This window comes from Schistocerca americana, unplaced genomic scaffold (genome assembly GCF_021461395.2).
Source record: "Schistocerca americana isolate TAMUIC-IGC-003095 unplaced genomic scaffold, iqSchAmer2.1 HiC_scaffold_14, whole genome shotgun sequence".
NCBI classification, from domain to species: Eukaryota; Metazoa; Arthropoda; class Insecta; order Orthoptera; family Acrididae; genus Schistocerca; species Schistocerca americana.
This window is the reverse complement of record NW_025725481.1, coordinates 6,936,599-7,008,687: the sequence shown is the minus strand read 5'-3', so window position 1 is coordinate 7,008,687 and position 72,089 is coordinate 6,936,599. Positions and strand designations below refer to the sequence as shown.

The following is a 72,089-nucleotide window of genomic DNA, read 5'->3' as shown; positions in this document are numbered from 1 at the left end:
ATACTCGGCTGCTGAGAAGACAAGCGCAATGGCAAAGAGTGTTTCCGTGAAGTTTCACTCTGAGATTCGCGTTAGCTCGTTTGTTGTTCAGATGGAATGTACATACTTCAGTTTTACTTGTACTGGGTTTAAGTCACCATTTTTTAAAAAATAAAAGCTCGCAACGGCTAGATCTTCTGTGAGAATTGTCTCCGCTCATCCAAGGTTCTTGGTTCTACAAGCAAGAGCAATATCGTCCGCGTAGCAGAATTTCGCTGACCTGGTACTGGGGAGAGCGCAGATACATAGGTTGAATAATTGGGGGGCTAAGGCGGAGCCCTGTAGTAGACAATTACTTAACTTCCTCTCCTTGCTCACATGTTCTCAAAAGTAAACACGGAAATATCTGTTGTTTATCATGGTATTGATGGGAGTTACAGTTTTTCGGCAATGGATTGTTTATAAATACAGCTCTAAAGGGAAATTGCTCTGAAGCTTTAATGTTGGTCAGCTGGTTCACCTGGTTTCAAAACTGCCACTGTTTTTGTTCTCTTTAGCTCGTTGGGCAGTGATCTACTGTCTAGGATGTTGGAGAAGAAACGGACCAGCCATTTTGTTCCACCATTACCCATGTTTATCAGAAATTCCGGTGCTTTACCATTTTTCGTTTGTTTCATGGCTTCATAGAATTCAGTCAGTGTAAATGGTGAAGAGAATTTGGATTCGTTTGGATTCTGAGCTTTTAGAGAGGTGAGTGCTTGTTTAAGTTTAAAAGCATACTGTTTGTCACGGGATGATATAGATGTTTCCACTATATGGTCAGCGATTTGGTTACCTGAAATACCAGGTTTCTGCCCGGATTTATTGGAGGCTCCGCCAAGTTTACACAGAAGGCTCCATGCCTTTCTACTCGAATGTCTGAAGTTTACTTTCACTGCGATCACATGCCATACCATTCTTCTAGCAGTGTCAAGACCTTGGAGGAGGTCGTCTGCAATATCGCTGTCGCCAGTTTCGCTATACTGTTCATAAAGTTGTTCACGATGTTCATTCCAGCCTGGTATGTATTCCTTTCTATACCCACGAAGCCTAAACTTCTTCACAGTAGTAAGAACAGCCCCAACGAATTGTGGGTATTTTTTAGGTTCTGATAGAATAAAACAGATACATTTATCTAGGTGGTCAGCAAAACTCCGCCAATCAGCCCTGCGGAAATTCCATCTTGGTTGTGCTACAGTTCTAGCTATTGGGACAGAGAGCCCCATATCCAGGATTACTGCACTGTGCTGGCTGTGTGGAAAATTAGGCATGACCTCTCTGGGTATAGGCACTGGGTGGCCTCTGCATTCCCGGGACACAAAGCAGAGATCCGGGTTGTAATGTCTTCACCAAGCTGCCGATCTCAAAGTTCCCAAATCCTTGTTATCATAAACCGGGTATAGATTTTCATTTTCAGCCCAGTCGTTGAGTGCAACACCACACTCATTGTCCCGTGCATAGTTCCAGTGACCGTGGTGACCATTAAAAACTCCAGCATAAATCGGTGGGTGGGAAGTAATTGGCAGAACATCCAGTGGTCATGGCACAATAGGTGGAATGTAAATATTGTTTATAATGGTCTCCTCCACTTGCGTAGAGACGTAATGGACTTTATTTTCTGTATGCGTTGACATCAGAGGAGATGCTCGATATTGCCACGTGATACTACCGAGAGGGAAAGCCATCGTGTTCGGCGTATGGCTATGGCGTGCCGGGGCACTGAGACCAAACCACCGCGAACTGCGACTTCAGTGATGTCAAGCGAGAGCTCATTGGATAGCTGGATGGATGTCTGCTGTGTTTTCTGATGAACGTTGGTTCTGCCACAGCGCCAGTGATGGCTGTGGGTTGGTTAGGAGGACAGTGCAGGGCCTGCAGCCAATCTGTTCTCGTGCTAGACACACTAGATACATACCTGGAGTTATGGTCTGGGGTGCAATTTCATATGAGAACGGGGACACTTCACCCCCACTGCGAAACTGTACATCAGTCTGGTTATTCGACTTGTCGTGCTGCCGTTCATGAATAATATTCCAAGGGATGTTTCCCAACAGAATAACGCTCACTCCATTTGAGCGAATATGGGACATCATGGACCGACAAACGTATTTACGAAATTTCATTACTCTACATAAATTATTTTTTGGTACTGCAATTTTTTCCATCAGTGTATTTTAAAATTTTGAAAACATTTTTGTTTTTAATGAAATATTCTACGACATTCCACAGTTTCCAGTTCAGGGACCTAAGTTTGACATAAATCTCTTTAAAAGGTTTGCTGTGAGTATAAGTAATCAGTAACTAACGAAATTGGTATTTTTAAACTTTTTTGTGGTGGTCACAAAGTATAACCCACGTCCTTGGTAGAACCTGTGAGTTATTATTGCTAAGTGTATATGCTAAAAGATAGTTTCAGTTACTGTACCCTAGTTACAGATCTGTACCTCTTTAAAAAGGGTGTTTTTATTATATACGAACGATCATAAAATGCTGGGGCAACGGTGTGTACCTAGCGAAGGGATCTTTCGCTTCTAAGTTTTGCCTGTCAGAATTTAAAATGGAAGTGTTCGAAAACAGTAAAATAATTAAGCTTTCAATAGCATACAGCGTCTTTCAAGATCATTGTAATAATGAGGATAATAACCCTTGTCAGACGTAAATACCAAGGTACCGAACAGTGCCGAGTGAAGGTAACACCTGGTCCTCCGCTATTTTAGATTTAAATATAGTCAGTTTGACCATAATCATCTGCAACTGTTATCAGTGCTAGCGAGTGGAATTAGTAACAATCGGTTATTTTACAACACGCTGAGCATTCGTACAAGTGCCAAACTGCAAACTAGTAATACTTTAGCTAACCACATGTTGTGCGAGTTTACACAGTCAACACCGAATTCCTCATGTGAAAGAACATGTCGAAGCAAAGTAAAATATCTAGCAAATGGACTCAATGATAGATTAGCGAAAGGACACTTCTGTCTCAAATAAAAATCCTGTTAAGTAAGATTGTACTTTCTTTAAAATGAAATTGGCACTTCGGTGAAAGAATGGCCTAGTTAAACACTAGGACAGCGAGCAGTTCCTAACTAAAACGAACCAACCCATCAAAGGTTTGGAAAGCGATTGTCTGAAGTGTAACGCATTTCAGCTGCTCTAACGGGATGGAATATCCGATATTCATATCTACGATGCACTAAGTCAAAACATGGTTCAAATGGCTCTGAGCACTATAGGACTTCACATCTGAGGTCATCAATCCCCTATAACTTAGAATTACTTAAACCTAACGAACCGAAGGACATCACACACATCCATGCCCGAGATAGGATTCGAACCTGTTACCGTAGCAGTCTCGCGGTTCCGCACTTTTTATTTATTTATTTATTTTATTTTTTCTTGTAATCCCATTTTGTTCTTTATAGTTCGTTGCAATTGTTCGTGGCGGACGTCCCTTGACGCCCGTTGAAGTTCATTATTGATCCAGTCACTCAGTTCTTTTATTACAGAGCGCATCTTACCCTCTGACCGAACACGCTGAGCTACCGTGCCGGACTGAGCGCCTAGAACCGCTCGGCCACCTCGGCCGGCTGCACTAAGTCACTTCAACTCGAACTTATGTGTGCCTTGTAACACTATACGCCGCAGTAACAGGTTCATCGTATTTACACTACTGGACATGGAAATTGCTACACCAAGAAGAAATGCAGATGATAAACGGGTACGCATTGGACAAATATATTACACTAGAACTGACATGTGATTACGTTTTCACGCAAATTGGGTGCATAGATCCTGAGTAATCAGTACCCAGAACAACCACCTCTGGCCGTAATAACGGCCTTGATACGCCTGTGTATTGAGTTGGATGGCGTGTACATGTACAGCTGCCCATGCAGCTTCAACACGATACCACAGTTCATCAAGAGTAGTGACTGACGTATTGTGACAAGCCAGTTGCTCGCTCACCGTTGACCAGACGTTTTCAATTTGTGAGAGATCTGGAGAATGTGGTGGCCAGGGCAGGAGTCGAACATTTTCTGTACCCGGAAAGGCCCGTACAGGACCTGCAACACGGTGCCGTGCATTATCCTGCTGAAATGTAGGGTTTCGCAGGGATCGAATGAAGGGTAGAGCCACGGGTCGTAACACATCTGAACGGTAACGTTCATTGTTCGAAGTGCCGTCAATGCGAACAAGAGGTGACCGAGACGTGTTACCATTGGCGCCCCATATCATCACGCCGGGTGATACGCCAGTGATACACTCTTCCAATGTGCGTTCACCGCGATGTCGCCAAACACGGATGCGACTATCATGATGCTGTAAACAGAACCTGGATTCATCCGAAAAGATGACGTTTTGCCATTCGTGCATCCAGGTTCGTCGTTGAGTACACCATCGCTGGCGCTCCTGTCTGTGATGCAGCGTCAAGGGTAACCGCAGCCATGGTCTCCGAGCTGATACTCCATGTTGCTGCAAACGTCGTCGAACTGTTCGTGCAGATGGTTGTTGTCTTGCAAACGTCCCCATCTGTTGACCCAGGGATCGAGACGTGGCTGCACGATCCGTTACAGCCATATCGATAAGATGCCTGTCATCTCGACTGCTAGTGATACGAGGCCGTTGGGATCCAGCACAGCGCTCCGTGCCGGCCGGTGTGGCCGTGCAGTTCTAGGCGCTTCAGTCTGGAACTGCGTGACCGCTACGGTCGCAGGTTCGAATCCTGCCTCGGGCATGGATGTGTGTGATGTCCTTAGGTTAGTTAGGTTTAAGTAGTTCTAAGTTCTAGGGGACTGATGACCACAGAAGTTAAGTCCCATAGTGCTCAGAGCCATTTCAACCATTTTTGAACGGCATTCTGTATTACCCTTCTGAACCCACTGATTCCATATTCTGCTAACAGTCGTTGGATGTCGACCAACGCGAGCAGCAATGTCGCGAAATGATAAACGGCAATCGTGATAGGCTGCAATCCGACCTTTATCAAAGTCGGAAACGTGATTGTACGCATTTATCCTCCTTACACGAGGCATCACAACAACGTTTCACCAGACAACGCCGGTCAACTGCTGTTTGTGTATGAGAAATCGGTTGGAAACTTTCCTGATGTCAGCACGTTGGAGGTGTCGCCACCGGTGCCAACCCTGTGTGAATTCTGTGAAAATCTAATCATTTGCATATCACAGCAGTTTCTTCCTGTCGGTTAAATTTCGCGTCTGTACCACGTCATCTTCGTGGCGTAGCAATTTTAATGGCCAGTATTGTATAAGGAGGTTGCGCACTACCTGTTTAAGCTGGGCACAGGATGGTCGGTTGGTTTGGATGAGGGGACCAAAGAGCGTGGTCATCGGTCCCATCGGATTAGGGGAGGATGGGGAAGTAAGTCGGCTGTGATCTTTCAAAGGAATTATCCACCATTTTCCCGAAGCGGTTTAGAGAAATCACGGAAATCTTAAATCAGGGTGGCCGGACACGGGTTTGAACTGTCGTCCTCCCGAATGCGAGTCCAGTGTAATAACCACTGCGCCACCTCGATCGGTCTGAGCACACAATTCTCGCACTCACTTTCTTGCTTTCGTTATTTCCCACATTTTCTGATGGAACAATGAATGTATACCGAGTCCTTTCAATAAATCAGTGCACGAGTGGTGGAGTAATAACTGCACGGCGCATACCGTTAGCGTTGTCGTGTTTACTGTGGTTGATTATTTGGACCTGTACTCTTGATCACAATTTTGTTGCCAGATTATTCTTCTCCGAGGTCAGTATACGTTAATTCCGGACCACTAGCATCGCTTCAGGCTCATATTTTCTTTTCCTGTACGTGGTGCCACTGTCTGCAACTGAAGGTGTAATGCGTGAACATTGTTTCACTGCGTTATACACATTCAAAAATATTTCAAATTATTCTCTTTTTTTACGAAGAACGGTTTATAATACAAAATCACAAATTAACATTCACTCAGTAGCGATTACAATGGATTCCAACGAAGTAATACAAAACAAATACATCCATGTAAATTACTTATATCTTTGGGTCCCACTTTATCGAATTAGGTATACAAAATGCCAGTATTTTCATTTAGTAGACTTTTCCTGTAGCTACAGTATTGGTCCTAACTCTCCATTTACCCACAGTCAAGTAAAGTACAGGATGAGGCAGGAAAATGAACTATTTTAATTAATCTCTAAAAGTGGAATGTTATTATTGTCGACACTTAACACCAGTCACGCGTTTCAGGCAGGTCCACTATTTGCCGAGATGGAGCAGTGGAGCGGGTCAGGACGTGCTGTGGCTGTGAAGGCCTCTCACGAGGACGGTGGCTGTGTGTCGCTGCTGCTAGACGGGAATACCGCCGTCAATTCGGCACATGAAATCATGTTGTGGGTGAAAAACTATGAAGCTATGGGATGTGCACTTCAGTTGAAACCGCCAGGAAGGCCCAGAAGTTGTCACTCACAGGAACGGATGGAGGACGTTACTGACGCGAGGATAATGCTCAACAGCTCCACAAGGACCCTTACACGTCCAGAAAGCCACAGTTTGGTGCACAGCCTCCTCAATGGACGTAATCGATCCTTTCTTTTGTCGGGACAAACATGAACTCGCGACCACAGCCACATCTCAGCGGTTTGCTACCATCGTTGACGTATTCCTCGTTCCTGAACTTGAGCAGTTTCCTGCCAATAAGTATTGGTTTCGACAAGAAGGTACTACGTCTTATTGTGCTCAAATTTCAGTGACATCAGTGAACAGAGGGTTTGGGAACCACATCATTTCAAGGACAAGGTACATTTTGTGGCTTTCAAGGCCTCCCGATTTATCTATCTGTGACTATTTCTTTTGTGAGTCCCTTAAACAAAGGGCGTAAGATAGACTTCTGCACACAATTGCCGAATTGAAAGACAGCATTCACGCTGCAATCTGAATCATTCCTATAAAGTTGCTTGTATGTCTAATAAACGATTTACAGCGAAGATTGCAAGGGTCAACGTAACAATGGGGTCCATCTATAAAACATCATTTCCCAAACATGAACGGTGCGTGAAATGGCAATACGCAAGGGTTTCATTGTTGTGATTGAAAATTTCTTACAGTATATTTCTCTACCTGTTTCGCTATATCCAAATCGGCCCGCTTTTCTACTACGCACTGTATTTGTTAACAGTTACAGATTTCTCCCGAATGCGCTCACAGCCGCTACAACTCTCTCTACGCGCTTAGTACCCCGTTTACTGTAATCAATAATTCTTGAATTAGTGTCTCGATCATACACATCTCCCTACAACTATTTGTCTGCGTCCCCCGCTACAGACTTCTACGCCAGCTACTCTTATTGTTACGCTCTGTGAACGCAGCACTGGTCCGTCTCTAGGCAATTTTCTTTTGAACTGGTCAACCCAGCTGCTCTTGCCGCATTCAGAAGAAGTTTCGCTGCTATACATCGCCGTACTTTTGCAACCTGGTGTACACCGGGCGCCTACTAATGGAGGTAAAGAACATACGTATTATGTGATATACCTTAAATAGTCTGTGTGCCGTCCTTTTCACGCTGAAAGGTATGGATTACGGAAGGCCGATACGTACTTTCTTAGCAGTGAAGTAGCAGAAAATAAAAGCTCACTTGGGCGTATAAAAGTGTAAAAAAGCAAAAAATTACAAAATAATGGTTTGGGTACAGTAAAGAATGAAGATTCGTTTGTGTGACACATGGCCAATATTGGTGGTTGGTTGACCCGCTTTTTATCGTGACGGTTCTAAACAGTTTACCATTAATTACATTTGCGTCAACATTGTGTTTCGTTATAAAACTAACTTGACTGAAAGTCTGTTAGATTAGCTCCTCCTGCCTACACTGGGAAATTTTTGTCTATTGGAGTTTATTGTATCGATCATGTATAAAGTGAAATAATCAATGCTCCCTCGAATAATGATATATGTGAAACAGGCCGATTAAACGCCATGCCTAAGATTAGGCTAGTCTAGCTTTATAGCTTATGGTCCTCTTCGTCGTTCATAAACTAATTTATTAGGTCTACAACTTTGCTTTCGCCACTTACAACAGATGGTAGCAGCGGAAAATGGTGGTGCAGCTGGCAGCTAGTAAGTGTCACAAAATAAACTGCTTCTGTGAGCATAGCGCCATCAGAATATTTGTCTGTTTGTGATGGCATCATAAAGATAATCTTGATGGAATATGTCAACTTCCTTGCGCAGCTCTAGTCGTCTGTTATAAGTAATAATTTTCTGCATTAACATGAAGAAATCTGCGGCAGAGGACCATCAAATGCTGCGTAAGATCTATGGTGAGTTACCTATTAGAGAATGGTCTTTGTAATTCAGAAACGGTGATTCTGACATCGAATACCGGAGCGGCGATGGAAGAGAAAAGGTTTTCGTAGCTATTGGAACCGACGGAAACAACCACAGGAGATTGTTCTCGAAAGCAATTGATGCATTTGAGCCCAATCCTGGAAGACAAATGACCACAATACAGTGACAGTCATGAAAATGTGATTTTGCAGCGTGACTGTGCCACGGTTTGATGAAGACTAGTTAAGAAATGATGAAAATACAGAACAATAGTGTAAAACTATTTTGGCAAACAGACTTAACGAAGCCAAAGATTGCGTAGGAGAGGATACTGAAGAAAGATTGAAACGGTCAGTGAGACTGCTGAAACTATACAGGCTAGAAAGAAGAAATCGAGATCCCAGGTCTGGTTTAATGAAGATTGTAGGATGAAGACAGAAGACAGAAGAAAGGAATGACCCAATATAAAGAATGCTGGAGAGGAGAACAAGAAACACTGTAAAAGAATACCAGGAAAAGAGAAGTACATAAGGAACATAGGAGGAAAAAGAGAGAATTTGAAAAACGGTGGACTGATGAGTTAGAAGAGAGAAAGACTGCTCAGGAAACAAGGAAAATATATATGTGGGTGAAAGATATAAATAAACGATCCGAACTCAGAGCAATTACCTGTAACAGGAGGAATTCTGATTAGAGGAAAAGATCAGTTTTAGACAGATGGGTGGAATATTTTAGTGTACTGAATACAGAAACGGAAAACGAAGGTGAGGTTCATGCTAGTATCGTAGAGGAGCTGCAGCAAGAAGTAAACAAAGGAGAAGAGTACCGGGTATCAGCAGACGGAGCATCACTGAAGAAGTTAACGGTAGTATCAAGACTCTTAAAAACAATAAATCTCCGGGAGAAGACAATACTACAACAGAAATGAGAACATATGGCTGAGAAAATCTAATAAGGGTTATGTATGAAATTATAGTGGAAAGAAAATATTGCTGAACAATGGAATAGATTAATACTCTGCTATATGCAGAAGAAACACGACAAAGCCGACCGTGCGAGTTATAGAGGAATTTCAATGCTCGATATAGTATATAATGTAATAGGAAAAAAGATGGTTGGCCCTCTAACAGGATATGTATAAATCTAAGATACTACCAGTGTGGTTTCAGAACTAATAGATCAACTACAGATAAGATTTTTACTATCAGGCAGATCCTTGAAAGATTTTATGTGTATAACCGCGATGTCTACCAGCTGTTCACTTATCTCAAACAATGATTAAATCAAAAGGGATGAACTCTCGAATGCAATGCAAGAGGCAGGCGTACCCAATAAACTGGGAAGACTAGTTCAAACGACTTGAGAAGAATAGTATCTAAAGCAAAGATTGAGGGAGCATTATCAACGGCATTTGAAGTTAACCGAGGACTGCGACATGGTAATGTGCTCTCCATTATTCTGTTCAATGTCGCCTTGGACAGGGTAATACGAAAGACACAAAGCGGCAACCCTGGGGGACCACTGTTTAATAGACTGACACAACGATCTTCCATATGCAGATACACTGAAGAGCTAAAGAAATTGGTACACCTGCCTAAAATCGTGAAGGGCCCCCTTCAGCACAAACAAGTGCCACAACACGACGTGTCATGGACTTGACTAATGCCTGAAGTAGTGCCGGATGGAACAGACACCATGAATCCTGCAGGGCTACCCATAAATCCGTAATAGTACGAGGAGGCGGAGATCTCTTCTGAACAGCACGTTACAAGGCATCCTAGATATGCTCAATAATGATCATATCTGGAGATTCTGGTGACCAGCGGAAGTGCTTAAACTCAGAAGAGCGCTCCTAGAGCCAAGCACTCTGTAGCAATTCTGAACGTTTGGGGAGACGCATTGTCCTGCTGAAATTGCCCAAGACCGTCGGAAGGCACAATGGACATGAATCGATGCAGGTGTTCAGACAGGATGCTTAAGCACTTTGTCACCTGTGAGAGTCGTATCTACACGTATCAGGCACGAATACAGAGCTGCACACTCTCCACACCATTACAGAGCCTCCAACAGCTTGAGCAGACCGCTGCTGACATGCAGAGTCCATGGATTCATGAGGTCACCTCCATACCCGTACACGTCCATTCGCTCGATACAATTTGCAACGAGACTCATGCGATCAGGCAAAGTGTTTCCAGTCATCAACAGTCCAATTTCGGTGATGAAGGCGAGTGGTAAACTTTGTGTCGTGCAGTCATCAAGGGAACAGATTGGGCCTTTAGCTCCGAAAGTCCATAATGGATGATGTTTCGTTGAATGGTTCGTACGCTGACACGTGTTGATGGCCCAGCAATGAAATCTGCAGCAATTTGTGAAAGGGTTGCACTTCTGTCACACTGGACGATTCTCTTCAGTCATCGTTGGTCCCGTTCTTGTAGGACCTTCTCCCTGCCGCAGCGATGTCGGAGATTTGATGTTTTACGGGATTCCTGATACACACGGTATGCTCTTGAAATTGTCGTACAGAATAATCCCCACTTCGTCGCTACCTCGGAGATGCTGCTTCCTATCGCTCTTGCACCGAGTATAGCAACACGTTCTCACTCACTTAAAACTTGATAGTCTGCCATTGTAGCAGCAGCAACAGAACTAACAACTACGCCAAACACATATTGTCTTATACAGGTGTTTCCGACCGCAGCGCCGTATTCTGCCTGTTTACATATCTCTGTAATTGAATACGTATGCCTATATCAGTCTTGTTTTGGTGTTTGAGTGTATAATGATTTGTTATCCAGGAGGAAACGGTACCTGAGAGAAAAGGTTAAAAAATTAGAAAGATATGGAGCGGAGATGTGGCTGACAATTAATTAGTCAAAGACCAAGTGTATGTTAACATCTAGGAAAAGGTATGGTGAAGGAAAAATAAGCATGACTTTGAATGGGGGGGAATATGAGCACTGTGAGAGCTTAAAATATCTTGGGCCCCTGGTAACTGAGAATAATCTTATGAGAGAAGAAATACATACATGAATTGCGGCTGGTAACAGGAGTTACACTGCATGGATTAAAGTATTAAAAGCAAGAAGCCTTAGTAGGAATCTGAAGCTGACTGTGTATCCTACAGCAGTGACACCTGTGGTGATGTATATTTCGGAGACTTGGACGATAAGGCAAAACGATGGGGAGTTGTTGCAGAGATAGGAAAGGAAGATACTAAGCAAAATCTACGGACAAATGGATGATAGGGGAGCTTTGGTGAATCGGAAATGATGAGGAGATCAGAGAGGTGTATAACAAAGCAGGTATCGTGACACAAATAAAGAATAATAGACTAAGTTAGTCGGGAAGTACACAAAGACTGGTGAAGATCAGGACAGCCAAGAAACAGCCAAGAAAGTTTTCAAAGGAAAACCAGGGGGACGCCATCTAAGGGGCAGCCCAAGAATCACATGGCTAGATAACGTGGAGGAGGACTTGAGAAGAGTGGGAGTCAGAAGATGGAGAGCCGAGGCACCCAGCAGAGAAGATTGGGCGTAGATTGTCCAGGAGGCCAAGGCCCTACATGGGCTGTACCACCAATTAGTAAGCAAGTAAGTAAGATGTATGGTGATGGACCTTTTAGTGAAAGTACTTGTAGAGAATGCTTACAGCGCTTCAATAACTGTGATTTTGACGTCGGAGACCGGCATAGCGGTGGAAGTGGGAAGCCTTTCAAAGCGACTGACACCGAGTGGAAACAGTCACAAGAGGTACTTGTCGAAAGCAATTTATATTTTTGAGCGGAACACTGGAAGGCAAACGGCCACAGTACAGAGAAAGGCATGAAAAGGTGATTTTGCATCATGACAGCGCTCGACCTACTGTCGCAAAACCCGTCAGAACGTGGCTGGAAACGTTGAAATGAGAAGTAATAACCCACTTGCCGTAATCTGCAGACATTGCTCCTTCTGACTACCACCTTTCTTGGACATTTACATAAGGCCTGGCTGACCAGTGCTTCCGGTCATATGAGTAAATGCAAAATTGGATCGATTCATGGACCTCCTCAAAAGATGCCCAGTTCTTCCGCCGTGGGATTCCTATGTTATCCGAGAGACGGGAGAATGTGGTGACCCGCGGACGATTTTCGAATGTGACGAGACCTGAAATATTGCAAAATTTATGGAAAGAATTTTTGGTTAAAGTTACATCATTTATTGAACAGCACATGGTTGGCTGTGCTTGAGATCTGTAAGCGTACCTGGCGCTGTACTAACATCAGCACGCTGCCGAGGCATTGACCAGCGCCAGGGAGCACTGAACTGTGTGGAGCGACATGTTCTGGCAAAAAAGTCGTTTGTAACGCTGCCCAGCGTTGACAGCCATCTAACGCTGGTAAAAAGCTTTCCTGTGTGCTGCTGTTCGTACCTAATCGGTTATCATTGCTACAGCTGTCAAACCCGACCAGTCACGGAATACTCATGAAATTATATGACTGTATCCCGACACATATGAGTTTAACATTATACTGAAAGTGCCTACAAAGAGGAAACATCTAGGTATAGAAAGTAAAAATAAAATAGATATAAAAACAACCAAAGCAGGAAGCCAATTTATTTCAAGCGGTTTACCACTGGCGAGGAACCTGTTGCAACTAAAAGCTATTAAATGAGATTGTAGCCTAATCGGATTTTGGGATTTTTTTTAACATTGTTGTTTGTTATCTTCTAGTTTTTTAGCGAGCAGAGAGTGCTATTTGTCGCTTATCGATTAATATCTAATTGCTTGGTATATATTTACGACTATATTATTTTACGAAACTATGATGTGATATTGCAATTCATTGCCTTTTATGTTTAGTCTTGCTGATCTGTGGCCCTACCCGTTACCACTCTCTCATTTTTTTACGTATCCCAGTATTTTGTTTCTTATAGCAACTTCGTAAGTCAACTGAAGCGTATGTATATCTTTTGCTTTCTCGCTGGTGTGGTACTTATTCCGTCCCACTGATCTAACGAACATCTTGCTGCGGTACCAGCTGATGCTACGTGCGTCCCTCTAGTGCAATAGATTTGGTATTTAATTTAGGTCACGTCTCTTCGCGATTTTGGTTCTTGTTTAGGCACATATCGATAAAAATATCAGTACAGAGTCTGCTTCTGACGTATATGTATTACCGTGTTTGGCATTTTGTGACCTCAGCGTGAAATACGTGCTTCTTGGAGCCATGTTATCCGTTGCTTATTGAGGAACAGGTCATCTGAAGACAGCTTTCATTTTGTTGTAGTTTTGTTCTACCGTAACCTTTTTCTTTTGCACACGTGGCGAAGAGCATTACCATTGCAAGGCAAATGGTCACATAATGTTTTATTTTTCATTGATGTACATGAAACAACTTTAATTTGCAGACGTTCATGGCTCTGTATTCGTTGTGGTTGATTTGTAGGGAACTGACAAGGAAAAGGCGACGTTGCCTATAATGTCCCGCTATAAGTTTCAGTTACAATTTAAGAAACTTCTTCCTATACTCGAGTTGAAAAACTTGTTTAGCATTATTAGTGGAACATAATTCTTAAATATGATGTGGTGCATTTTATCACGTGTTTTTATGCGACGTTATTAATCGAACAATAATGTTGTATTATAATATGGTAACATAAAGGCGTTATGACAAGTGAAACGCAGATGAATTGGACATAGTTGTAACAGTATATCTAAGTGGCAATCATAGATTAAATGTATATGAACAAATATAAAATGTCCCTAAGCTAAATATTTTGAGACACGCTGAAAATGAGAAGGAAAACGCCAACGGGCATGTTAAAATGTTTCCCAACAAAGCTGAAAACGAATTGGCATGATATACTCTTAAATTCTAAGAGATTATGGTCCATTTAAGCTTCTCGGACGTAATAAAACTTGCGTTAGACTTTGCAGAACGAGTCTGCTTGTCCCATAGTTTCGATCCAAAAGGAGCAACGACAGACAAAAACAATGCTGAAGCTGTCCATCAAATCGAAGATGAAGAAAATTAGAACTACAGTTCGACCTGTGAAATGGAAGTGTATCGGAGATTGCGGGAGGCCATTACAGCGACTCATTCCTAAAACACAGAAATGGTGTAGTGAGTTTTTGATGAAGACCAAATGGAAAAAGTGACCAGACGCATGAAGTAAGAAAATGTGGGCTCCTGCCAAGTGTAAAGGGGCAAGGAACGCAGGGAAGAAGTTGTATTCCGATGCATACAAATAGTGTTTTAAGAACTAAAACTTCGAACATTACCTTAAACTTGAATAATACGTATCTTTAAGTACAGAGATATAGTTTACAAGGGAATTACAAATTAAGATACCAGATTCTCAATTTCTTCAGCCTGTAGATGTTTATAAAATTAAGTGCAGTGTGTTTAGCTTTCCAAGAGTTTGAGTTCCTTAAATCAGACAACGAGAACAACATCCTACAGTTGAGGATGACAATGTTTAAATAATTTTATAACGCAATTTTCAGTCTATAGCGAATAAAATATCAAATGTGGTACAATTCAGACAACTCTCATTTACTTGTTCAGGTTATTGTGTGCAGTCCTAAGGATAAGATTATTTTAGTAATTACGAAATAATTTATCTCTCCTTTTGCTTAATTTCAGCAGATTCGCTATCAATTGTACTATTTATTACAATTTCCACGATTGTAATTTCGACTTTCGATCATTTTAATGTGGTTGAATGTGCTGAAAATACAGCAGCTATCAGTAAAACGAATAAAAATAATTTAAACCTGTGTTCACTTTATTAATGTTGACAACTGCTGTGTTCTCAGAACAAACAAAGATTTATCGTTTCTGTTTCGTTGGTACGGAACTCAGTAAGAAATGCGAGACTGCGTTGCAGCTTACGTCTACTCACAGGTTACAACTGGAATACTTATTTGTTTGTGTGAAACACATCAGCAGGTAACCTTAAGTGGGACAAAGAAACGTACATCTACATCTACATACATATAGCGCAAGCCACCGTGCGGTGCGTAGTGGAGAGTACCCTCGTACCCTGTACCAGTACTACTAATCTCCATTTCTGTTCCACACGCAGACAAAACGAGGCGGCTGTGCTCCGATGAACCGAAAGTTACGACCACGTGCTCAATAGCCTGTCTGTTCGTCTCTGGAACGAAATACATCACTCATTCTGCGTATCAGGGATCCGGCAGTTTGTTGGTAGGTTTGTGGATGTATGTGGCATTCTATGTCTACGGACAGATCATGTAACTCGCACAAATAACGAGCCGCTGCTTTACATACAGGATGATGGGGCCAGATATCGACTCAGATGGGTTCCATGGGATTTACATCAGGCAATTTTGGTCGTCTAGACGTTTACGTGAGTTCGCTCCTCAAACCATTGTAGTAAGGATCTTGTTCCGAGACACGAGCAGTTATACTGCTGGAAGATGACATCGCCGGCGGGAAAGACATCAAGCGTTAAGGGATGCAGAGGGGAATGTCTTCCACAGCAAAATACTGCTCCCACCAACCTGTGTCCGTGCTGTGCTGCACGTCTCGAGCCGCGGTTCACTTCGATGACGGCACGTGTGGAGACAACCAGTGACTCAGTGTGGCAAAAATGTGATTCACCGTATGGGTCGAGGCGTTTATATTAATCGGCTGTAGAATCTCAATAGCCCTTTGCTCATTGCAATCATAACTGACAATGTCGTTGGATCAACATGCGAAAATGTAGGCGTGATCCGCTGCGGAGCTCCATGTTGAACAACATATGATGAACGGGGTGCTCCGAAATACCTTTGCGTGCACCAGCATTCTACTCTTTCGGCAGATATGTCACAGATCGTCATTTATCATACTTTATAGAACACGCTTTAAAGTTCCTCCATGAGAAGAAAGTCGCTTTCCCTCCAGGAAGCATCTCCGTAATACTTGCGTATTGTTCGGACCTAGCAGTGACAAATCTAGCAGCGTGTCTCTGAATTGCTTCGATGTCCTCGTTTTTAATCCGACCTACGTATCCAAACCAAATAAGCAGAATTCAAGAGTAGCTCGTACTAGTGTCCTACATGCGGTCGCCTTGAAGGATGAATCACAATTTCCCAAAATTCTCCCAATGAACCGAAGCTATATATATAGATATTTAAACGTCAATGTCTCAAGCAGGTCACTAATAATGCTGTATCCGAAAATTACAGGTTTGTTTTTCCTACTCATCCGTATTAACTTACATTCAGCTCTAGATGTCATTCATCACACCAACTAGAAATTTCGTCTGAGTGATCTTGTATCTTCTTACAGTCAGTCAACTTCGACACCTTCCAGCACAACACAGCAACATCACCAAACAACTGCAGATTGCTGCTCACCCTCTTCACGGATCATTTACGAATATAATAATTAACAATGGTTCTGTCTCACTTCCCTGGGTCACTCCTGACGATGCTCTTGTCTCTGATGAAAATTCGCCGTTGAGGACAACATACTGGGTTCTATTAGTCTTCGAGCCACTCGCATATCTGGGGATCTATTCCATATGGAATCTGCCTGTTTCCCTTATCCGTAATTAGCAGTATTGCACGTGAGAAAAGAGCAAGCTGAGTTTCGCATGAGCGATGCTTTCGAAAACCATGCTGACTCGTGGACATAAGCGTGTCGGCATCAAGAAAATTTATTGTATTCAAACCGGGATTACGTTCACAGATTCTGCAGAAAGCCGATATTAGAGATATTGGTATGTAAGTTTGCGAGTCGTTTCGTTTGCCCTTTTTTTTGTAGTGTAGTCAAATTCACAAACCACCCATTAACCCGTATCTTACCCAAAACCACCTTCCATTCAACAGCAGATTGAAGCTTAACATGTTACCGTCGGCATAGCTTCCTTCTCGGTATATCCCCGCTGTCTTTCTTCCGTCCACCGGGGAATCAGTATTTCTGGCTCATAGTCAAGACTGTCCCAGATTCCCTCCAAACTACCCATTTCTTTAATTATTCCCTTAAACTCATCTGCTAACTTTTCAATACTATTTCTTTCTCTTCCCCGGAGCAGTCATCTTGATCCTCCGATATTACTGCATCATAACTAGTTGACTTGTACTACTGTTTGTTTATCATTGTTTCCATTCGAAAGGAATGAAACATTACGTGATAATTATTTAACACAATTTTGATAGCACCGGCATTACTGTAACAGCACACATTCACTTTCTTTAGTATTGGTAGTAGCAGTATTGATAACATTAGTGTTATGAGGTGCAATTCATGAACTAGCCAAAGTTCAGCGTTAACTCCCCCAAGACGGTTTAGATGTTAGAAAGGGCTGAATTCCTTACTATTGCCTCGTAAAATAAGTATGTAAATAAATTAATTAACAAATAATTCAGTTTTCTTTAGAAAATATCCTATAATTGTAGTTATAGCACGTAAGTTGTTAGCTGCACCAAAAATTCCTTACACAGGTATATCTCGAATGATATATGTTGGCCTACAGCCATATAATCACTAGAACTCTTAGGAAAATCAGTGTTACAGTTAATGATCGTCAGTTTTCCATTTTCGTTATTCTTAGTTACAAAAAATCGCTATCGAACATTGTACAAATTTTGATATCAGATAAATTCATCCCCTAAGCCTGGAGGTATTATTAAATTTATCTGCTTAGTAACAGACTTTTCGAACGTTCACCAGCGCGTACAACAAAGTACTGCTCTTCACAGAACTAGTTTTCAGGGCTTTCTGCCCAAAACTATGTTTCACATAAACATGTGGTTACGGGCGGCTCAGGTACTTGAGTACGAAAATAGCACCTATGTTCAAGAAAGAAAATCGTATCAGAGTCATTTAAAAATATTCTCAACTCAGCTTCATTAATACTGAGGTGATAAAGGTCACGGGTTAGCGATATGTACGTACAGAGACGGTGTTAGTGTGGCGTGCACAAGGTGTAAAAGGGCAGTGCATTGACGGATCTGTCGTTTGTACTCAGATGATTCATGTGAAAATGCTTCCCTTTGAACGTGGGATAGTAACTGGTGATGGGATATTCAACTTCGGTAATCTTCAGGGAATTCCGTATTCAGAGGCCCACAATTTGCTGGAGTACGCCTTCGCCAGCACACCGGTCGGCACTGGGAAACACTGTACAGCAGGCTCTGAACTAGGCGTCCCGATGAGGAGAGGAGATCAGGACACGGCCCCAGGGAACGCGCCGATGGCGCACCCTGGGCCGCGTGCATATAGGCAGCCGTCGACGACCGGCCTGTCTCCCTCGTCAGCCCCCCTTTTCTCCCCTCATCTGTCCGGGTCCACCCCCCACCCCCATCCCTCCATCGGCCATAGGTTGTGGTGTCTCATCTCCGTGATAATTTTTTAGTGCAGTGTTTACGTGAGTGTTTAGTGTTGAATTTCCGCCATTTCAAAATTTAAAAGGTCACCGTTTCTATCGCCTGCTTTTATTGTTTATTATATTCTTATCACATTTTTAAATATTTTGTAGGCTGAAGAGCGACGTACTAAGCTGCTACCAGCCCACTCCATGGAGGGGGGGGGGGGAGATCGAAACCCAATTCAGAAAAAAAACAGCTCTCACATTCTCTCATCTAGGTATACTGCCTTGCTATGTCGCATCGAGACTCAGCTGGCATTGCGCCTCAATATGCCACACTGTGCTCTAGTCTTACACATCAATAGTCGTCGTCTCGCACCTTCGCTAGCTATGATAATCGTTAGACATAGTATTTTGATTGCTGTTAACCAAAGAACTTCAGATTGGACATCATTCAAATTAAGCACCACGTGTGCATTTTTTGTTGTAGTGAGAGGAAACCGTCCACCCACCTATCATTCCACCCTCCCCTCACGCAGCCAGGAATCACGAAACATCACGGGAGGGCACAGCCGCAATAAGTGGCGACGATTCTGATCAACAAGTTTTATTTAATTATCATGTGTTCTAGGTTGCTGCCGGGGAGCTGTCGTTAATGATTCTACACGCAAAAAAGAGTTTTGCATCACCCTTGTTCCCAGGACTCTTGAAGATAGAAGTTGACTGTGGATATTTTATCACAGACACAGTCCCTTTGACTGCCATTAAACTCGGCCAAAGGTGTAAACAACCATGCATGAGCAGCGCCTATTAGACGGAGAGGGTCTGACAGCCGATCAGTTCCAGTCATTCCACCAGGAAAGAGGTACATGGATCGTGTGGTCTGTAGTTCAATCATGCCTACACAGTAAATATTGCAGTCCGACCACGTCCGCATTTTTACTTTGCGCCAGGAAAGACTCTCAACAAGGGAAGTGTCCAGGCGTCTCGCAGTGAACCAAAGTGATGTTGTTCGGATATGGAGGAGATTCAGAGAGACAGTATCTGTCGATGACATGCCTCGCTCAGGCCGCCCAAGGGCTACTACTGCAGTGGATGACCGCTACCTACGGATTATGGCTCGGAAGAACCCTGACAGCAACGCCACCAAGTTGAATATTGGTTTTCGTGCAGCCACAGGATGTCGTGTTACGACTCAAACTGTGATGCATGATGCGCAACTTCACTTCCGACGTCCATGGCGAGGTTCATCTTCGCAACCACGACATCATGCAGCGCGGTGCAGATGGGCCCAACAACACGCCGAATGGACCGCTCAGGATTGGCATCACGTTCTCTTCACCAATGAGTGTCGCATATGCTTTCAACCCTACAACCCTCGGAGACGTGTTTGGAGGCAACCTAGTCAGGCTGAACGCCTTAGACACATTGTCCAACGAGTGCAGCTAGGTGGGGACTCCCTGCTAAAATTAAATGTCATGTAACTAGGGTCTCCCGTCGGATAGACCGTTCGCCGGGTGCAAGTATATCGATGTAACGCCACTTCGGCGATTTGTGCGTCGATGGGGATGAAATGATAATGATTAAGACAACACAACACCCAGTTCCTGTGTGGAGAAAATCTCCGACACAGCCGGGAATTGAACCCGCACCCTTAGAATTGACATTCTGTCGCGCTGACCACTCAACTACTGGGGGCAGACTATTCCCTGCTGTTTTGGGGTGGCATTATGTGGGGCCGATGTACGCCGCTGGCAGTAATGGAAGGCGCCGAGAGGCTGTACGATACGCGAATGCCATCCTCCGACGGATAGAGCAGCCATATCGGCAGCATATTGGCGAGCCATTCTTCTTCATAGACGAAAATTCGCGCCCAAATCGTGCACATCTTGTGAATGGCTTCCCTCGACTAGAGTGGCCAGCATGTTCTCCAGACATTAACCCTATGGAACATGCCTGGAATAGATTGAAAAGGGCTGTTTATGGACGAGGTGACCCACCAACCACTCTGAGAGCTCTACTCAGAATCGCCGTTGAGCAGTGGGACAATGTGGACCAACAGTGCCTTGATGAACTTGTGGATAGTATCCCACGACAAATACAGGTAAGCATCAATGCAAGAGGACGTGCTACTGGATATTCGAGGTACCGGCGTGTACAGCAATCTGGGCCACCACCTCTGAAAGTGACGCTGTCTGGTTGTACAACATGCAATGTGTGGTTCTCATGATCAATAAAAAAGGCGGAAATGATGTTTATTTTGATTTCTATTCCAATTTTCTGTACAGGTTCGCGAACTCTCGGAACCGAGGTGATGCAAAACGTATTTGATGTGTGTAGATCGATTACAAGTACAGGATATAGTATGACAGTTGTTTGAATAGGTTGGCCATCTACGAGAAAGTGTGTATCTCTACATGACACAACGTGAATTGATTCATTTGGGTTGAGTGAGACATGGTGGACTGTGTCATGGGAAGCATGGAGGTCTCGATATGGATACCGTTTCATTGATGTTTCGCTGTGTTTAATGATGGTTTCTCCAACTGACTTGGTGTTTAAGACTGTGTTGGTCCCTTTCCTCTACGCAGCAAAGCAACTAGCAGTCATTTTCATGTCCGAGATTAACTCTAGTATAATTTTTGTGAATAGCTTCTTTGAACTGCAGTCACTCATGTTTGACGTCCAACTGAAGACAGTGACGAAACATCGCTTACTACGTCAGCTAGGGGCCGTGGCCTACTTCTGTTGACGCATGCTGTTGGTTCCTGTACGTCCATGTAACATTTGAACCTCTTCGTCAACCTTCCGTCTTCTTCTGACGAACACAGCTTCTCTGTCGTCTCTCTAAAAACATTCGAGTTTCTGTTTCTAATCTTTACTCTGTCACTTAAATGCAATAACTTATTGTGTGCCTTAAGAATTATAAATTTCCTACAATTTGTATCTTCGTTTAAGTAAATCATTTCAGTCTTGCTATTAACAGTTACCATTTGCGTGAAAGTTTAACTTAGTGAAGAAAGAAGAGTAGCTTTGATTTGTGCCCTTCGGTTTCCAGCGATGGGGGGTTACATGTTGGTTTTGAGAGAAGCTGACCGAACTGTAACTGGATATACCGCACAAGAGACTGGAATACGTCCACCTTTGTACGCCTTGGCTGTATTGTACAATACTATGCAAGGTAAAATTTTGAAGAAATGAAGTCCCATTCTTTACATCACTAAGACTTTTAATAACTACCTGAGACTCTGGTAAAAATTAATGTAATAGCCATGTATTCTACAAGTTCGCAATCATAGCAACACTTATAGAATGTTAGTGCAGGACAACCCATAATCACCAATACTGCTGTCATAATATTTAATTCACTGTTCATTTTTTTTCAGAGAAATTCCCAGAAAATCAACAAAATTACGGTGCAAGTTTTAACGAAAGACGACGAGGCCAATAGCATCCGCGTGTCCAAGGGAACGACGCCGCAAAGTTAATGAGTTGGACTCTGGCTACGAGCCAGTCGTCAGAAGTGGCGCAGCTCTACCGTTTCTGAGGTGCGGAGAGACGAACCCAGGAGTAGCCGGTACAGGACAGGAGCTGTCTGCGCCGCCTCCCTGGAAAGCGCGTACGAGGCCACTGTCACCATTAACACCAGTGACGACTGCCACAGTATATGCTAAATAAGTCTCTCCACGAGCTGTTTCTGGTGCTGTAATAAAACAGCGGCAACTGTATTCCAAGATATACTGCACAGCGCTGTCACCATGAATAAAACTAAGAATATCTGCTGGACCGAAACGACCTCCTGGGACAGGTGGCACAGTGCGGAGTAGACGCTCCTCAGCTTCCGGTAGCGGTCCGCAAGTGGTCGCCGCTGTCATCTGACTCGGGCTGTAGCTCTCAGACACTGGTTTAGCTGGCGTAACTCACTCCTCACAAGGAGAACGAGGCCCGCATACCTGGCAACAGCGGTAAGTGCAATACAACATGAGAGTAGTGGTAACATATATGTCCATTTCACTTCGTTCGTCAGACATTTCAACGTCACAGCGGCCACACGTTGCGCGAGAGAGCCTGCATACACCACTTTGCAGGAGATCCTCACTGCCGCAGTGGAGAATTGGCGCGACCACAGGATGCCACTGTCCCGATAAAACAACAGAGTGAGCATCTTCTGGTACTTGTAGGTGTTTCGAAACAGGTCTGCGGCGATCGATATGGCAGTGGTGGAGTCGTATGTCGTCACATAGCCTAACAACCACGTGAAGGTAATGGAGTCCTTTTTTCTTGCGTTCGTAGCTTGCAACCAGTCCTCCACATGCGCAGTTATTACTAGGTTCATGACGAGAACAAAAGCTGCGTATAGAGTACCAGAACGTGTTCTCCGTAGTTCACACTTCTCAATGTCGACAGTGAACGGCGTCAGCCTGAAAACCCTGCAGACGGCGTGATATCGCGCCACAGAGCTTGAGAGGTCTCCTCTATTCGCCATTTCAGCATCGGCTACCACTCCAGGATGCCTAAGTTACCTGTGATGAAAGAGAAAAGTTCTCTAGTTATGGTAAGCAACCTGCTTGCATTACAGAGAGATTTAATTAAAATTAACGACATACGACTGATCAACAAAGCACACTCAATCTGAGATAGCACTTCGAACGTAAATGAGTCAAGGTTCCACAAATCAATAGGAGATCAATGGAGTAAACATAGTCATGATTAAAAAACTCCTTCATAGTCACGATTTTCCGGCATCTGAAATCGATACAAAGGTACGATCATTATAGCAAAACAAAACTTGACTATCCAGTTCAGTTGCTGCATCTTGCAGACCGCAAATAGTGAATACTGAGAACTCGAATCACTCACGTATAAGTTCTTGTGTAGACCTATATTCAACAAAGTCAGTAAGACTGACCCTGCCGTAATATATTTATTAAATACTACAAGTATAGTTATTGTTACGCAAAAACCACCTATCAAGCTCATAGCAAAGTTTACTGTTACGAATATCTTTAAGAAGTCTTGCTTACATCTCAGAGAGAGTCTGAAAGATTTCAAAATTTTGGGTAAAGTAACAAAATAAATGAAAGTAAATAAGACAGTAAAGATGGAGAGTTAAGAGAATATATTGGATCGTAATCGGAACCATTACAGACGGCGCACTAAATCAGCTGACGAGGGAAGTGGCGGTTGCCACTTGAAGGAGTAATGTCGACAGTCATCAGAGTAAGCGAAGCAAGCCTACATCATCTGGCTGAACAGAAATTCGTGTTCCTTGCCCCCTATACATGAGTTTAGTATTCCAAACTTTATCGGAAGTTTTTTTGCCAATATGGTATGACAGTAAACTGATCTTCTTTGTTATCATGTTTCCTCGTTAGTGTGATGCTGCCTTTTATTTTATTTTCCTTCCATTTCGGTGTAGCTTTTTAATAAAAGTTTTGTCGTGTAAAGTGGAATAGTAGCCATAGTTTTCTTCTGTTTTTGGTATTTAAGTTAGCTCTAAAAAGTTTATTTTATTTCGGTGCTCATGCTCGATTGTACATACATTTTTGAGTGAAATCAGATAATGGAATGACAATATGGGAAGATCAGATTGCTGCTCATCACACAGACGAGGAATTGAGCTGCAGACAGGCACAATGAAAAGACAGACTAAATCCTGAGTTTCAAGACGAAGTCCATCTTCAGAAGTAGAAAACACACACATATTCAGTCAAGCATAGTCCACACAGACATGGCCACTGACAGTAGGACCTGACTCATGCTATGTCGTACTCAGGCGCCTAGGGACAGTGGTAATGTCTGTGTGAGTTGTGCTCGTATGAATGCGTGTGTGTTACTTATTTCTGAAGAGGAATTTTGCTCTAAGGCTCAGTTTTGTAACAGTCTGATCGAACCTCTCTGTGACCCAATGCCTCCTCATGTAGTGAGCAGCAATCTATCCTTTCCATATTGCTTATATTTTTGTATAATTTGTTCGTTTCAGTAGAATATATCTATTTATTTGTCTGATCGGTCTTGCAATGTTAGGGTGTTATCTACATACCTGTACAAGAAATAAATATTATTAATCCATGTGAGATGGTATGAGGAAATTAGTTCTCAGTATGGTGTAGTAAAATACTAGCTAGTGTACCAACAAGGTAGTTTCCTATTACTAAACCGTATTCTAGCACATGTAGTTGGTTATTGGACGTGGAATATTTATGGGAGAGCTATAATTTTAGTAAAATAATGAAATTCGTCTACAAATATTGCGTTCATCTGACGATGAGTGCATTATATTTGACATTTTCAATGGTGTCATCAACTGCTACGTTGGTGATCATGTTGATTACATTCAACAAAATGTTTTAATTGGTGTAGAATATCGATGTCTATAATTTGTGATATCATTTCGCTCAAACTATTCACTGTATACTGATTTCTGCTTATACAGTCTTGAGTAAGTATATACATTACCTTGTTGTTTTAGTCAGATTGCAAATCTCTTTTACAGTTTATTACTAGATTGATAGGGCTGCTACGTATATGACTTTTTGGTAGTGACTGCAATGTATATGCGGATAGGTTCATTATGGAGCAATATGTATTCTTCTCTTCTGTCAAGTAACTGTTGAAAACTATTAAGAGATATGTAATTTTTTATGCAAATGAAACTCTAAGATTCTTTTTCTACATACTTTCTTCAACATGACTGCTACTGTATTTCCTTGTCAGTTACTATTGCTTTGTTAGTGTTTATTTTCTCATAAATGGTACCGTTGGTTTGCATATTGAGGAAAGTGTCAGATAATATGAAACGATCATGTCAAAAGTCCAAGCTGAGAATAATTATCAGAACACGCAACAGAAGACAAACTTGTCATTTTGTGGAACAACCCTGTAAATTCACACATTCAGGAATGTATAAGTTAAAATGCGGTTGCCATGAAATAACAATCATACGACTAACAGGAATATTTCAAAACAATATCCATGGAATTTGCGAACGTCATTGACATGAAACTGTCTAAACTTAGTTCACACCTAAAACTACAAAAACTCGGTTAGTGACGTAACACGATGCCTGGCGGTCCCAGCGACTGCTGAAAACCGTAGGCAAGTAAATATTTTAGATGATAAATGAAGTTTTACATTTGTGACGAAACATTCTGCATTGCTTTTAACACAGAGACGGAGCTAAAAAACAAAAAAAATGCATCGAAAATTTCACGAATTCTCTTACAAATGTTTACTGTTGAAATACATTCCTTTGTAGGATATTCTGTTAACAAAGATAATGTAATGTACAAATGATTAGGTATAGCCTGTGATCAGTCAAGTTAATCGCCTTTGGATTTAAAGTACATCACATTTGATAGTCATCTACCATATCTACAGGGTGAGTCAAAATTATGTGAAGAATTTTAATTTTTTCTTCCTTTTTTACTCCAGTTTGTTGGAACCGATGTCTGATAGACTCACACTTGAACAGAGAAGAATGATTGCAAGCTTACTGGAAGTTGTGTTGCCGGCGAAAAAAGTGTGCCGCAGGCTCGCAGAACGATTTTCAGGTAGATGGTCACCTGCTCGTTTACCAGAAGATTTGTAGCAATTGGATTAGTAGCAGACAATTATCAATAAACTGTATTGCTGAACGTTGAGTGCATTAGCTGTGTTGATCAGGTTGAGACTCTGTATAACGAAATCTCGGAGCAAGTCCTTTTTCTCAAATAGTATTCACATAATAATGAATCACCCTGTATGTGCTGAGTACCAGTGACATACGCTAAGGTAATAATATGTAAATTATTGACAAAAGTTTTTGGCATGTGCAAAGAAAAAATTACGTAACTTGTGGGTTAGATGGAAAAATAACAGATATGGGACACTATGCACCTGAGGAAAAAGTCTTCTGTTGTGCTGATACCACTGGAGATGAGTATGTATCCCGGTTCTAATATGGAAATAAGTAAATAAGAACATTATCTACAGGGAAATTTACGACAGTCAGCCTCAGTCTATCACCAATCCTAGACAGCTCTGGTCTGCTGCGCTCGTTGTATCTGCATATTCCTTCTATCTTTCGTTTCCCAATACTTAAGAGTCTTTTTGCAGTTTACTTTTAATAATCTGCATCTCACAGGGTATAAACTAATTCCAGAGAGCAAGCCATCGTATTAACTCTCATACAGCACAGTCGTCCCCTCAGAAGTGAAGGCTCCAACTCATTCTCTTCCCACAGAACTGAAATATTACGTGTCTCGTAGTTCCCCTGCGGGATCGAAATTGTTATATGTGCCGAAGCAATGTTGGTGACTGTTGGCGACCAGATACCGTTCCTGAGCCGACCACTCCCCGTGGCACAGAGTCTGTGTACCTCATCTGTCGGCGCCTGGTGTACAGCTCATGTCTGAGTGCGAAAGCTTCCTTCTGAATGTTTGTGCAGCAGGTATCTGGCACGGGGTGGAGGCTACAGCCCAGTATTTACACTGGAGGCTTAGGGAAAGTGCATAAAAGCCACCTCTAGACCGAGTGGCTGAAGAGCCCTCATCGTTAATCCGAGAAGAGAATTTGCGTGACACGTGTCTTCAAATACTGCTCAATGAAGAGTCTCAAAAAGTGTGTGTAGTGAATACTCAGTTGGGCTTGTGTAAATATTTGCGTTTGCCTCTTGGCAGTGCTTCCTCACCCACCATTTTCCAACGGTATTTTGAACAGCTGACTGCACAAGGTCCAAACTGTTCAAACTATTTTGACGATATTGTCATAGCAGGTCGTACACCTAAAGAACATTTGCAAATTTGACTGCTTTGTTTCGTATGTTATCGGATGCAAGACTGAAGTGTAGACTGGACAAGTGTGATTTTCTTAAACCCGAATTGAAATATCTTTGTCATGTCATAAACCGTCAAGTTGTATATGCTCTTTAGTCGCATTTGTTAGCTATACGAGATTTGCCTGTTCCTCGCAATGTTACAGAATTGCAGTCAGGTTTAGGGAAAATGAACTATTACATTTGGTTCATACCTAATGCTGCACAAATTACAGCTCCATTTCTTCATTTGCGTCGGAAGAATCTCCCCTTTGTTTGGATAGTTGAGTACCAAGTAGCTTTTCAAAAACTTAAAGATGCATTGTTCAGGGATCGATACTTAGTTCATTTTGATCCTGACAAACCATATGTATTGCAAGTTTAACGCTTCCACAGAATTGGTGATAAAGAGAGGCCTATTCCTTTCGCATCAAATGTGTTGTCCAGAGATCAGTGTAACTATTCAGAAATTGAAAAGGATGATTTGGCCCTTGTGTATGGTGTCACCAAATTCCACCACTATTTGTATGGCACAAAATTCTACTTAATAACGGATCACAAGCTATTTCAGTCCTTGTTTCATCCAACGAAACCGGTTCCTTTCCAAACTACCCAAAACTTGCACAGACGGGCTTTGTTGTTGTCTCAGTACCAGTACAAGGTTGTGTACCGTCCGACTGCTCAACATGGTAGTGCGGACGCCCATTCACGTCTTCAGATTGGCCCTGATACAGATTTTGACGCTTCTGCTGCATCTCGTTGCCACATCGATGCTCAGGTTTCAATCTTTTCGGCTGAACTATAGGAAAATGACACAGGCTGTGGAACCTGATTCAGATTTGTACATTTTGCTAAAATTCATTCGCACATATTGGCGTCGTTTCATGTGTAGCATAAAGAACTCAGTCGTGCGCCGATACTTTGCATGTCAGCGTAGCCTCGCTATACTGAAATGGGTGATTCTTGTTCAAAATGACAGTGGACACCCAAGTGTGTTGATCCCTAAAGCTTTGCAGAAAGGAGTGTTCCACTTACTTCACCAATGGGGATTGTTCGGACGAAACATTCAGCGCGTCGACACTCTACGTGGCAGGGTATGGACGCCCAAACAGAACAGATGACGTCACAGAGTGACGCATGTGCGGAAAACCAGTCCGCTCCGCCACAAACATCACCATGGCAATGGGTGCACATAGACTTTGCAGGACCTTTTTGGAACGCTCGTTGGTTGATTGTGGTTGACTCGTATAGCACATTGACTTTTGCTGTGCCAATGAACTCGACAACGTCACGTAGGTGCTGTCCTCTAATTTTGCCTCGAAGGTTTACCTGAAGTAATAGTGTCAGACGACGGACCTCAGTTCACGTCAAACGAGTCTGAAACTTCCTGTGCACGCAATGGCATACAGCATGTAACTATCGCACCGTTCCATGCACAGTTAAGCGGCGAAATGCAACGTTCAAACAGTAAATGGCCAAACTTCGCTCCGCACACACCAGGGATGAAGCATTGGAGCTGTTTCTCGCCTCCTATCGTTCGCACCCACGAATGCACCATCGCCGGCGGAATTTTTGTTGATAATTCTTCCGGGTTATATGGGCGTGGTCCATGGAATTCTTCTATTCCTAACGTTTCGTCCAATACTACGTTGGACATCTTCAGAGGTATGGCTGGTCCTGCTGGACTCCGGCAGGACTCAGCAGGACCAGCCATACCTCTGAAAATGTCCAACGTAGTATTAGACGAAACGTTAGGAATAGAAGAAGTCCATGGACCACGGCCATATAACCCGGAAGAATTATCAACAACAGTACCATCCGGTCGTGAAAGCCTTCATTGCCGGCGGAATTGCTTCACAGCCGGCGCCATCGGACACTGCTCCACCTGCTCCACCCTCCTCAGCATCCGGCGACGAAGGAAGGCCGCAAGTATCGCTTCGCGTCGCATGTTACTGTCTTTTTCAGGGTGTTTAGCGGCAGCAGATGATGGGCGCGAGGCGAGATCGTCCGTCAGCTTGGCGCATGCATGTACCTTATTTTAGGTTCAGACGGCATGTAGCACCGCCATCAAAATCAACTTCGACACTGCCATGTGCACGGTGATCTTTCTGTGCCTCTTGACCCAGATTCATTGATCCCGAGGACAGCGCGGCCACATCGGCCGCCAGAGAGTGTCATCACGACACCGCGGGACGGTCCCATGGAGACGGAGCCTCCGCCTTCTCTAGTCCTACCACTGGAGCTGAATCCGCCCACACAGCAGCAGTCGACACCTTCCACATCAGTTTATTGGCCGGTGGAGGTGGATGCGTACCCTTCTGGTTGCTTTCCGGGGGACGTTTCCAGGGCGCAGGCCGGACGGAGCGGTGCGAGCCGAACCGGAAGTTCGACGCCACCTGCAGCCACAGCTTCCGGTCCAGCGCAACTTCCACCCCCCGGCCTCCCCCGCCGTTGCCACGCTCTCTACCCGACGACGGTCCGTCTCCTTGAGGGGGGGGGGGGGGAGGGGGGAATTTTCCGGCGTAACATCAAGCGTCGGCACGTAGGCATGGAAACTCACAGTAGAGAAGGCTGTGAGACGACCTCAGCCAATAGTATGCTGACTAGAACGACACCACTGTAGGAGCGGCATCTGTACGAAGACAATGTAAGTGCTCCTCCAGCTAGCTTCGATCGCACTAGAAGAGCCGCACTAGAGCTGTGGTATAAACTCTATAGCAGTAACTTATGAGCTTGGATGATCTGCTTGCATGGAAATTCTATATATCGAGAGACATTAATTGTTTGCATGTCGCCATTTGATTGTTGCTCATCTTTGTGGAAACGCAAGTGTTGTCAATTTAACATATTGAAATAAACTCTATTAATAGGATTTGCCTGAAATGTTGTTTAGCTATCCGAGAAAGGAGATTCCTAGGCACCCTACATTACACGATTGGGCAGGATCCCACAAATCGGATCAGTCAGGTTCTTCGGAAATTCTTCAGTCACCTTCCATGGCACATCAGTTGATGGTTTGATGGTCACCATAAGAAAGCGTCTCATGTTCGGTGTTCTTCTTGCTGTAGAATGATTCTATTTGCCTCAACATTACCTATCCACTGATAGGTATTAACACTGATCCACCATATCATATCTAGAAACATTTCGACAAACTCATTCTCCTTTTGTGATAAACATTGAAGTGCTCTCGATAGAATCTAGCGTTGTGCTGATTCATATTGGCTGTCCTGTTCCTTATACCACTGTACCCACCTCTCTTTGTTTCCTCAAACCTACTATATTTCAAATACAAAGAGTACACTGCTGGACATTAAAACAGAGCAAAAAAAGCATAGTCAATAATTTAGTTGTATTTTTAGTGCAACACTATGTAACGCTTGGCAGAGGAATACTTTATTTAATTTTTTCATTGAAGATGTACAAGGTGCAGAGTGGTGTCAGGACTGCGCTTGTATTCGGGTGTCCCGCTGCTGATTATGGTGATTATGAGTGTTATTTAGCTGCGTAGAAGAATTTTAACCAAAGAGATGCCAGTTAGTAGTTCAGCGAAGTGTGAAAGAAAGATTAATTTATCCATCCCATTAGTTATAGCAGTTGATTTGCGGCCCTGAGCAGCGAGTGTCAGACGTCGGTCCTGGATATTAGTAAAGTGTTAAACTCAGCTAGCAGCCTTCACAGACCAGCCAGTTTGAAGCGGTGATAGGCCAAGGAGAGGTGTCAATGGCGTCAGCGCTTTGGCAGGTGGAGAAGTGTCAAGTCAGGCCCCTGGGCCAGCGTCAGGCTGCTGTGGAGGCGAGGAGATATAGGCACGATGCTGTGAGTGTACTGAGGTAGGCAGTGTGAGCGGGAGCGACAGTCGTGTGCAGAACTAGTGAGCCAGCAAAAGACAGCAGCCGAGTGTGCATGCAGTAGGGACGCAATGACTCCTCGACTGGTCAAGCCGAGGTGCGAACCCTAACCCACTGTCAGCCAGTGAGCGGTCCCCTGACTAAAGGTACCAGGTCGACACTCTGCAGCATCGGGCCTAGGTCCTGCCAGTAGCAGCCAATGCAGGTCACCTCTAGTAGTGGCAGCTAGATGAATTACATCAGGTCAGCGAGTGGCATGGAGCATTTCTCGAACTCTGCTGGCAGTGGCTAATGCTGCCTGTCTAAAATGGGCAGCATTAATGTGAGTTTCACCCACGAACGGTTTGCTGAGGCAGCATATCTTGTTACATAGGAAAAATAATAGCCAGGTGTTGGTCCAGAACGTGTGGTAACTCTGGTCGGCCTTGCTACATTCTGACTCCTTCACTTCTACTGTGTCACCAGTGTTCGGCCCTGATGGAGACGGTACTCCTAGAAGTATGGTAACTTTGTATATGGCAAGGAATGAATGGTAATTTTTGCTGTGTCAGACCGGTCCATTCAGAGCTTCTTGCCAAAGAACGCCCAGACGCCCTCCTCTGTCCTGCTACCATGTACCTTCTTCTGTCAAGTAATGTTGGCTACTGACATCAATCCGGCCACACTAAGTACAAAGAAACCGTGACACAACGAAAGAGTGACATTCATAACACAGAGCTTCCACCTCTGATGGCAACAGTGGCTCTGAACCTGCAGTCTACGTAGCCGAAACGGAACTGGATCATTGATATGGGCACATCATTCCATTGTGCGTAAGCTTTGTCGTGGATGTGGTTAATTAGTGATTAAGGAATTCCAGTAACTCTATAACTTATTACCAGATAGTTTCATTAGATGACACATCCCACCATAAGCTGAGTTGGGCAAGAGTTGGATATCAACAGTATCAAGGTACATCATTATAGGATTGGCAGCCTGCAGCTTTATAGTTTCTTGTTTAGATGTAGCGTCACGGGGCCACCGACCTGATAAGAAATGCAATAACTGTTGTTCATCTTATCGACTATGCGAACCAGAACTGATCGTGTAGCGTACCCAGTGACATCCCACACCTATACGCCATGTGCTGTGCCCATATGACAGTCTCGCGCTGACTTCAGAGGCTTGCGCACACGGATACGTCTCTCGGGACACAATACGTAGAACAGAGACTCGTCTCAAAAGATGCTGTGGTGTCACTCTAGTGTCCATTGTTGCCGTTCCTCTGCTGGTATACCTCCCTCTGTTGCTGACATTCCGTGGTGCTCCACTCGTCGTTGCACATCGCGTATACATTCTTGCCTTGCTGGAAGCAAGCCCATTTCCCGACTCAAGAAATGTGATGTTACTGTACGATGCTGTAGGGTCGAGCCAGTCCTCTCGCACTCTAGTCGCGTGCGATCCTTGAGGCCTATCGTGGTGTTCGGCAAAGTCACTATGATCTCATCAATTTCATATTTACGTGGAAATCGTGGCATGCCAAACAACACGTGCAGCAACATTGTGGAACTGCAGACCCGATATGTCATGATACTGCTGCAGTCGAATACCAGAATGTGTTGGCAGACAGTCCACGTTCTTATGCAAATTACAGTAATCAACATTCACATACCATTTATGAATAAGAAACCCCTCTGTCTAACCTTTTCTTTTATACAGAATGTGGCACAAGTAGTATTCACGCCATTTGCTTGTTTCTTGCGTGCCATCTTCATGTTCGTGTTGTTTCACTTTTAATAGGCAGCAATTTACAAACATTTCCTAATGTATTAAATTTCAAGGCACACGGGTGCCATTATTATCAAACATTACTTTGTCTGAAAGACACTAACCTCCCCCCCCCCCCCCCCCCCCCCCCGGCCGGCCAGAGGAACAGAACTGCGTAAGGAAGCAGAAACTGATTCACGGCATTGTGGACATACAGAAGATCACGACAGTATCCCTTGTTCTGCATAAACACAGGGAACAGAGAGTTACGTATCTTTCGACTGTGAAAAAATACTTGGATGACTACAGCTATGTCTGCATTCGGAAAGAACAAGGAAGAGAAAATGAGTGCATGGACACTGGATTGGCCTGGAACAGACGTGTTGGTAGTAGGTATTCATTTGTTTCCAAGCGAGAGCCACTTTAATACCCACTCCAAGGTAAAATAGAATCAACACGGACTTATCTTCCCAGTTCCGAATAAAAAGCATTAGCCATTAATGTCATGAACGGGAATTCAGGGTTACAACAAAAAATTACATTTTGTCATATACATTTTCTTACCTTCACAATTTAGTTGTGCGTGTAGTTCGCAACATAGGCCGTATTTCTGCAAATAATTTTAGTAGATGTAATTTTCCAGTCCGCTTGAGTTTCGCGATATTAATAATGGATTATTAAATAAAATGCGAGTGGTTTGGTTCAGGAAAAGTTCACAAGAGGAACAGAAAAAAAATGGCTCTGAGCACTATGGGACTTAACTTCTGGGGTCATCAGTCCCCTAGAACTTAGAGCTACTTAAACCTAACTAACCTAAGGACATCACACACACCCATGCCCGAGGCAGGATTCGAACCTGCGACGGTAGCGGTCGCGCGGATCCAGACTGTAGCGCCTAGAACCGCTCGGCCCCCCCGGCCGGCCAGAGGAACAGAACTGCGTAAGGAAGCAGAAACTGATTCACGGCATTGTGGACATACAGAAGATCACGACAGTACCCCTTGTTCTGTACTGGCTATTTGTCGTTAACTGACTGACCGAGAGTCGGCACTTTGAATGGGAGCAGCCAGAATTTGTGTTTGCATAGTACGACTCGAACGCACTGAAACATATGCATATAACCAACCAACTAAAATATTAGTCAGACAATCTGAACGGGACTTCCTAAGTGACAAGCATCTACAAAGCATTCTTGAAAAATCTTTCATTCCATCTTAAAGGAGATGTTGGGTTACAGGCCTTTCCAACCGGTATTTGTATTCTGTGTTGTTGTGACGCCAATTATTTACGACAACTGGATCCTTATTTAATTTTGTAGAACTTTTAACTGGATCTAGATGGATAGCTGAGAGTAAGATGTTGTTAATTAAGTTTCTTTCGTGCCATGTTCCTGCATATGCCTTACGCCTGAGAGAAAAACCCCTCTGTCGATAAAAAACCCCGGTAGGAATTTGTTGCTCGTTGTTCGTCTTACGTACGCACATATTGTCTCAGTGGTCTTGATAGTGCTATAGTGTGATTTTGTAATTCGTTGGTGTAGAAACGTTTCTGTCTAATTCTGTGGAAGACGCGAAACTTTAAAATCTTGCCGGTGCAGAGAATATTATCTTCTGATATAGGAGTTGTTTGAAGTAATTTTGCTCAGTAAGTTGTTCTCCTGTATATCAGGCTGCTACATTATCCCAAATACTTGTAGATGCTCTTGGTTTGTGGACAGTTTCATTGAGTTCTTCGTTTTCCAGAGGATTCGGTTGGAGTGAATTGGATACTGCTTCGAGAAAAATATAGGGGAAAATGAACTTTTGAATTTCGGAAAATTAAACGTTGTATGATAGGGCTACAAGAGTGATTTTGTGAGTCTGTTGTTACGTAGTCTGTTGATCCCGAATCTGGTGATTTCTTCTTTTATTCTGTGTAGTATGTTCTTGGTTTTAAGTGTTTCGTAAGGAAGTTTGTTTTGAAGCTATACCGTCGATCTACAGCAGTGTGTTCTTGGTTTTAAGTGTTTCGTGAAGGGAGTTTGTTTGGAAGGTATATCGTAGATCTTCAGCTAATTGAAGCATCCTCTGGTTAGCAGACAGAGGTTATTTTTTCGTTTCATTAGAATGTAAGAAGAGAAACTGGTAGCTCCAGTCCATTTGTTTGATATTTCGTGAGACGTCAAAATTATATCGGCTTTCAGCTTGTTTAATCTTTTCAGTCCTGCCTTTCTGGCTACTTAAGATTTCATCTAGACAGATGTAGACAAGGTATTTGACGTTTAGTTGTGGAACAATTTCTTGTCCACAAAGTCGAATGTAGAGTTTTGGGTTATCCTGTAGTCGGCGATTAGTAAGATTGCCATGTCTGAAAAGGAAAGGTTTACTTTTTGGTGGATTAGATCAATCAGATTCTCCATTTACTGGGCTACGTTTCAAATTTGCTGATGTAGCTGTTGACTTGTTCATTGATTGCATTCGAGTTGGGCGCATGACACCAGTAAGTGTTGTCATCTGCATATAGAACCATGTCTTCATTCCACCACCGGGGTCTTGGAATATCTGCTGTGTATATCGTACATAACAAAGTGGATATGACGGCAGCCTGAGGTACTCCGGGTCTGGGTGTGGAATAGGATGATTTTTGATCCTCGTCTCGTAGTTGTACTTTTCAGTTTCAAATGAGTTTAACTAATAATTGTACTACTGCAGATGGGAAGCGGTGCTTTAGCACTTTGTGAAGATGTCTGTACCTTATCAAAAGCGCGTCCTATGTCCAGAAAGAGGGTAGCAGTTGCACCTGTGAAATTGCAGGCTTCCGCTGCATTCCTAATTAGCCTTAATCGTGGACCAGCGGGATTGTGTTTCTGAAACCAGCTTGTTCATGTGATATAATGCTTTTGTCTCCTGCAAAATGTTGTAGTATGTTGTTAACTTTGTCTTTCAAAGTCTTGTCAATTATTTATAATTATTTTTATATTTCTAAGTTTGGTTTCAAAGTCGGTTTGCTGAGTGGTGAGTTCGACACGGTTTCTTCTTTATTTCATGTAAATCACAAATTGTACAAGGTTGAATTCTTTCAGTCCAGGTATGAAAAGACTTAACGATTTCCTTGGGGTCCAGATTTTCAATGATAACAATTCTAGTTAGAACATTCAGATCAATCATTACTGGGTTCTCACCGGATTCTGTGGACATGCTGGCGTTTCATTTCGAGTTACGCCTGGAGCGTGCCTTTTAAAAACCTTCGTCGTTATGTATCTCAAGAGATTCCGTTTCATGAGGAGAATCATTTGTTTAGCAATGAGTAGCTGGTTGTTGGACGCACTGAGATTCCTGAGGCTCCTGAGGTTGTTGGGGTCGGTTGGTGACTGTTGAGATTCGACCGGTGTCGTTGCGTCAGATCTGATCATTTTCTGACGTTTTTTGTTTGGCATGAAGAACGTTGACTCTGCATGGTGGAGATGGGATGACCTGAGCGTTCTCTTCATACAGTTTGTCCTGAACATGATTCCTGCCATATACCATTTGCTTCTTTTACTAATTTGACATTCATAGTACCTATATTTTGTCAAACAACAAAAATATTTGCTACGTTGAGGAAAACTAACAGATGAAATTACACTTACACCTAAAAAAAACCAGTATGAGAAAAATAAACATCATTATACGCAACGTAATGAAATCACAAATATCTCATTCTCTAGATCAGTGCTGTAAATTCACTCGACCTTGTGTTTATAAATTGACATATGGAAGCCAAAATAAAATATACATTAGAGTAGACAGAAGGAATTTTCAAAACAATGTTCATACCACATCTGAATCTCACTGCCATGATATTATCTTGATTGGCTCACCGTTAAAACAACAAGTTCCACACACCAATGAAAAAGGACATGTGTTAAATATTTTACAAGAAATAGAAAGTTTCTTGTATATGATAAAGCATCAAGACATTATTTTGAACGAACAGGTTGAATCAAAACAATTCATTGTAAATTTCACCAATGTCATTCTAAATGTTTCATGTTGAAACATATTTCTATCTTTAGATAACGTGTTAAAATAGATAACACTATTTAGGAGTGAAATTATATAGTCTGTCATTTAGCAAAGTTAGTCATTATCTTTGTATGTAATGCACTCTTCCATTCAAACTTAAACAATAACCAAATATATTTTCTGATTGCAACTGGTATATTATCAGTTAAGATTAAATAGGTCACTGGCTGACGTCTGCTATGTAAGTTGTGTGACTGCTCAATAGCTACACTAAAACGGTGTGTTTCTTTTGCAGAATTGGAAAAACACGACCGTGACAGAATTCGAACCTGCAATCTTCGGATCCGAAGTCCGACGCCTTATCCATTAGGCCACACGGTCACTGACGACCAAGTATTCCTTACATTCGTGTCATCTCGAAACGCCCATACCGCTGAGGAATTGTGTTTTTGTTCTACACAGCCGCTGCCTCTTGCTGCTTCCCACCCATTCGTTACATTCAAACCCTTACGAGACCGACCAAATAGAGATTGGGAATCAAGACCACACACTTTGTGCATTCGGAATCGAAGGCAGGGCGTCCCTCGCCGCATTTACGTAAATCTGCCTCGAAGTATATTTTGTCTTCTCTAATGCTAGTAGTGCTACTGATGGACGTTTGCTTTTGTTACTATCCCAGCAATGTATAAATAAAGGAATTCTCTGTTGTTCAGTTTATTTGAGTCAACTCCAGTACCAACAGCCCTCGTGCCTCGTACTTTTCGTAATCCAACACAAAACCCGTTTTTTAATGGTTCAGTTTTAATAATCACTATCTCCCAACGAATAAAATAGTGCCAGAGACCTACCCATATTTTAAACTTTAATGTAACACACTCATCACATCAAAAGTGAAAGCTCAAAATGATTCTCTTCCAGCAGAACTGGAATATTACATATCTCCTAGTTCTTACATACTACAAATTAGTTCCTTCCCACTCCAGTGACCAAGTGCACCTGGATTTTCCCACTCTATCACTTTATCTGCTCCCTGAAACTGCAGCGCCCTCTTACTGTCGAGGATACCCCGCATGACGTCGGGTATGAACCTGCTGGTCCCATCAGTTCCATAGTCTCATGACGGTCGAGAGATCCGATTAAACCAAACAGAATTATCCTGGAATAATAAGATGCAGTGTTGATACACTAAGATTCTGATGCTGTCGACATTCGGCAGGTACTGGTATTTGTACTTCTCGTTCGAGGCACATCTCAGTCATCTCAAAACAAATAACGTTGAAATACGGTCTGTGAATGAGGGACCCCATACTTGTTCTTCAGTTATATTCAATATGCAGGTGGCTTTATTTCTATCCATGTCGTGTGTTTGCGCTGATATGCAAACCATCCGCATGTAAAAGCATGTAGAGCACTTCAGGTAATTTGCCGTTTACTGCTTGTTGCCTTCAAGGTCAAATTCCTGCTGCTTTAACGACCATTGATGTAGATTTGTTTCTTCCGTGCGAAATTACAAACAATATGGGTGGCAGTTATTTGTCATTGAATATAATTCTGTATGAAAGCACTAACCTGGTTACCAACACATGTAGTCCATTTGTCTTCGCAGTTACGGCTTAGAGTTCTTTTACGCCTTCCTCGGCGCTTTTGCTCCCTGATATAACATGGGTGAGGTGACAGATATGTATGCCGGGTCTGTGAGAAACGACGCAGAACATTTGGGCTGTCTCTCAATTGTACGTTGGTAAAGAACGAGAAACACATTGATTAAACTATGAAAATGAAGTAGTCTCTAGTTGACATATTGCAGGAAGGAAGTAGTTTTTTATGAAAGTAATTTTTCTTAAAGTGGCTGTCATTTCAATAGCCACTGCAGGAACCGTCGAATCAATACAGAAAGCTTAAAGCCACTCTTTTTTTCTGCTCAGTAATTTGTTTCTTTGTTTACTTCAATATTTCCTATTTTCTCAAACCGTTTGATATCAATGTTATATTTTATAGTGCTTCGTACTCTACGAATTTATTATCTAACGATTATCGAGCTCAACGTAGACTCATGTACATCTCATGAGAGAAACAAAGTCGGTCACAGAACTAACGGTTAAGGAGTTATCACTTTGAATACATGCAGTGAGAACCTCTTACTAGATCACAGAACTTGAGCGACGATTGTTACGACAGTTTTTTATTATTATTTACTTGATGATTATTTGTTAAGAAGTATTCGACTATTCTTACACTAAATGTTTAGTACAATATGTCAAATATTGAGTCGTTTGTAAAGTAATGTTGAAGGCGCATTATACATGGGAGAGCGATTATTTAACTAATAAGGATTTTTCGGGGTGGGGTTAAGGGGCAGAGGGGCGTTTCTTCTATAAAAAACGAAAAGTATTTGGAATCTAAAATAATCAAGGGGAATAAGACAAATTACTTGTAATGGAAATAAATTAGTTTTGTTACTATGGACTGTTACTGTAACACGCAATTACTCCGATACAGAATCCGGAAAACACGATACATTCTCATATACTACAGTACTAACCCACACCTCTGAAACACAGATTCCTAAATTTAGAATTCTGCAACATTAAACGCCACTGCTGTAGTGAGTAATTTAATATCTCGTTGAAACAGACGTATTTTAAAGTCATATTTTTTGTTGCTTTCTTTTGGCAAGTACAAAACGAATGTTATTCTCTTCTATATTTATCAAAGCTCTTTGTATTACAGAATAATATTACCTACGTCGAAGATCTGGCTAAGAATAATAATACTTACTTGTATTTTTTCTTGTATTTTGATCCTTCAGATGTGCCTCGCTAGTGCGAGAACGTCGAGATTGCGTGGGTGTCCCATACACAGGGTGTAACGGGTATAAGTGCGTTGGTGTCTTAATAGGTACACTCTCCTCATCCTACAGTCTTGTCACATATACGTCACAAACTTTATGATTTGATGTTTTCTGCCTGGTCCTAACAACACCACTAAGTCAACTACACCTTTCGGTATAGACTGATCGTTTTGCGTCCACGTGTCCACACTTCAGCACCTGACCTGCTTCCCACGGGAAAATAAGCATTAACGGCTTTTTCTTTCCACACATACTTGGATAGGCTAACCAAAATACAAACATATGACTTCTGTAAGCTATAATTATGAGCCTGCAAATGACTTGATGTAATGTCGTTCAATACACCCTCCGCAGTCAACGTAGTGATATCTGCGCTTACAGTCGTTACACCCTGTATACAGCCGAGAGGTGGCCGACGCTCCCCAGGTGTGGCGTGTGGTGGGGGCGCTGACCGCCATTCCACCCTCGGTGCATTCAGTCTTGCCCAGACTCGCGAAGCGTCAACTGCCTGGTGAGTTCTTGACGATAGTCTTATAGTAAAGGGTCGCATGCCGAACTCAGCTAATAGCCCCCGTCCCTGTTGACGAGAGGATCGTGTTTCTTTCTCAAATTGGAACGTATGCTTCTCGTTGAGGCTAAGTTTAGCCAGTGCTGATCTGTCTTTATGCCCCAGGCATACGCATCTAATGTATTCCATCCATCGCTGCTAGATGCGTGCTGCGTTTTTCCCTTTCTTTGACGCTGACACGCTCAAGGAATGTCATATAAACCTGGTATTCGCAAGTGTATGTTGTCCTTTACTGAGATAAACATAGTTTTCGTTTTTCGTAGTGGTCGAAAAATGGCCAAATTTTTTTTCGCAGTTTCTCCCAGTTTTGGCTTAGGTAGCCCCAGCACAGGGAATAAAGTTAAATTTCTGTTCCTCTTTCTTTTCCTCTTATTTGCGATAGGCTGTGTCATTTGTTTCCTTCAATGCACGTCAATTTTGGCAGCATACAGTCTAAGTTGTTACAGACTATCTCTGTGCCAGTGATGTCAGCTCGTTGCATGAAGGAACAGATCTAAGAGGGTCTTTTCTCCATAGACTGCATGTCCTAGGGGACCATCTGTATTGCCCTTGTTAGCACGTCCTAAACTGGAATACATCTCTTACGTTCTAGCTCCACCGTCAATTGTTTGTTTTCATGGACTTGTTGAGTCAGTCTGCTATATCTTCGCCATGTCCCCGCAGGACGAAAGGACATCCACGTAGCTTATTGGCTCTTTATTTGGAAACGTCTGCGATGAAAGTGATATCTACCGTGGAGCTAGTATGTGCGTAGTCAGCGAGAGGAAATGGTTCGTCTTTTAGCCCGTTCACTACCACTGGGAAATATGTGTCGCATGATAGGCTGTCAGAGAACCACTTACTGTATGTTACTACTATGTCTAGTATGGGACGATTGAGAGTATTAGAGATTGCCCTTGAAAGTTGTGCTGTCTCAATTATTACGTACAAATGGGAGAAATTTATCACCTTTTAGAACAGAGTGGAGTTTATAGAATTTCCTGCACTCTGTGTGGCAAATTATATGTAGATCAATCAGTTAGGGCTATAACTCCTAGACTAACTGAGCATGAAGGGAGTTGGAGACTGAGAAAGAAAGAGTTCACCTTCGCTAAACATGCTCTGACTGAATGTCATCCATATGACATGAAGTGTGATATTCTCCATAAAAGAACTAAGGGGAGAAAACTAACATTACTTGGAACTCTGGTCGTTAATAAACCACACTCAAAGAAACCTGACCTTGTCCTTAATGACCAAACACAGTTCCATTACTCATCCTTATTAAAATTGTAGCCAGCTATTATGCCCCTCATCATTGGCTAATAAGCTTTCTGTAACTGTTGTACACCCACATTCCATAGCCTTTTTCTTCCCCTCCCTTTATTTAGTCTGTTCATCACATCCACCAGTTTGTCCATATGACGTATGAGTCCATGCCATTACTCATTTGTAGAACATTTCTGTTTTATACGCTTACATACTTTTAATATTTGAATATACGGTAATATAAGATTTATTTATTCAGAGCCTCTTTAGGTGCTTCAAAAATAGTTGAAATGGCTCTGAGCACTATGGGACTTACATCTTAGGTCATCAGTCCCCTAGAACTTAGACCTACTTAAACGTAACTAACCTAAGGACATGACACACATCCATGCCCGAAGCAGGATTCGAACCTGCGACCGCAGTGGTCGCGCGGTTCCAGACTGTAGCGCCTAGAAACGCTCGGCCACTCTGGCCGGCCTTTAGGTGCTACATCATACTTGTTTCGTATCGATATAGCCATAAAAGTCACACATCTTTGTACAGCATTCTATGTACACTTATAGATTCTTGCTGAAGTTGTGTGGATTAGCTGTTTAGCATCACGTTATCTAACGATGGCCTGAGAGGCTGAAAGCCAGTTCATAAAAAACTAGTAAATATTATTGTGGAACACTAATACTTTGTATTGAAGTTATTAATATGTATAATTTCCTCCAAAATCTGGCAGAATATTCTATTAATATTAATGTTCATTTTATATGTGGTTGATTCCTTAATGAGGTAATTTTCTACATCCATTGTGTAGCTTCTTCTTTCAGTATCAGGTCTGATTTGCTGAATGTCTAGTTTCATCATATGATTTTCATGAATATTTTGATGTAATATAATGGATTTATCTCAATAATGTATGACATAACGAGAAGATACAGGTAAGAACTTGCGTATGTTGCGAATCTCAAAGCGTGACGCGTGATTATCAGTGGATATTTTCTATGTAGTGAGGTCCAGTATGTGCTGTGAATTTTATGTGGGGGGATTTATGCCGGTTTCGTTTAACCCTTACTTGTTATTCAGATTGATTTTTCCTTGAATGGGTGACCTTCTTTAATAGAAACCAGGCCTTATGGAAGATACGTGTAGGCACTATCTGATATGTTGTGGATATTTATATTTTCCAAAGTTTCTGTTATAATTCTATGGTTCCGCAGTTGCCCACATGAAGAGATGGTTCCGTCATAGTATTTTTAAAAGTCAGTTTTTATTTGCAATGATTGTCTCTTGGTCTGTGTGAGATGAGTGTATGGTGTGAAAGATGCCTCGTTTGGTCGATATTTCAGCCAAGCGAGTACGCTGTGACGATGAGAGTGAATGTGATGAGTAGTGAGGTTACCACCTTAACGCTTAGCGGCTTATACTGACTGCGAATGTGGTGAGTGCAGCAGGCTCAGTGTCACTCACGTCGAGGCCGTGCATATTTCGTCTTTCATTTTGTGTGCTGTTTCCGACTCTTGCTCCGCCTTGTGTCTGTGTGAGTGTAGATCTACTACCATCACTGGACGTGGTGTGAGAGTTGTTTAAAAAGGTTGGCCATCTACGAGAAAACTTGTACGTCCACATGTTACAAAAGTGAAATGATTCTTTCGGGTGGGGTGATAAATAGTGGATCGCGTCAAGGGAAATAATAATTGTTATTAAGGTTTCGGTATGGATCCCAGTTCACAAATGCTTGATTATGTTTTATGATGATTATTTCAGAGTGTCGTGATGTTTAAGACTGCGATAGTCCCTTTTCTCTATGCAACAAAGCTGGCATCACTCAACTTTACGTCCGAGATTCACACTAGTATAACTTTGGTAGCGGTAGGTTTTTCTACCTGCAATAACCCTTATTTGATGTCCGACTGAAGACAATCACGTAACACCGTTTACATTCGCCGACGTAAGGTAGTGTTCGTGACCTTCTTCTGTTGCCGCATACTGTTGTTTGTTGCTGTAGCTCTGTGTCGAATTTGAACATCTTTGTCAACCTTCGGTCTTGTCCTGAGGAACACAGCTTCCCTAGAATCTCTTGAGACACTCTGTAACCACTAAAACATGCCAGTTGTTGTTCCTGAACTTTTATTAAATGGTTCAAATGGCTCTGAGCACTATGGGACTTAACATCTGAGGTCATCAGTCCCCTAGACTTAAAACTACTTAAACCTAACTAACCTAAGGACGTCACACATATCCATGCCCGAGGCAGGATTCGAACCTGCGACCATAGCAGCAGTGCCGTTCCGGACAGAAGCGCCTAGAACCGATCGGCCACAATGGCTGGCTAAACTTTTAACTTTCTCTTAAATGCAATAATTTATTATGTGCTTCAAGATTTATAAATTCGTGCAATTTATACCATTTCTAAGTAAATCATTTTAGTCTTTGTCATTGATAATTACCAACTGCGTGAAAATTTTACGTATTGAAGAAAGTGCAGCACTTTTAATTTGTTTACCATGTTTTCCACAGATTGGAGGTTACATGCTGGTTTTAAGTGAAGCTAGCCACATTATAACTGGATAAACTGCACAACAGGTTTGAATCCGTCTATCACTGTACCCCTTGGCTTCGTCGTGCACTACTAAGGAAGAAAAAATTTTCAAGAAGAAGGTAATACCATTTACAATACTACAGACTTTTAATAGATATTTGCGGTTCAGGTGAAAATTAATGTAATAGCAGTGTACTGTACAAGCTCATAATCATACCAAAAACGCTATAGAATTTTAGTGCGTAACAGTCCATGTTCACCAGAACTACTGTACTCTTCTTTATTCTTCAGAACACTTCCCAGAAAGTTAACAGAACCACGGTACAAGTTATGATGAAAGACAAGGACGCCACCAACATCCGCATATCCAAGGGAACGAAGCCGTAAAGTTCAGGAGTGGGAGTCTGGCTGCGGACCAGGTGGTTAAAGTGGCGCAGCTCCACCGTTTCTGCGCTACGGAGAGTCGAACCCATGAGCAGCCGGCACACGACAGGAGCTGTTTGCGCCGCCTCCCTGGACAGCGCGTGCGAAGCCACTGCCACCATTAACACCTGTGACGACTGCCACGATATAAGCAAAATCTGCATCACCCTGGATGTTTCTGCTGCTGTGTTAAGACTTCGGCAACTGCGTTCCAGGATATACCACACAGCACTGTCATCACGGATAAAGCTAGCAGTACCTGGAGCGCTGAAAGAACCGCCTGGGACAGGTGGCACAGTGCGGAGTAGACTCTCCTCAGCTTGCGGTAGCGGTCTGCAAGTGGTCGCCGCTGGCATCTCACTTGGGCTGTAGATCTCAGACACTGGTTGAGCTGGCGCAAGTCACTCCGCACAAGAAGAACGAACCCAACGTACCTGGAAACAGCTGTAGGTATTATACCACTGCAGAACAATGATAACATATATGTTCATTTCATTCCGTACCACAGATATCCCAACGTCAGAGCAGCTACATGTAGAGCGAGAAACCCTGTGTACACCACTTTGCAGGAGATCCTCACCGCCGCCCTGGAGGAATGGAGCAATTCCAGGATGCCACTGTCCCAATACGACAACAGAGTGAAGATCCTCTCGTACTTGTGGGGGTTTCTAAACAGGTCTTCGGCGTTCGCCGTCACCGTGCAGGCGCAGTGTGTCATCATGTAGGTTACCAACCACACAAAAGTGATGGAATCCTTTTTTCTCGCGTTCACAGCTTGCAACGAATTTACCGTAAGCCCTGTTATTCCCAGGCTCATGACGAGAACAACAGATGCGTAAAGCGTACCAGCAGTGGTCCTGCGTAGTTCACACCTCTCTGTCTCCACTGTGAATGGTGTCAGCCCGAAAAACCTGCAGATGGTGTGGTATGGTGTTGCAGATCGTAAGATGTCTCTTCTGTTCGCCATTTAAACATCGTCTAGCACTCCGATATACCTTCGTTACCTGTGAAGAAAAAGTTCCACAATTATAGTAGGCCAGCTGCTTGCATTACACAGAGAATTAATCTAAAATTCTCGAATCACTCATAAATTGTTGAGTATGTTGTGTAGGTAAATTTTGGTTGTTTCGTCGTATGTCCATTTAAAAAAATTAAGAAGACAGACCTTGCTGTAATACGTCTGTTAAATACTACAAGCATTATTATTTCTTCATAAAAATCACGTATCGAGCACATTGCAAAGTTTATTGTTTTGAGTGTCTTTAAGGAGTCTATGTTACATTAGAGACAGAACATGAAACATTTAAACATTCTGGGTGAAGTAGCTAAATAAATAAAAGTAAATCAAACAGTAATGAAAGAAAGTTAAGACCAAATATTTGATCATAATGCGGAAAGCTACAGACGGCGCACTAAATACCTTAGACATCGAAGCGATGGCTGCCACTTGAAGGAGTAGTGTCAGCAGTCGTCAAGATAAGCCAAGAAAACGTAAATCTTCTGGTACATTGGAAATTCATATAACATTTCTCCCATATACGAGTTTAGCAACTCAGCTTTCATCAGAAACTTTTTGCCACTGTGTTATGACAGCGAACAGAGATTTTTTGTTATCACGATTTCGTGTTAGCGTAATTTCGTCTTTTATTTTATTTACATGTACGTAAAAGTAGTCAACATAAACCTTATGGACTGAAGTGGGATCGTAACCATCGTTTTCTGCTATTTTTGCTACTTAAGTTAGATCTAATTTTTTTAATTTATTATGGTGCTTATCCCCCCCCCCATGAACCATGGACCTTGCCGTTGCTGGGGAGGCTTGCGTGCCTCAGTGATACAGATAGCCGTACCGTAGGTGCAACCACAACGGAGGGGTATATGTTGAGAGGCCAGACAAACGTGTGGTTCCTGAAGAGGGACAGCAGCCTTTTCAGTAGTTGCAGGAGGAACAAACAGTCTGGATGATTGACTGACCTGGCCTTGTAACACTAACCAAATCGGCCTTGCTGTGCTGGTATTGCGAACGGCTGAAAGCAAGGGGAAACTACAGCCGTAATTTTTCCCGAGGGCATGCAGCTTTACCGTTTGATTAAGTGATGATGGCGTCCTCTTCGGTAAAATATTCCGGAGGTAAAATAGTCCCCCATTCGGATATCCGGGCGAGGACTACTCAAGAGGACGTCGTTATCAGGAGAAAGAAAACTGGCGTTCTACGGATCGGAGCGTGGAATGTCAGATCCCTTAATCGAGCAGGTACACTAGAAAATTCAAAAAGGGAAATGGATAGGTTAAAGTTAGATAGAGTGGGAATTAGTGAAGTTCGGTGGCAGGAGGAAGACTTTTGGTCAGGTGAACACAGGGTTATAAATACAAAATCAAATAGGGGTAATGCAGGAGCAGGTTTAATAATGAATAAAAAAAATAGGAATGCGGGTAAGCTACTACAAACAGCATAGTGAACGCATTATTGTGGTCAAGATAGACACGAATCCACGCCTACTACACTAGTACAAGTAAAATGCCAACTAGCTCTGCAGATGTTGAAGAAATTGATTAAATGTATGATGAGATAAATTATTCAGGTAGTGAAGGGAGACGAAAATTTAATAGTCATGGGTGACTGGAATTCGGTAGTAGGAAAAGGAAGAGAAGGAAACGTAGTAGGTGAATATGGATTGGGGCTAAGAAATCCAAGAGGAAGCCGCCTGGTAGAATTTTGCACAGAGCATAACTTAGTCTTAGCTAAGACTTGGTTCAAGAATCGTGAAAGAAGGTTGTATACATGGAAGAACCCTGAAGATACTAGAAGGTTTCAAATTTTATAATGGTAAGACAGAGATTTGGGAACCAGATTTTAAATTAAGACATTTCCAGGGCAGATGTGAACTCTGACCACAATCTATTGGTTATGAACTTTAGATTAAAACTGAATAATCTGCAAAAACGTGGGAATTTATGGATATGGGACCTAGATAAACTGACTAAACCAGAGGTTGTACAGAGCTTCAGGGAGAGCATAAGAGAACAATTGACAGGAATGGGGGAAAAAAATACAGTAGAAGATGAATGGGTAGCACTGAGGGATGAGGTAGTGAAGGAAGCAGAGGATCAAGTAGGTAAAAAGACGAGGGCTAGTAGAAATCCTTGGGTAAGAGAAGAGACACTGAATTTAATTGATGAAAGAAGAATAAACAAAAATGAACTAAGTGAAACAGGCAAAAAGGAATACAAACGTCTCAAGAATGAGATTGACAAGAAACGCAAAATGGCTAAGCAGGGATGGATAGAGCACAAATGTAAGGATGTAGTAGCTTATCTCACGAGGGGTAAGATAGATATTACCTACAGGAAAATTAAAAAGACCTTTGGAGAAAAGAGAAAAACTTGCATGAATATCAAGAGCTCCGATGGAAACCCAGTTCTAAGCAAAGAAGGGAAAGCAGAAAGGTGGAAAGAGTATATAGAGGGTCGATACAGGGGCTATGTTCTTGAGGACAATATTATGGAAATGTAAGAGCATGTAGATGAAGATGAAATGGGAGATATGATACTGCGTGAAGAGTTTGACAGAGCACTGAAAGACCTATGTCGAAACACGGCCCTGGGTGTAGACAACATTCCATTATAACTACTGACAGCCTTGGGAGAGCCAGTCCTGACAAAACTCTACCATCTGGTGAGCAAGATGTATGATGTGGTGTCACCGCCAGACACCACACTTGCTAGGTGGTAGCCTTCAAATCGGCCGCGCTCCGTTAGTATACGTCGGACCCGCGTGTCGCCTCTATCAGTGATTGCAGACCGAGCGCCGCCACACGGCAGGTCTAGTCTAGAGAGACTCCCTAGCGCTCGAGCCAGTTGTACAGCCGACTTTGCTAGCTATGGTTCACTGCCTACACACGCTCTCAATTGCAGAGACGACAGTTTAGCATAGCCTTCAGTTACGTCATTTGCTACGACCCAGCAAGGCGCCATATTCAGTTACTATTGATATTGATATCGTGAATCACGTACCGTCAAGAGCGACGTTCATCATTAATGGATTAAAGTTAAGTATCAAACTAATTCCGCCCGCTTTCTGAATTCTAATTCCTTGTCATGTTCCAGACCTCACGTCAGTATAGTCCTTCCCTCCTCACGCCAGCCTGCGTAAGCTGAAACGCGTGCATTTCGGCCTCCTCTAGTAACACGGTGTTGGCTCTTCTGCCAACACAACACATGAGACAGGCGAAATTCCATCAGACGTCAAGAATCATATAATAATTCCAATCCCAAAGAACAGAGGTGTTGACAGATGTGAAAATTACCGAACTATCAGTTTAATAAGTCACAGCTGCAAAATACTAACGTGCATTCTTTACAGACGAATGGAAAGACTGGTATAAGCCGACCTCGGGGAAGATCAGTTTGGATTGCGTAGAAATGTTGGAACACGTTAGGCAATACTGACGACTTATCTTAGAAGAAAGAGTAAGGAAAGACAAACCTACGTTTCTAGCATTTCTAGACTTAGAGAAAGATTTTGACAATATTGACTGGAATACTCTCTTTCATGTTCTGGAGGTGGCAGGGGTTAAATACAGGGAGGGAAAGGCTATTTACAATTTGTACAGAAACCAGATGGCAGTTATAAGAGTCGAGGGGCACGAAAGGGAAGCAGTGGTTGGGAAGGGAGTGAGACAGGCTTGTAGCCTCTCCCCGATGCTATTCAATCTGTACATTGAGCAAGCAGTAAAGGAAACAAAAGAAAAATTCGGAGTAGGTATTAAAATCCATGGAGAAGAAATAGAACTTTGAGGTTCGCCGATGACATTGTAATTATATCAGAGACAGCAAAGGACTGGGAAGAGCAGTTGAACGGAATGGACAGTGTCTTGAACATCAACAAAAGCAACACGAGGATAATATAATGTAGTCGAATTAAATCGGGTGACGCTGAGGGAATTAGATTAGGAAATGAGACACTTAAAGTAGTAAAGGAGTTTTGCTATTTGAGGAGCAAAATAACTGGTGTTGGTCGCAGTAGAGAGGATATGAAATGTAGACTGGCAATGGCAAGGAAAGCGTTTCTGAAGAAGAGAAATTTGTTAACATCGAGTATAGATTTAAGTGTGAGGAAGTCGTTTCTGAAAGTATTTGTATGGAGTGTAGCCATGTATGGAAGTGAAACATGGACGATAACCAGTTTGGACAAGAAGCGAATAGAAGCTTTGCAAATGTAGTGGTACAGAAGAATGCTGAAGATTAGATGGGTGGATCACATAACTAATGAGGAGGTATTGAATAGAATTGGGGGGAAGAGGAGTTTGTGGCACAACTTGACTAGAAGAAGGGACCGGTTGGTAGGACATGTTCTGAGGCATCAAGGGATCACCAATTTAGTACTGGAGGGTAGCGTGGAGGGTAAAAATCGTAGAGGGAGACCAAGAGATGAATACACTAAGCAGATTCAGAAGGATGTAGGCTGCAGTAGGTACTGGGAGATGAAGAAGTTTGCACAGGATAGTGTAGCATGGAGAGCTGCATCAAACCAGACTGGCGGCGCTTACCAGTCCCCAGCTCAGGAACCCCAGGGTCGCCAAGCCCGTACTCACCAAACAAATGCCCTTGAGATCATCGACATGCGGCAGGTGCTGGTATATCTACTTCTTACGCGAGGCATATCTTTGTCATCTCAGAAACAAATAACGTGGAAATACCATTTGTGAATGAGAGACACCGTGCTTGTCCAGTTTATTCAATATGCAGGTGGCGTTATTTCTATCCACGTCGTGCGTCAGCGCTGATATTCAATCCGTCTGCAAGTAAAAGCATATAGTGCACTTCAGCTAATTTGCCGTTTACTGCATGTCATCTTCAAGGTCAAAGTGCCGCAGGTTTAATGCCCGTTGGTGTAGATGTGATTCTTCTGTACTAAATTACGAACTACTCGAGTGGCAGCCATTCGTCATTGAATACTATTACTTTTGAAAGCACTAACCTGTTTCCCGAGAGCACGGAATCCACTTACCTTGGCAGCTACGGCTGAGAGTTCCTACTGCGCCTTCCTCGGCATTTGTGGTCGCTGAAATAACATCTGGCAGGTGACAGATATGTACACTGCGTCTGTGTGAAGCGAAACAGGATGTTAGGGCTGTCTCTCAGCTGTAATGAACGAGAAACACATTGATTAAAACATGAAAAATGAACGGTCTGAAATTGATGTAGCGTAGGAAGGAAGTTATATTTTAAGCAAGTAATATTTTTTAAGGTGGCTGTCATTTTAATAGCTACTGCAGGAGCAGTCGAATCAATACAGAACACTAATAGCCACATTTATTTCAGTTCCATAATTTGTTTGTCTACTACAACATTTCGTATTTTCTCAAGCCCTTTGGTGGCACTGTTATATTTTATCGTGCTCATACAATCGGAATTAATTACCTAACCATTATGTAGCACCATGTAGGCTCATATTCATCTGAAGAGAGAAACACAGTCGGGCAGGGATCTATGAAGTAAGAAGTTAGTATCTTGAATGGATGAAGTCAGAACCTCTTGACTGACCATTGTTACGACAGTTTTTTATTATTATTTATTTGTTAATTATATTTAGTCAGTTAGTTTAGCTCTAAGGTACCACATCCATTACATGTAAAAATTCTCATATAACACGTAATATACACTGAAGCGCCAAAGACACTGGTATAGGCATGCGTACTCAAATACAGAGATATGTAAACAGGGAGAATACGGCGCTGCGGTCGGCAATCGCTGTATAAGACAACAAGTATTTCGCGCATTTGCTAGATCGGTTACTGCTGCTGCAGTGGCAGGTTTATCAAGATTTAAATGAGTTTGTACGTGGTGTTACAGTCGGCGGACGAGCGATGGGACACAGCGTCTCCGAGGTAACGAAAAAGTGGGGATTTTCCCACACGACCATTTCACGAGTATACCATGAATATCAAAGGTCCGACATCGCTGCGACCAGAAAAAGATCCTGTAAGAACGGGACCAACGAAGACTGAAGAGAATGTCCTTCAGAATATAAATCAATTGAGCAGTACTGCCTTTTGGGTTGAAAGCAGAAACAGAAAGTACATTGTCGTGAATAGGAAGACCAAACAAATGAAATGAATCAAAGCCAAGAATATTTTCACAGTGACGTGAAAGTGGAATTGTAAATGCCCTTGTTTTCGTGTGAGACTGGAATATGGCAGGTAAACAACGCGTACCAGGTAGCGGAATGTCCTGACCGTTACCCGCCTAAGTCGCGTGCAAGATTTTCTGAACTGTGTCGAGCCCAGCTGTTCATAAGTGGCTCGAATAAGCAACGAAACAGAAGTGTCACTGCCTAACTGAAGTCGCACAAAGCGTCTGACACTGACTAAGTTCATAAACAGTTTATCTGACTGTCGTTGCACAGAATTTGGGTAGGGTGAAGGCACATCCTGTATTTAATCATTACTAGTACCGGTAACCGCATAGAAAAAAACTAGATTCATTGAATATGAAGGTGCTTCACACTTACGAGAGCGAACGTGGGTAGAGTTCTTTTCTGATGCAAGCATACAGGCTGCACATGAGCTGGCATTACAGAAGCAAGGCAGTGACGTTCCACGAGGGTAAATTTTGTCTTCACATGATTTTGTGGTGTCACCGCCAGACACCACACTTGCTAGGTGGTAGCCTTTAAATCCGCAGCGGTCCGTTAGTATACGTCGGACCCGCGTGTCGCCACTATCAGTGATTGCAGACCGAGCGCCGCCACACGGCAGGTCTAGTCTAAAGAGACTCCCTAGCACTCGCCCCAGTTGTGCAGCCGACCTTGCTAGCGATGGTTCACTGTCTACATACGCTCTCATTTGCCGAGACGACGGTTTAGCATAGCCTTCAGCTACGTCATTTGCTACGACCTAGCAAGGCGCCATATTGAGTTACTAACTGATAATATTGTGAATCATGTACCGTCAAGAGCGACGTTCATCATTAATGGATTAAAGTTAAGTACCAAACTAGCTACGTCCGCTTTCTGAATTCTAATTCCTTGTCATGTTCCAGACCTCACGTCAGTATAGTTCTTCCCTCCTCACAGCAGCCTGCGTGAGCTAAAAGGCGTGCATTTCGGCCCCCTGTAGTAACACGGTGTAGGCTCTTCTGCCAACACAACAGATTTCACAGCAGAAACATGCGTTAACGCTTGTTTACTCTATCCATGACGCGGTGCCTAGTTTGTGTGTGGTGGTCGGTGGCAAGACCGTATCTGTTTGTCACTTTGTGTTACACTGCAAATGGGAGCTACCTTACAGTTTTCCACGGCACTGTCGCATGAGTCCTGATGTTCAATAACTTGTAACACTTGTTTCAAAGTAGGATGTGGCACATTGTACATAACTGCATTACTAATCATTGTGTCACTACAGTGCCGTCCACAGCTACATTGCAAACGACACTGCGGTGTCAAAGACTGAAGTTCAGTGACCTATTGATGATATGTCTGTTCTGACCTTCCCCACAATCGAAATAACTTGTAACGAGCTGCAGCCACCCGCACCTGATCCTCGTATTACTTAGTGAGGGCAGAAATTAATTCTTCAAAAACCAGCAACTCTAGCCTACTAGTCGATAATAGCTTCTGAGGGAGTTGGTAAACACCTATACCACCCATTGACGTGAAACGAGTAAGTTTAACAGTACACTGCACTTGACGTGTAGCACATTGAACGTCGAAATGAACGTAGTGCTCGTTACATTCCTCTTGTTGTTCACTGAAAGTTCGGGACGGTGGAATAGCACGGAGGCTGTGTCGTGGATGTGGCTGGCTGTTGTGGCGAAGTTGATACAGCACCTGCTTGTGTATTAACCTATAAAAGATACTTACTTAGCTCGTAAATTTTGATTCGCTAACACAAAATCCCTCCGTCTCCTCACATAGGGTGGGGTTTTAGAGCGAGCAATTTGTTATTTATCAGTAACCATTTTCCACACAAAAATGAGAACATGAATTTTCTTGAATTAGAGCGCCAACTACCAAGAATCAAAACAATTAATTAAGACAAAATGTAGGTAGTTTTTTATGTAGATTCTGATTCTGCAATAAAAAGGGGGTTCCCATTTCAAATTTTGAATTTGCCTCCCGTCCTGACCCTAGGGGGCTGGGGTGGTGGGCTGATTTTAGCACCAACAGATGTACCCCTCGAAAATAATCATCTTTGGATTCTACACATTCTTTCGTGTGAAGCGTATTTTTCAAGTTAATCTGGTTTGCCAACTTAAAATTTACACCCCGTATATACAAATAACTGATCTTCTTGAAATTTTTTTATGAGTCTTTGCATGGAATGGAAAGTTGAGCGGTGCCAGCCCACCGTTGTTCTTGAAGACAGCTGGGCCTATGATGTGGGGTTCTATTTCATATGACAACAGGAGCACTGTCCTGGTTACCCCACGCACACTGACTGCGAAATTCTACGCCAGTCTGTTGATTCGACCTGTTGTGCTGTCATTCATGAATGGCATTCCAGGAGTGACTTTTAACAAGATAACGCTCACCTGCATACCGCTGTTGAAACCAAACATGCTGTACAGAGTGCCGACATGTTGCTTGGCATGCTTGACTACCGGATTTGTCTCCACTTGAGCTGATATCGAACATCATCAGACGAGATATATTCCCGAAATTTCATTACTCTACGTAAATTATTTTTTGGTGTTTGGTTTTTTCCGTCAGTGTATTTTAAAATTGTGAAATAAATATTTGTGTTTTTAATGAAATATTCTACGAGATTCCATAGCTTCTAGTATAGGGACCATTGTGAGACACAAAGATCTCTCTAAAAAGTACGCTGTGAGAAATTAAAGAAATTTGTATTTACTTTTGTGTGTGTGTGTGTGTGTTAAAAGATAGTTTGAAGTTCTAGACCCTACTTAAACATTAGTACTTCTTTAAAAAGTATGATGTTAATATATGTCAACAACAATTAAAACTTTTGTTTTTTCTTAGTTTTTAAGGTGCGCATAAAGTACCCCCGCCTCCTTAAGAAACGTTAGTAATGCGAGGATTAATATTATAGGTGTTTGAAAATTATGTCTTTATTGTCAATACACTGAGTTATTCGAATTTTGATCTTACGTTGAATCTGGCTGGGATAGAGATGGATGTGCGGGCCACTGCTGAGAGTATATTGTCCTTCCAGTGTGCAGGAGTCCTTGGACGATCGCTGTACGGAGTGGATTCTGGAAATCCCATAAGAAACGTCACAAGGGTATAATTCGATGAGGCAACTATCACGGAAGATCAGATGAGGCGCCCGGAGGGCTTCCCTGCAAAACACGCAAATCAGTTCGCACTGTATGCGCCGTCGTCCAAGCTACATGCAACTAAGCAACCACAATATTAATTTGTCCAAGAAGAGGCAAGAAACAGTCCTCAGTCATGCTGAATACTCTCCGAGAATTCACATTTAGTGTATTCTCAACTCTGCACACCAAAGTGCTACACGTAATGGATGCGTAAGGGCTGTCTGGTCCTCTCGTGAAGTTGTCCAGGTTTGTCAGCCCACTAGCACAGCGTGTCTTGTTTATTAGCGCACTCAGATAAATGAAAGTGTGCCTCGTCACTAAAGAACAGCAGCGCAGTGTGTGGCAACTGTTCAAACAAGTCTCCACATGAACTTTTTCGCAGCAATAAAATCGCATTTTGCACCACACCCAGTTTATATGGGTTAAAATTGGACGCGTGGTGAGAAAATCGTCTCACAGAATGATAGTAAAGTGCAAGGACAGCGGTGTGTGTGCCTGCCGAGCGACGACGACATAAATAGCTTCTACGTTTTGCAGCAATCAGAACGTAAAATGGAAATGTTCAAAAACAGAATAGTAACTAAGCTTACAATAACATGTACTATTTTTGAAAATCAGCGTAATAATGAAGTTAATGACCCGCATTGGGCGTAATTACCAAGGCATGTACAGTGCTGGGGTTAGGTAACACCTGGTGCTACACTGATTCTAAATAAAATATAATCAGTTTGATCATAAACATCAATATTCAGCAGCTCCATCGTAATCGAATATCCAGCATTCACAACTATTATGCACTACTCACTTCTAATCAAAAGGTTGTTACGTTAAACACCGCAGTATCAGGTTCATTGTATTTATACGAAAGCTGCACACTGCCTGTTTATGCTTGGCACTTTGCTCGCTCTCTCTTTCTTGTCTTCGTTATTTCCCACACTTTATGATGGAATAATTATAGTACTTTGATGCCATTCCGTAAGATGTTATACATTTCAGTTGTCCGGAAAGATGGAAACAGCCCAAATTAATATATGGCAATAAAAGAATATGAAGTTTGAATTAATAGACAATTAGTTATTTTTATTTAACTTCCTGGCTTGACTGAGTCCTTTTAATAAGTCACCACGCGAGTGATGGGGTATTAACTGCACCACGCATATCGTTAGCGCCGTCGTGTTGTAGGCGAACCAATTCTACTGTGGTTCATTTGCTTGGAACTGTCCTGATCACATTTCTTTGGCAGGATTTTCTTCTCTAAAGTCAGTTCATTAAGTCAGGACCACTAAGTTCACTTCAGGCCTATCATTTCATTCACCAACCAAACCACTGAGGAGGTAAAACAAACGTTCTTCACATCATGTTTCCACACACCCATTTCTCCAGTACGCGCCAAAACTTCGCAAGTATCTTTCTTGATATATGTGGTACCATTACTCACAACCGAAACTGTGTTGCGTGAGATTCTGTTTCAGCACCTTATACGAATTCAAACATATTTCAAATGATCCTCTCTTTCTTTATTTTTACGAAGAACGGTTTACGGTGCAAAAGCACATATTTACATAGGTTCAGTAACGATTACAATGCATTCCAACGAAATAATATAAAAGAAATACTTTTATATAAATGTCTTTGGGTCCTGTTTTAATCGAGTTACGATATAAAATACCAGTAGTTCCATCTAGTAGATTTAGGCGATAGCTACACTGTTACTCAAAACTCTCGTAGCCACATAAATTACAGGTAGTGGCAGAAAACGGGCAGTTTTAATTAGTCTCTAAAAGCCGAACAGTATTATTGGTCACACTGAATGTCTGTCATGTGTTTCGGATAGGTCCGCTTGTTGCCGAGATGGAGTGCTGAAGTGGGCCTGAAATTGCTATGGCTGTGGAGGCCTTTCACCTTTCACAGGAACGTTGAGCGCTTGCTGCTGCTACACAGGAATACCGTCGTCAGTTCGACCTTAGACGGAATGATCCTGTACCACGTTATAGGTGAGAAATTATGGAGCAACGGGAAGAGCCCTTAAGCTGAAATCGCCTGGAAGAACTAGAAGTTGTCAGTCACAGGAACGGATAGAGGAAGTGCAAATTGTTGTCACCGAGCGAGGCGTCGCAGTGGTTAGCAGACTGTACTAGCATTCGGCCATCCTGATTTAGATCTTCTGTGATGTCCCTAAATCGCTTCAGACAAATGCCAGGATGGTTCCTTTGGACGGTCACGGCTCACTTCCTTCCCCATCCTTCCCTAACCCGATAGGACCGATGATCTTGCTGTTTGGTCCACTCCACAACCAACCAAGTAACAGTCCAATGCGTTCTGTGAGACAGATTGTGGTTCTAGTGAGATTGTTCAACCGTATTGTGCACAGAAATTTACGGAACAATTTGACGTTACAAATATACAAGATAGAGGTTGTGCATCAGTTAAACGAAAATGGTTACGAAAAGCAAATACATATGTCTGTTGAACTGTTTACTAAAAGTAGGGACAACGAAGTTCTTAAATTTGCTATGGCTGAATTACAACGCACATTCTTATCGCAGCGGTTGTGTCACCAAACAAAACTGCTGTTACTGGTGCGACGATAGTCCTCAGTAACTTCATCAACGCCCCTCACACAGCCAGAAAGTCACAGCAAGGGGCGCCGCCTCCTCAGTGGACATAATCGACGCTTTCTTTTTTGAGGATTAACATTTACGTGCAGCGGACAGAGGGTTTGTTAACCACATCGTTTCAAGGAATGGGGATACTTCGTTGCCTTAAAGGCCTCCACACTTGTTGATGTGCAACCATTTCTTTTGTGGGTCCTTAAACAAAGGGTGCGTGCTACAAGACTACACACGATTGCGGTACTGAAAGACACCATTCAGGTGGAAATCAGAAACATTCCTATAAATATGCTCGTTCGTGCCCTAAACGATTTGCATCACAGATTGTCCGTCATTGTGACAATGTTGGCCATCTAGGAGATATCATTTCCAAAACACGAACTGTGCGTGAAATGGCAATACTCAAGGGTTTCGTTGCTGTGTATGAAAATGTTTTACAATATACACTCATGGAAATGGAAAAAAGAACACATTGACACCGGTGTGTCAGACCCACCATACTTGCTCCGGACACTGCGAGCGGGCTGTACGAGCAATGATCACACGCACGGCACAGCGGACACACCAGGAACCGCGGTATTGGCCGTCGAATGGCGCTAGCTGCGCAGCAATTGTGCACCGCCGCCGTCAGTGTCAGCCAGTTTGCCGTGGCATACGGAGCTCCATCGCAGTCTTTAACACTGGTAGCATGCCGCGACAGCGTGGGCGTGAACCGTATGTGCAGTTGACGGACTTTGAGCGAGGGCGTATAGTGGGCATGCGGGAGGCCGGGTGGACGTACCGCCGAATTGCTCAACACGTGGGGCGTGAGGTCTCCACAGTACATCGATGTTGTCGCCAGTGGTCGGCGGAAGGTGCACGTGCCCGTCGACCTGGGACCGGACCGCAGCGACGCACGGATGCACGCCAAGACCGTAGGATCCTACGCAGTGCCGTAGGGGACCGCACCGCCACTTCCCAGCAAATTAGGGACACTGTTGCTCCTGGGGTATCGGCGAGGACCATTCGCAACCGTCTCCATGAAGCTGGGCTACGGTCCCGCACACCGTTAGGCCGTCTTCCGCTCACGCCCCAACATCGTGCAGCCCGCCTCCAGTGGTGTCGCGACAGGCGTGAATGGAGGGACGAATGGAGACGTGTCGTCTTCAGCGATGAGAGTCGCTTCTGCCTTGGTGCCAATGATGGTCGTATGCGTGTTTGGCGCCGCGCGGGTGAGCGCCACAATCAGGACTGCATACGACCGAGGCACACAGGGCCAACACCCGGCATCATGGTGTGGGGGTGTGGGGAGCGATCTCCTACACTGGCCGTACACCTCTGGTGATCGTCGAGGGGACACTGAATAGTGCACGGTACATCCAAACCGTCATCGAACCCATCGTTCTACCATTCCTAGACCGGCAAGGGAACTTTCTGTTCCAACAGGACAATGCACGTCCGCATGTATCCCGTGCCACCCAACGTGCTCTAGAAGGTGTAAGTCAACTATCCTGGCCAGCAAGATCTCCGGATCTGTCCCCCATTGAGCATGTTTGGGACTGGATGAAGCGTCGTCTCACGCGGTCTGCACGTCCAGCACGAACGCTGGTCCAACTGAGGCGCCAGGTGGAAATGGGCTGGCAAGCCGTTCCACAGGACTACATCCAGCATCTCTACGATCGTCTCCATGGGAGAATAGCAGTCTGCATTGCTGCGAAAGGTGGATATACACTGTACTAGTGCCAATATTGTGCATGCTATGTTGCCTGTGTCTATGTGCCTGTGGTTCTGTCAGTGTGATCATGTGATGTATCTGACCCCAGGAATGTGTCAATAAAGTTTCCCCTTCCTGGGACAATGAATTCACGGTGTTCTTATTTCAATTTCCAGGAGTGTATTTCTCGCCCTGTTTCGTCACATCGAAATCGGTCCGTACTTCTGCTGCAGTTTTCTCCCAAATAGGCTCACAACCATTACAACGCGTATTTAGGCGTTTAGTACCCCGTTACTCCCACTCCTCTTCTTTGCACATTTCCAGTTCCTCGGCGAGTTTTGATCCACGATGCAACTGATTGTCGGCCAGCAACAGGACGTGGGTACTTACTATAACTTCCTTTCTATGTCAGGGCTGCTCCCTCCCTTCTGCCTCTCCATTTCTGCCCACCACTTCAGCTCCCGATGTCAGGGTTCTACACACCCACCAAATCTATCCTTCATTTCCGTGTTCCCACTATTCATCCTACCACCTTCATTTTCAGTATCATCCAACGGCTTATATACTAACTCGCGCACTCCAACCCACTACAGAACTACCAAAGTTTAATCTTCCCACAACTTTTTTAACCAGCGCCGGTCCTTCATCTTTTTAAACGGTAGATGTTGCTCCTTTTTAATCAACATCACCATTTTTTCAACTTACTTTAAATATCTATTTTGTCTTTTTATTCTTGTCTGTTGAACTGTTTATTTCTATTTATATTTGAAAGGAAGGAAACAACATTGTATTTTGTAAGTATCATCGAATAATCAGCATTATATAATCTTTAAAAACATTTTTAAATTCTCCACCTCTAAACCTTGCTGTAATGTCCGTACTTACATTTTGTAAAGGCATTTGGCTCAAGAGCGATATATTGTAGCGGAGGGAGACCACCTCCAGCACATACGTGGCGCGAACGGCGAAATAACAATAAAAAAAAAATCAGAAGTTGGGTCGAAAATTCTGAAGTGCATACGCGATGTACGCTGCTCTGCCATGATCCGTCAGCCGTTAGAAAAGCGAGCCTCTACGACAACGGCGCGTTGCTCCTTCGGCGAATGCAATGTTCCTACTGGTAAACAAACTTTCCGAACAACTGCTTCGAATGAGACCATTTCCATCCTCTGCCTACCATGGCTCGCTTCACCCCACATCACCCCACCCTGAATAAAAGCAGTAACCTTCGTTGCCACATCCTTTGCGGAAGAAGAGGCACGATTGGAAAAAATCTACCTTCATCACGATAGCGCACCTGGACAAAGACGTGCTTTGGCAGTGGCAAAACAGACATTTGAACTATGAATAGTTGCAACTTCCATCCTGCCGTTTTGACGCCTTGACTTTTACCCATTCCTACGTATAAAAAGATCTGTGAATGAATTTTTTTAGAATTAAATGGGATACACACACAGAATCAGACTTCGAAGATCAAAGCTACCAACTGAAAGGTAATGGACAATGTAAAATGTCTTGAAAAGAGCATTTACTAACAATTTTCTTGCTTTAATTATACACTCTAATACAAAAAAAGACGACTGTGAAGGAATTATCTGAATGGAACGTAAATACAGTAGTAGACGTGCTGTACATGTACAGACAAATAAACATTCTCCCTTTCAGAAAAATTGAGCATATCAGTAACCCGTTGGTCCACCTGTGGTCCTTATGCAAGCACTTATTCTACTTGGCGTTGACTGACAGAGTAGTTGGATGTCATCCTGATGGATATTGTGCCAGATTCTGTACAAATGGCTCGGTGGGTAACCAGAATCACCAGATGACCAGAGTGTCCTGCCCAGATCGCTCCAGACGTTCTCAATTGGGGAGCGACCCTGAGGCCTTGTTGGCCAAGACAGAATTTGACAAGCACGAAGACAAGCTGTAGAAACTCTCGGCTTGTTCAGCGGGCATTATCTTGCTGAAATGTGAGGCCACGATGGCTTGCCATGAAGGGCAACAAAACGAAGTGTAGAATGTCGTCGACCAACAGCTATGCTGTAAGGGTGCCGTGAATTAGAAATTAAGCGGTCCCGTTATTAAACAAATGACACTCGAGACCATCACTCCTGCTTGTCGGACCAAATGGCGAGCGACACTCAGGTTGGTATTCCACTGCTGTCATGGGCGTCTCTAGACACGTCTTCTGTCTTAAATGGCACTGATTGGTGAAGAATTGTCTTCAGTGAAGAGTCTCGATGAGCAGCGAAGACCTGTCTGAAGACGATCCAGGCAGTTGTGGGATACCAAACTGACTGTCTAAATGGAAGAGTTAAACGCTCACACCTGTCACACGTAATCGTAAAGAGGGAGGGACAATCCACTACATGGTCTGTTAAGACGTGTTTCGAAAGGAAGTAGAATTGTCATCATTCATGCTGGCGTGTAGGACGGCTATGTATTGAATGTGTACATGAGGTTAAGACAACGGCCAGACGACAGAGGCTTATCACAGCGACATACATTCCTCAACTTATTAAAAGTGGTTCAGGGAGAAATTGATACCTAATCTACCTCCTCATACTGTCCGTGTTAGATATAACGCCCCTTATCGCAGTAAGTGTCTGTCTCGTGCTACAATATCAAAGTCCACGAGGAGTGAAATGACGTCTTGGTTAACAGAAAAGGAAATTTCTTTAAAAAAGAACGTATTGGGGCCCTAGTTGTATTTATTGATAAAATGAACAAACCAGGGTACATTACATATAAAACAGACAATATTTTAACCGAAAATGGTCATACTGACGTACGAATACCTCCATATCACCCCTAGTTGTATTCTACAGTGCAGATATGGGCAAGAGTCAAGGACGGTGTTTGTGAACGTAATAGGCCTTTCTGAATGGACACGTTATTAACACTTATAGATGAACAAGTTGTTCCCATAGCAGAAGAAGACTGGAAGAGACGCTGTGAACACGCAAGTAAAATTGGAGAGCAGTATATTTCAGGTGGAGGCTTGCTGGACCGAGCGCTGGAGACAATCGGAAATGTGGAAAGTGGAACAGATTCTAACAGTGATAATCATAGTGATGCAAGCAGTACTGATTCTGCAGTTGAAGATGAAACTGAATCAGCGGACACTGCCAGTGCAAGTGAAACAGACGTGGCTAATGAAAATGAAGAAAAGAAAAGTGCGGTGGAGTGTTTCCGAAATGTGTTTTGTGTGTGGAATCAGTGACACTGAAATATCCATAGCATTATGTCACTCGACGAACTTATTATTTCTAATGTGGAATTGCGTATCCAATTAGTCTAAGAATCTGTGGACGTGTTCTCACCACTGTAGCTACTACACATGACCAAATCGTACGTTTGCTGGCAATGCTTGTGAAACAAATCCACTTAACGCCTCCAGCCCCAGTGGTCGTCCGCCACACAGCGGTACCTGCTGCCCTCCCTTGCAGTGGGACTCCGGCGCACAGGAATGTCCTCTGTTTGCAGGGAGTGCGCACCGGTGTTCATGTGTGTACGCTATGTATTTATTGCCACGTTTGTATTTTTTGTAGCCAGTAACTTACATGCTCGTCTGGTTGTAACGCAAGACTTATGTACCTGGATGATTTAGTGATGAAAAGGGCGTCCGAAACTAATCAATAAATAAATCTTCCCGTGCAGTTTAAAGTCGCCCACTAAATGTTACTGCGATCAATAACTCTTTAATTGGTGCCGCGATCATACTCACCTCCCTACAACTAATTGTCTGTGTCCCACGCTGCAGACTTGTACGCCAGCTGCTGTCATTGTTACGTTCTGTGAACGCAGCTCTCGTCCGTTGCTGGGCAACGTTCTTCTGAACTGGTCAACCGAGCTGTTCTCGCCGCATTTAGAAGAAGCTTCGCTGCTGTACACAGTGGTATTTTGGCAAGCTGGTGGACACCGGGTGTGTACTGACGAAGGTAAAGGACATACTTCTTCTATAAGTTATGTAAACTGTGTATCGTCCATTCTACGCTAAAACGTACGGATTATGGAAGGCTAATACGTACTTTCTTAGACGTGAAAATAAAAGATCAATTCGGTGTATAAACCTGTACAGAACACAGAAAGCAAAAAATGACAAAATAATTGTTTGGTTGCACTAAAGAATGAAGATTTCCCGTCTTGACAGTTGGAAACAGTTCCCCATCAATTACTTTTTCGTCACCATTGTATATCGTTATCAAACGAACTTGACTAAAACTCTATTAGATTAGCTCCGCCTGCCTGTAGAGTAACATTTTTGTCTTTTGGTGGTTAACGTATCAGTCAGGCATAAAATGAAATCCCTCGAATAATGACATAATTGTGACAGATCGGTGCCGCGTGGAGTGGCCGCGCGGTTTGAGGCGTCCTGTCACGGGCCGCGCGGCCACTCCTGCCGGAGGTTCGAGTCCTCACTCGGGCATGCGTGTGTGTGTTGTTCTTAGCATAAGTTAGTTTAAGTAGTGTGCAAGTCTAGGGACCGATGATCTCACACACATTTGAACATTTGAAACAGATCTGTCAAACACGGCGCATAAGATTGGTCTAGTCTAACTGTATAGGTGTGACTACTTTTGTGTCTGTTTCTTGTCTGTGCCGTTTCAAACTGATTTATTATGGTCCTCTTCGTCGTTCATAATCAATTCCATTAGGTCTACAGCTTTGCTTCCACCGTTTGCAGTAAATGGCAGTGGCGACAATCATTAGTGCAGGTGATAAGTCGTAACTGTCATAAAGTTATCTTAAGCATTTGTAAACATAACTCCGCCAAAATATTTGTCAATTTGTGATTGCATTATAAAATTATTCTCCATTGAATATGTCAAATTACGAGCTCACTTTTCGTCGTTTGCAGAAAGATGGAATTTTCTGAATTAACATAAAGGAATCTGCGGCTGAGTTTCATTAAATACTGGGCAAGATATATGTTGAGGTATCTGTTAGTGAGAGAACTTGCACAGAATGATTTCAGCGCTTTAAGAACGTTTGACGTCGAAGCCCGACATGGCGGTGGCAGAGAGAGGACTTTCGAGGTGACTGAACCGACGGAAACAGTCACAGGGGCAATTATCTAAAGCACTTGACGCCTTTGAGCCGAACACTGGAAGACAAATGTTTACAATACAGCGACAGAAACGAAACCGTGAGTTTTCAGCATGACTGTTCTCGACCTTCTGTCGAAAAACCCGTCGAAACGTACCTGGAAAGTTTGAAATGGGCAGTCCTGTCCCATTCACCTTCATCGCCGGACATTGCTCCCTCTGACTAGCACGTTTCGCGATCCGTGGCACAAGGCCTGGCTGACCAGCACTGCCGGCCTTATGAACAAGTGCAAAATTAGATCGATTCATGGATCTCCTCAAAGACGCCCAGTTCTTCCGCCGCGGGACTCGTATGTACCTGGAAGATTGGGGAAAGTAGTGATCCGCGGTGGCCAATACTTTGAATCGTAATTTTTTCGGAAGTTTTTCACAATAAAGTCTCGACCTTCGAGAAAAAACAGCGCAAGCAAAGTTGTAGATCTAAGAAGTAACATTCAGATATCTACTTCCACATCTAACACCCTTCTTCTTTGTTATGGTCTGTACGTGAAAAATTATTATTATTATTCATTCTTTCTTTACTTTCTCAGACGTTAAGTCTGGTTAAAAATGGAAAGTGACGCGGACCTTGATGAAGCGTCACTTCCTTTTAACTATATGGTATGTGTTATATTGCATTTTGGAACTTTCGGGTAATTGAACATGTATCAATAATTACAGATTTCTGTAGCTGTATGTATAAGTTTGGATGTAGCAGTATTGCATTGATGTACTGGTGGATATTGTGTGGTATGACTCGTGTAGTTGATATTATAATTGGTATAATGTCAACTTTATCCTGATGCCACATGTCCTTGACTTCCTCAGCCAGTTGGATGTATTTTTCAATTTTTTCTCCTGTTTTCTATTGTACATTTGTTGTATTGGGTATGGATATTTGGATTAGTTGTGTTAATTTCTTCTTTTTATTGGTGAGTATGATGTCAGGTTTGTTATGTGGTGGTGTTTCATCTGTTATAATGGTTCTGTTCCAGTATAATTTTTATTCATCGTTCTCCAGTACATTTTGTGGTGCATACTTATATGTGGGAACATGTTGTTTTATAAGTTTATGTTGTAAGGCAAGCTGTTGATGTATTAATTTTGCTACATTGTCATGTCTTCTGGGGTATTCTGTATTTGCTAGTATTGTACATCCACTTGTGATGTGATCTACTGTTTCTATTTGTTGCTTGCAAAGTCTGCATTTATCTGTTGTGGTATTGGGATCTTTAATAATATGCTTGCTGTAATATCTGGTGTTTATTGTTTGATCCTGTATTGCAATCATGAATCCTTCCGTCTCACTGTATATATTGCCTTTTCTGAGCCATGTGTTGGATGCGTCTTGATCAATGTGTGGCTGTGTTAGATGATACGGGTGCTTGCCATGTAGCGTTTTCTTGTCTGGTCCTCTTCGTCGTTCATAAACAATTCCATTAGGTCTACAGCTTTGCTTATTATTATTATTATTATTGTTGCCGCACGTTCAGTTAGTCACCTACAAGAGGCGGATTTTATAGTTTAATGTCATTAACTACTCAGTAGTAAAGGCGCAAACGGTTTTGGAAATGTGACGAAGTTTGAAATATTAAATATCTCGTTCAGATAAATTTTTGGTTACAGCCATATAATTTCGTGGGCAGCACGTAGTTGACAGAGCTTGAAAGCTGTAAATATCTACTAACAGCAGTATACAGCCAAGGGATCGCTGAACTATGTACATCGGCACCTCGTGCCAAACAATTCGTTTGTAATGTTGAATACAGTTCAGAGCCAGCCCACACTAGTAAAAGGCTTGGCTGTGTTGCTATTCGTGCTAAACCGGTTGTCATGGCAACAGCTCTCAAGCCCGACCACTTACGGACAGTTCATGAAATTATATGAATGTATCGCAAAATATATATGTTTAACGCGTTCAACATTATACTGAAAATTGCTACAAGGAGGAAACGTCGTGGTGTACAAAGCAAAAATAAAATGGATATAAAGAAACAACCAGTGGACGAAATAAATGGCTTTTAAGAAAATTACCATTGGCATGGAACCTGTTGCAACTAAAAGCTATTAAATAAGCTTCTAGCGTAACTGCATTTTCGACTTTATTTTGATGTAACATAATGTCTATTACCTTATAGTTTTTCAGCGAGTGTAGAGTACTATCTATCTCGTATCGATCAATATCCAATTGCTTGGTATATCTTTAGTACTATATTATTTTCCGAAACTATGATGGGACATTGCAGTCCATTTCATTTTATGTTTCAGTCGTGCTGAGCTCCAGTCCTACACATTACCATTCTCTCATTTTTGTACGTATCTAAGTATTTTGTTTGTTACTGCAACTGTGAAAGTCACCTGAAGCTCTTGTATACCTTTTGCTTTTCTCGCTGGTGTGGTATTGATTCCATCCCACTAATCTTCTAAGGAATGTCTTGTTGCGCCACCATCTGTTGCTAAGTATGTACCTCTGGTGGAATGCAGTTGGTATTTAATTGAGGACACATCTGCTCGCGATTTTTGTTCCTATTCAGATGCATAGTGCTGTCTATCGACAAAAATATCACTATGGAATCTGCTACGCTAGCATGTGTAATGCAGAGAAATGTCTGAAACGTTTTGCACACATTGTGACAGTTTTCTTCACAAATTTGAAGTAATAAATTCTAATAAAAGGAAAATATAAATTAAGTGCTAATCTGCAATTTGTCGTCTACAACTGACATATGTAGGAGAGAGGTGCCTTTATAGTACGAGGTCCCAATGCATACCACAACTACAGAATACTGCCTCTAGCACTGTCCGACATCTTGTGACGTCGGAGTGAAGTTCCTGCTTCTTGGTGCCATATTATTGGCTACGTGTTGAGGAAGAGGTCGTCGGAAGGCAGTGTTCATTTTGTTGTGGTTTTCATAGACCGTAACCGTTCTCTTGTGCACGTTCCGAGGAGAATTAACGTTAAACATAATGTTTTATTTTTGGTTAACGTACATGAAACAGCTTTCATTTACAGACATTCATGACTCTGTATTCGTTGTGGTTCGTTTGTAGGAAACTGGCAAAAGGAAAATAGCGACGTTGCTTATAATCTACCGCTAGAAGCTTCGTATATTCCGCTGGTACAATTTATGAAACTTTTTCGTGTAATGTGCTTTAAAAATGTGTTTAGCACTATTAGTGCAACATAATGTTTAGAAATGACGTGGTGAATCTTATCATGCGTTTTTTATGCTAAGTTATTAATCGAATAATCGTTGTGTATTATAGTACGGAAACAGATAGGTGTTATGGCAAGTGAGGCATAGAAGAATTGCATTTAGTTGTAACAGTATATTTAACTGGCAATCACGGATTGAATGTATGTGAACGAATATAAAATGTTCCTAAGCTAACTATGGAGAGGCACGCTGAAAATGAAAACAAACATGCTAACGAGGATACTGCAATGTTTTCCAGCGAAACTGAAAACGAATTGCAATGATATGTTCTTACATTTCAAGAGATAATGTTCGATTCACGCTTGTCGGACGTAAGACTTGCGTTAGACTTTGCACGACGAGTCGGTTTGCCCCAGAATTTCAGTGCAGAAGAAGCAATGGCAGACAAAAAGTGGGCTGAAGGTGTCCATTCAAGCAAAGGAGAATAAGACTGGAGCTACAGCTCGACCTGTGAAAAGGAAATATTTTCGAGACTCTGTGGGGAAAACCCCACAGAAAATCATTCCTAAAATACAGGAATGGTGCAGTGAGGTTTGTAGAAAAGCGAATGGAAGAAGTGACCAGACCCATGAAGTAAAAAAATGTTGACTCTTGTGAAGTGGACAGGGATGGAGAAAGGAGGGAAGAAGTTGTGTCGTGATGGCAGCAAATGGTGTTGTAAGAACCAATACAAGGGACATTTCCTTAAACTTAGACTAATAGGTATCATTCAGGTCAGGGATATAGTTTATAAGGATGTTACAGTTTATGCACACACTTACACATATTAAGAAAGCAGATTCTTAAGTTGTATCAGATGTTTAGAAATTTATATGTAGTGTGTTTAGTTTTCCAAGATTTTTAGTTCCTTAAATCAGATACCGAGAACAACGTCCCACAGTTGAGTATGGCATTTTTTAAATACCTTTTTAAGTTGCTGTTTAGACAATAGTAAACAAAATCTCAAAAGTGATTAAATTTAGGCAACTCTTCCCTAGTCGTGTAGATTATTCTATGCAATAGTAAGGAAAAGATTGTCTTGATAGTTACGAAATAATTTCTCTCTCTCCTTCATTAAGTTTCATTGTTTTCGGCTAGGACGCCACTGTTTATTACATTTTCCCCGATTGTAATTTCGACCTTCGGTCTTTTTAAAGTGATTAAATGTGCCGTAAAAACAGCAATTGTCACTAAAACAGATAAAATGGATTTAAGCCTACGTTCATTTCATTAACGTTGATTATTGCTGTGTTGTCAGTACCTTTAACCACTATAAAATGACCGAAAGTGGAAATTACAATCGTGAAAATCATAGTAAATAGTACAGTGGATGCTGAATGTGATGCCATTAAACAAATTCTATGGCACTACCATCCCACAACAAATACAACTGTGAAATCTGTCGTTTATTTCGGTGGTACTGAAGTCACGAGGAAATGCGAGACCGCAGAGCAGCTTACGACTTCTCAAAGATTACGTCCGGAAAACTTATTTGTTTTGTGTGAAACATATTAGCAGGTAACATGAAGCGGGCCAAAGAAATGTATATCTACATCTGGATAGTATTCCGTAACCCACCGTACGGCCAGTAGCGGAGGGTACTCTGTACCACTACTAATCATTTCCCTTCCTGTTCTACTCGCAAATAGAGCTAGGCAAAATCGATTATCTACACAATGACGAGCCAAAACGTTATGACCATCTGCTTAATAGCTTTTCTGTCTGTCTCGGAACGAAATACATAACCGATTCTGCGTATCAGGGAGCCGGTAATTTGTTGGCAGGTTTGTGCAAGTACGTCGCATCATGTGTCTACGCACAGGTCATGTTATTCTCGTAAATAACAGGTGACTGATTTAAGTACGCGGTGATGACGCCCGATAGCGACTCATACGGGTTCCATAGGATTTATATCAGGTGAATCTGCTCGCAGAGACATCAACGTGAGTTCACTACAATGCTGCTCAAACCACCGTAGCACGGTTCTGGCTCCGATTCACGGTCAGTCATACTGTTGAAAGATGACGTCGTCGTCAGGGAAGACATCAAGCATGAAGGACTGCACGTGGTTCGCAGCTGGCAGAGTGTCTTCGGTCACTACCGCAGGTCCTACGCAAGAGCAGGAGAATGTCTCCCATAGCTTAATACTGCTCCCCTCGGCCTGCATCCGTGGCGCGCTGCACATTTCGAGCCGCCCTTCAGCACGATGAGGGCGTTTGTGGAGACGACCATTGGCCTAGTGTAGGAAAAATGTGATTCACCCGAATAGCTGACATGTTTCTGTTGATAGGCGATCGAGTCCCGATCGCCCCATGCTCACTGCAAGCGTAATCGACGACCCCTTTGGGTCAACATGTGAACACGTAGGGGTGGACTGCAGTGGAGATCCATGTTCATCAGTGTACTATGCACGGTGTGCTCCGAAACGCCTGTGCGTGCATCAACACTGTGCTATTTCGGCGGAGATGCCACGGATCACCATCTATCCTACTTTACAGCACAATCCACCGAACCCCACATTCTTTGAAGAGTTGCGGACGTCCAACCACTTAGCACCTAGTGGTAGTTTCACTGTCCTACCTCTTTTCCGTAGACGCTCACGACAGTCGCAAGTGAACAGTCAATCAGCTTCGCACTCTTCGAGATACACGTCCACAGGCTCTGCGTAATAATAAATTGCCGTCTGTCAGAGTCGCTTATCTCAGCGGATTTCACCATTTGCAGCCCATATCTTGGCTAGGGTGGTCTCCCGTCCGTGTCTGCTCCGTTTACATACTTTTGTTTCCACGTCACGTGCCGGCAACGACAACAGGCGGCGTCGTACGTAGCGGTGGGCAGTGGTCGTAACGTTCTGGCTGCTCATTGTACGCATCCGTACGAGACCTACTCTTTCTGACCTGATCTTCATAGTCCTTACGCGAAATGTAAGTGGGAGGCTGTCAGTTTCAAATGCCGGTCCTCTAAGCTTCCCCAGAGGGTCCCTTGAGAAGGAAGTCGCCTTGCCTCCAGGAATTCGCATTTGATTAATTAAAATTTCTTGGCTGAATTGCCGTGGTCCATATATAAATGTTCTTCTCCTTCCTGACGTTTCGTTTCCTACTGCGGGGAACATCTTCCTAGGTGAGTCGGCGACTGGCTGGTAGGCTCGCTCCCTCGCAGTAAAACACTGGCGACATATACCACGCGTAGAGGCAGTGTAGGCAGCGGAGCTACTGTTCCTGCGCTGACCTGTGGTGTTGGCAGTGGGGCCTGTTTTGACGAGCTGTCCTCAGTGAGCGTCCCTGGCTGTAGAGTCGCTCTTTGTATCTTTATCGGGACTGCGGGAGGGAACTACTCCGGCAGTAGGTCGGGCCAGCGTGTTGTCGGCCTGTGGTGGACCTGTTGGCCCAATCCACGAATTAGAAGTCTGACAGAGTGTTATGCGTTGTTGTAGAACACCCTGACGATTTGCCGGAAGCGATCCCGCAGGAAAGGGATGCCTGCTTCCTCGTGGAGCAACCTCGTGGGGTAGCGAGGTGGCTTGTGGAGCACCAGTCGCAGCGCCCTATTCTGGAGGCCCACACCAGGGCCGCATATTCCGGAACCGGCCGTACCGAGGCCAGGTGCATGGAGAGGCCGTGGAGCGGAGGTAGTACAGACCAGGAGTTGAGCAGCGCGTACAGCGTACGTAGTCTCCTCACTGCTTTGCCTCTGACGTCGCGGACGTGGGGCAGCCACGACAGGTGCCTGTCCAGTGTGACACCGAGGTATTTGCTGGTCCGCAACCATGGGATGCCCCCCCCCCCCCTCCCTCGATTGTGGCCCGCGGCAGGTCCGCAGGTAGCCTCTTCCTGCTGAAGACGACAGCCTGGCTCTTCGCAACGTTGTACTTCAGGAGCCACTTCGTGGACCAGGCACCCAGGACGTCACATCCGAGCTGGAGGCGGCGGCGCATCTCGCCCGCGTTAGTGCTGCAGGTGAACAACGCAGTGTCGTCAGCATAAAGCGCTAATTCCACGCGTGCCACCCGCGGTGCGTCGGCGGTGTACAGGGAGTACAGCAGAGGGCCGAGAACCGACCACTGCGGCACTCCCGCTCGCATCTGCCGCTCGGTGGAGGTGCCTCCATCTGCGCGGACGTGCAATGTGCGGCCCGATAGATACGAGCGCTGTAGGACCACGTACGACGTTGGTACCCCATGTACAAAAAGTTTGTACACGAGGCCGTCGTGCCACGCGCAGTCGAAGGCCTCGGAGACGTCGAGAAGCACCGCCCCTGGGTACTCCCGCGTCTCCAGCGCTCGCATCGCCTGCTCCAGGAGGCGCAACACCTGCTGGGTGGTCGAGCGGCCGCTCCGGAACCCGAACTGTTCCTCGGGGATGAACTGCTGCTCCGTCACGTGGCGTGGCAGCCGCTCCACCTACAACCTCTCAAAGACTTTTGAGAAGGACGGGAGCAGGCTGATCGGCCGTAATTCCTGCCTGACGTGGGTCCTTGCCTTGGGGAAGGGAAAGTCCCAGAGCGGAGGATGCTCTTGAAGATGTACGCTAGAGCCTGGTGTACCTCTGGCGGTAGCAACCTCAACATGCAGTCGGTGACACCATCCG

The 72,089-nt window shown here is 43.2% G+C and overlaps 1 non-coding gene across 1 annotated transcript; it reads right to left on the bottom strand.

Moving 5' to 3' along the window:
• Positions 1-37,318: 37,318 nt before the first annotated feature.
• Trnar-ucg lies at positions 37,319-37,391 on the bottom strand. Its single transcript has one exon. It is a non-coding gene; the product is annotated as a tRNA-Arg (tRNA).
• Positions 37,392-72,089: the final 34,698 nt, after the last annotated feature.